Source organism: Cornus florida, unplaced genomic scaffold (assembly GCF_030987335.1).
Source record: "Cornus florida cultivar Cherokee Brave unplaced genomic scaffold, ASM3098733v1 CherokeeBrave_3.0.0_Hap2_Chr05, whole genome shotgun sequence".
Taxonomy (NCBI): Eukaryota; Viridiplantae; Streptophyta; class Magnoliopsida; order Cornales; family Cornaceae; genus Cornus; species Cornus florida.
In genome coordinates, this window is record NW_026775575.1 from 118,791,041 (window position 1) to 118,863,129 (window position 72,089).

Below are 72,089 nucleotides of genomic sequence, written 5' to 3' on the forward strand. Positions count from 1 at the left end.
TAACTCAGGCATTCATGGTCTGTCGAAGTGTTGCAGCATGTCACGATCCCAAACAAGAAAAGGGGTATGTGGTGGCATGGAGATTTGAAAGAGGGGCTTGCTGGGTGTGTCACATAACCATGATAAGTTGTGTTAAGACATGTTTTAGCACGTGCCCAGACTCTTATAAATAAGGGTACCCGGTGACGCGAGGAACAACTTTTTCAGAAGCTCCATTCCCCTTCATGCACTTGTGACATTTTTGCCCAAATTCTCTCCCTTGCCATTATAGCTTTCTTTCCTCAATCCGGTAACTTTTTCAGTCACTCTTGATCCACTCAGGCTTTCCCAAAACTTTATTTTTTGGAATCCATAAGTATATGCTTAAGGGTATTTTTGAAAAGGGAAGAGGGTATTAAGGTTTTTTGGGTGTCAAATATGGCACGTGACATGCACATGATTGACTAACGGTCTTTAGTTAAAGGGTAGTTAATGGCAAAACCAAGAGACTTTATACACAACTCAGTGTTATATGCTCAATATCTATACAACGAGGGTGCTTTTTGTAATTTGTGCAAAGATTTCACTCTTCAGTTAGACCGCCCAAATTATAATGTGTGGAAAAGTTTTTTGTACTCACACAGAAGCATGGCCTTATTCAGGTGTCCTATAGCTCTATTATTAGGGTAGAAACTCTTAAAAATACACCTTCAAGTATTCAAATTGGCACCATGCCACCTACTTGTTTTTCAGTGCCCTATTCCTTTTGTTTACACATTGGCAATAAAATAGACTTGAAGCCCTGGGTCTTCACCAGGGGCCTACAAATCAGCAGTTGCACCAAATCTATCCATGGAATATAAAGCGTTCCTCAATTAACCCTTTAAGTTAACCACTACTAGAAGTGAGCATGACTCAAAGGCCTTGAGTATTTGAATATGGAAATCATACTGAAATTGCAACAGTCAAAGTCAAGAAGGATGCAACTCCATCGACCGAAACCACCGGAGGTGTTTCCACGGCAGCCACCCGGGATCCAAGTCGTGCAGCAGTTTCAGTGTATGGAAAGGGGGACCTTTTATGCATTATGCAGACTATCTTCTTCAGACAGTTTCTTTCAGTTTTTGTTTATGGAAGGGGTGCAATACTTTGAGCACCCCGCTCTGATCGCAATTCTGATTTTGAGTATTGCTTTGAACCTTCGCTCGAGTCTTAGAAAGATGTAACAACGAATACAACAATGGTTGTAGTATCAGTTACTCCTCGCTTCTACTGAAGCAGCCGCCAAGGCCAAAAGTGTAACAGAGGTTTCAAACGATTTGCTATGATGATAAGGTAGTGTACCACACATTCAAGTTGTGTTTCACATTGTTGTTTCTTATGTGATTATTGCCCAGTTTCCAGAAAAGAAGCAGCTTGTTTTTCTCGAACATATATATTGTTATTTGTTGCAGCATTTATTTATCTTTATTTAGCCAATGGAACACTAGCGATTTAATGGGACAAAAGAAATCAGGCAAGTGTTTCTGAATCAATAAATCAGGATATGAATTTGTTTTGCTGCCTAAAACCAAATTTCACATCCACCTGGCAGCCTCATTCTATAGGAAACCGCTACACCCCATTGAATCTAAGTACTAATGTTACAGATCTTCCTGAGACTACATGGAGTGCTCTCAACTTGCAATAAAAGAATGAACTGCCTACACTGCTTCAAACCAGGTAAACATGTACCATGTTGGGAGTTTAATGGTAGGGGGTGAGTACTTCCACGTACAATTACAGGGTCTAAGAAGTGAAAACAAGGTTTACTAATTATGAGATTTATATCAACATGTGACTATTCTAACCAGCCAGAAATTCTTAGGCCATTCATGACTCTGAAACATACGAATGTGATTCAAAAGTTTGTATATTATATCTTCAACAAAAGTGATCAATTTTCTCACAGTTAGACGGAATTTTTGCACTCAACCATCGTAATACTATGTTTATTGTGAAGCTCTGGAAAATTTCAATAAATTGCATACTCCCTCCAGTAAAGAAGTATGTCATTGACATCAATCAGCACACGGATAGAGCTTAATCATGAATGAACAACCAGATACAGAACTAAAAGGTAAAAGAAAGTTGCATTCCTTTGTGTCAATCCTTACATTTGGAGATGGTTTACTCTTTAAGCTGTAAAAGTGAATAAATTAAGGCTGATGGAAAGAATTTACTTCTCCTTGCCCATTGTGGGTATTAACTGGTAGGCCAACAACAGGTATATCTAAGCTGCTCCCTTCTATCTCGGCGGCAATCTCTCTCACATCGGCTATCCTTGCATCTGTTGCCTGAATGTCACTCCATCCACCATCTTCAATTGGCTGGATATTGGCTTGCTCCACTGCCAAGTGGACAACACTCTCCCCAGAAACCGGGATTGCCCTAACACTCAAACATGCTTTGTCCACATTCTCCCCTGGAGGATCCACATGCTTCGTCAGTGGTAGAGCATTTCCAATATCCGAGCAAGACTCAGCTTTCTCCTCAAAAACTTGCTTTGTATCAACCTGTTGCCTGTTAACAGGAAAAATGATTGATCTATAACTTTCTTCAGCCTTAAATATCAAACCTTACAAGTAAATATCACTTTCATAGTAGTGATGTCATTACCATACCATTATTTAAATCTGGAAAATCCCTCTTTTCTAAGCCAAAAATTACAGGGAGTTAAAAAAAGAAGGGGTGGGAACAAGACGTGGGAAGGTCGCAGGGGATTGAATTACAAGAGAACCAGAGTAGCCCTTTGTATTTGAGAGTATAAGAATACTCCCATCTATGCAGAGTAGCTCTCAGTATTGCAGAGCCTCTCGTCTATATACTATAAACTAGTGAGAGTACTCCCTGCACAAAATGGAGAGGAATTAACTAAGAAGGATCCAGACCTTGCTTCTTAATGAAGTAACTAGATATTCCTCACCTTAATAATTCACAATTTGATATAGGGGATAAATCATATCATTGCAATCATATCAAAATGGAAGCCTGTGAAATCTAATTGGAGATATCAGACTGCAAACTAGAAACGGTATCCAAGTATTCTCCCACATTTACCCTCTACTAATTTATATAGTTTGGTCAAACTCTGCAGCATTGACGTCCCCAACAATTTCACTCTCCCTTCCCCCCTCATTCTTGCAATGCTTGATTTACATCACTGTACTTGAAAATCAGTTTTTCATTCAAAACAGGAATACCTCATACCTGTGTCCCAAAATATGTTAATGTAAAAAAAGAAGTTAAAAACTGCTCCATCCATATTTTGGCATGGATCAGATCATAAACCTTTGAAGTTGTGCTTGTAACATATTCACATATGCCAGAAGGTCTTGCTTCTCCTTTGCAGCAACTGCCTCTTTCTGTGCAGCTTCCTTTAATTTAGCTTCAGCATCTGCCTCTGCAACCCTGACCTTCTCCTCAGCTCTAACAACAGCTCCTTCCAATATCACAACACAATCTCTAGCTTTTGCAAGCTCAGAACGCCATAAATGTGCCTCCTGTATAGCAGAGTCTCTCTGCTTGATCAGTTGATCTTTTTCCTTACCTAGAGCCATAACCTTTTCTTCAGACTTCCTTAGCTACAAATTAAAATGAAACCTCTAATTAAAAACAAAATCAACCACAAATGTCAAAAACTCATGACTGCATAAGAATGTTCATATCATACACTGACCAGTGCAGAAGATGAGAATATATTTGTACCTTCAACATGGATGTTTCTAGCTGCTTTTCTGAATCATTTTTTAAGTGCTCAATCTCTGCACAAGCTATTCTCCTTTGCTCATCCATGGTATGAGCTGCAGATGCCGCGGCTTCAGCGGCTTCAGCAGTTTCAGATAGTTTCTCTGCTATCTCTTTTATTGTCGAATCCCGAGCACGAAGGTCCCTTGCCAAATGTTGGAGCTCTTCATCCTTCACTCTTAATGTTTCCTGAAAATAATATATATATATATATATATTTCCATAAAATACTGCAAGCATTTGGAGTAACTAGACATCTACCAACAGGACTAGACTTATTTATTTATTTATTTATTTTTATTTTTTTCAATTCCAGGTAAGGAACAGGACTAAGATTAATTTAAGAGATATAATAATAACTACAGCCAAGGGCTGTGATTAGCTAACTGGGGCAGGCCAGGCTGAGCCTTGCTCATAACATATACTTACTAGTGCTCCCACACCAGGCCACTCGATATTTCGGCAATGAAGTGCTGCCCAGCCTCGAGGCATATTTAAGGTCCAAGACAAAATAATATGGTGTTTGTCAACACGAATTAACAGAAACATGTTTGAATATCAGTGGAAACTTCTGGATAAAAGATATTCTTAGGACTCATGTTTATATCTGTTGGAGTAGGATTTATCTTATTATTGAGGGTGATATTGTCCTTACCTCAGTTTATTAGTTTAGGGATTATTATACTATGTATTGTATTGTACTCTCCTGTAACAATCGAATATACACGACTGGATTTTTTCTCTCCTCTTCTCTGCACAATATTAACGTGGTATCAGAGCAGGACCTTCAATAAAATCTGCAACAGACTTGAAGTTCTGTGCTCGACTATTCTTTACATCTCAATTGCATAGTTCGCAATATCATCGCAGTTTGCAGTTCGCTCCCTCATCTCTGTTTCAGCCGTACTCATTCTCTGTTTGAATCGCACAATCTCAGTTCATGACGTCATTGCAGTCTGCATTACAGTTGAAATTGCTATCTCATTGCAGTGTTGAGGTTTCTTCTCTGTTTCTTCAGTTTTCAAATTTGGAGTTTCGGTTTTGCTGTTCGCCTTTGCATCGATTTCAAATTAGAATCAATTTGCATTCTCGACTTTGCAGCAACATGTTACATCAAGTTTGACTCATTTTGAGTCGGCCCATATTGCAGTTGCACCAATAGCATCAATCGCAACTCTTGGCTACAGTAGTTGACTACATGCATCATCTGTTTGCAGCAAGTTGACGATCTCGACTCTGGTTCTTTAGTCACATCTTGGCTGATTTTTCTGATTTACGTATTAATATTTTGTTGGGTTGACAAGATATTGGTTGAATTCCTGATACTCAAGACTGTTGCAGTAATACTCGGTTGATTTATTTTTCGATGGCTATCAGTAATACATTCTCTTCAAGCTCCTTCAGTCTATTCCTCAGTAAGTTTGTCCTCTTCAGCTTCTCCAGGTATATCTCAGACCACCTGGGTGTTTGACTTTGGAGCTACACACCATATGACGAGTGATTTTTCTTTGTTCACATCTATTTTCTCTCCTCCTTCGGCTACTTCAATTTTTGCTGCCAATGGTACTACTATGTTATTAGCTGACATTGGAACTATACTCTCTCCTCATTTGTGTTTTCTCGGTGTCTATTGTGTTCCTCAACTTACTTTGAATTTAATTTTTGTTAGTCAGTTGTTTGATTCTGGGTTTTTTTATGTTTATTTCTCTTCAACTAGCTGTGTTGTGCAAGATTCTCGTTCCAAGAAGCAGATTGCGACAGGCCGTAGAGGGAGGATTGTTTGTTTTAGAGGAGCTTCTTCTGTTCACCTGTCTTCTTTTTGTTTTAGTCCGAAGTCCTCTAATTTTTCTGATGGCATTCTCGTCTTGGACATTTTCTGGTTCCCTTTAGTCTTCAATGATGTTTTGGGGAATTTGCAAAGTCATAATATTTCTGATTGTAGTGGTTGCAGACTTATAAAATTTTCTGCTTTACCCTTTAACAAGAGTGCTACTACTTCTATGGCGCCTTTTGACTTAGTTCATTCAATGTGTGGGTATCTGCTCCTATTCCTACTAAAGGAAGGTCTAGATATTATGTCTCTTTTTGATGATTATAGTTGATATTGTTGGATTTATATTATGAAACATCATTCTGAATTCTTTTCTATGATCCGCACTCAATTTTCATATAGTTCTTTCTTTGATTTGTTGAAATCTGATGGCACTATTAAGCAATCTTCCTGTGTAAGAACTCCTAAGCAGAATGGTGTTGCTGAGCGAGAGCATCGGCACAACATGGAGACTGCTCGTTCCCTTCTGTTATCTGCTCATATTCCCAATAGCTTAGTGGGGAGGCTGTTCTCACTGTTGTTCATATAATAAATAGAATACCAACTATTGTTACCTATAAGTTTTTGGTTGCACCTGTTTTCTCCTTTTGAATGATTATATGGTAAGCCCCCAGATTATTTTTCCTTGAAAGTTTTTGGTTGCACCTGTTTTGTTCTTCTCCCTCAAGCAGCTCGTACTAAATTATCTGTACTTTATGCTATGTGTGTATTTCTTGGTTATGGTGAAGGCCAAAAGAGGTATCGATGTTATGATCATGTTGCTCAAAAGTTGTATGCGTCTCATCTTGTGGTGTTTCTTGAGCATATTCCTTTCTTTTCTATTCCCTCAAGCTCTACTACTTTGAGTTGATTTGTGTTTAAGGTTTTAGGTTCAAGTCATGGGTGCAACATTAATTGATTCATTTTTACAAGTGTATGGTAGCTTAGTTGGCAGTGTTTGAGATTTTACTTATCAAAAAAAAAGCTCTACTACTTTGAGTTAGTCTGATTTCCTTTATATTGATCCCTTTCCTGATGAAATTTTTGGTACGTCTTCCGTTGATGATGTACCTTTGTCTGATGTTTCATCTTCTTCTGCAACGACATCTTCTTATGCACCAGCATCTTCTTCTGTTGTTCCTCCTATTATTCACACTTACACTCGCATGAGTAAAGTAATTTCTTGTGCAGGTACATCTCCTCCATCTCTCTCAATTGACTCTTAATTAGTTTCTAATGACGTGGATCCTCCCATCCTCGCTATCCACAGCGCATTCGTAAGAGTCCTGATTGTTTGGGTTTTTCTAATTTTTGTTATTCTACTACTTTCTGTTCTTTTTTGGCATCTATTCATTCTCTTTCTGAGCCTAACTCCTATAATCCCCTTTGGCAACAGGTAATGGATGAAAAGCTCTCTGCTTTGCATAAGACTGGCACATGAGACTTGGTGTCGTTACCCTCTGATAAATGTGTAGTTGGATGCAGGTGGGTGTATAAAATAAAGACCAAGTCTGACGGCTCTGTTGAATGATATAAAGCATGTCTAGTTGAAAGAGGATTTACGCAAGAATATGGAATTGACTCTAAGGAAACCTTTGCTCCTGTAGCCAAAATGACAAAGATTCACACATTGATTGCTATTACTTTGTTCACCAGTGGGATTTGTCACAGCTCGATGTCAAAAATGCCTTCTTTGAATGGGGACTTGAATGAAGTAGTTTATATGACTCCTTCTCATAGTCCTGGTGAGGTGTGCAGACTTAAAAAGGCATTGTATGGTCTCAAACAAGCTCCTAGAGCTTGGTTTGCGCTCTCTAGGTGATCTGTGCTTTGGGTTTTCGTTCTAGTAATCATGATTCTACTCGTTTTCTTTGCTCCACTTATGTCTGTATTATTCTTCTTTTGTACGTTGATGACGTGACTTTTAAGTCTCAATTACAGCAGCAGTTTGAGATGAGGACCTTGGTCTCTTTGTTATTTTATTGGCATTGAAGTAGCTCATTCTCTCAAAGGTAATTTACTCTCTCAGTCCAAGTGATGCAGGCAGAATTTCAAATTTCCTGCAATGGAATTTGTCTTTTTCAGAAACTTTCCATATTTTGAAACTTTCCTTATTTTGAGTAGTTTTATGATTTTCATCTATTTTGATATTATTTTATATTTGGTACTTAGCTAATATATAAGGCTAGGATTGGGGAGGAAGAAACTCTATATAAAGACTTGTAATTGCTACGGTTTAGGGATTAGTGAATAGATTATTATTTTTACAGCAAATAAAGTTTGCTTTGCAACTTTGCAATTCTCCTTTCTCTAGCATTATTCTTTTATTTCGTTTTAATATTGTTGTGAAGACGATTTGATCGTATCCTCTTGGTAGGGCGGCATCAATTTGGTATCAGAGCTTTGGTTCGGCTTTCCGACTGCTCAGTCATGCCTCAACGACAACTATTAAGATGCAGGTTCTGTCTGAACCCTTACCCAAGCAACACGAAAGCGAGATAGAGTTTTTGTGGAGACAAGTTGAGTTGTTGACTCAACTATTGGGTCAACGTGTTGTCAACCCGCCGGTTGGTGACAATGTTTCGGTGGATAAGGATGTGTCAGACACAGAAACTATTGCGAAAAATTCGTTCCATTTTTAGCATCGCCATAGATCACTCGACGAGTGGACTGATCGTTGTTGGCCGACATATATCAATTTTCAGATTTTTGTTTTTCATGAGGATAATCTTGAAGAGGATTTTGTTAATCCTTTTTGCAGCAATACAACACCTATTTTATTTGATGAAAGGCGTTGAGATGATGACTTTGAGGAGGAAATTCCTGAATTTGCAGGATATCTTAGTGGAGGAGAAGAACAGCCACAAGAAGAGGAGGAATCTACTATAGAATCATTTGTTGACTGGAGTAAGCCTCCAATTTTTTATGAAGAACCACACATTAAACCACACGAGTCAAAAAAATCTATGAATTGCGATGAATTAGAGATCTTTTATAAGGAAGTTACAAAAGAAGAATTTCATAATGAAGGATACGTGGTTGATGATGAAGCTTCTGGATCCATGGGGATGAAAAATAATGAATTTCACTTTTATAAACATAATTTGTAATGAATTCTTGGAGCGTACAAGAAAAATTAAAGTTGATTACACTTTTAGTTCAAGATACATGTACCACCGAGTTTTGTAAACCTACCCAAATTTCAAAGGACCTCTAGAAAAATCCATGTTTAGTATGCGAGTGTATTCTTTGTCAGTATAAGAAAATTAACGTCTTTGATTCAAGGTCGGAAAAGAAGAAAGAAGGGATGGAAAGCCATGCTCGGATTTTTGATTGATTGTGGAAAATTGCTCCAAACTCGAGGGCAAGTTTTTTCCAACACGGGGAGACTGATGCAGGCAGAATTTCAAATTTCCTGCAATGGAATTTGTTTATATTTTGAGTAATTTTATGATTTTCATCAGCTTTCCTTTTTTTTGAATAGTTTTCTGTTTTTCAGCAGCTTTCCTATTTTGATATTATATTATATTTGGTAGTTAGCTAATATAAGGCTAGGATTGGGGAGGAAGAAACTCTATATAAAGCCTTGTAATTGCTAGGGTTTAGGGATTAGTGAATTGATTATTATTTTTACAGCAAATAAAGTTTGCTTTGCAACTTTGCAATTCTCCTTTCTCTAGCATTATTCTTTTATTTCGTTTTAATATTGTTGTGAAGATGATTTGATCGTATCCTCTTGGTAGGGCGGCATCACAAGTATGCAGCATATGTTATTCGCAGAGCTCACTGATACTTGGACAGTTGAGACTCCCCTCGAGCTTAATGTTCGCAATACTCCTACTGTTGGTGTCCGTTTGGCTAATCCTACTTTATATTTTACTATAGTTGGCAGTTTTGAATATCTCACTATCACTCGACCTGATCTTACCTATGTTATTCACATTGTCAGCCAGTTAGTATCGTCTCCTACTACTGTTCACTGGGTTACGGTTCTTCGTATCTTGTGCTATCTTCAAGGTACTTTGCACCAAAGTTTGTTGTTTCCTTCTACATCAGCTTTTAGAGCTTCAAGCCTTTTCTGATGCTGACTTGGCTGGGGATTCCACAGATCATTAAGTCTAGCACTGGTTTCCATGTTTTTCTTATAGTTGTTAAAATTTCAATTCTGGATCTTAGAATAGTATGTTTCTACAATCCCAAATTGCCAAACCGATCCCGATCCCATTCAAAATCGCTGGGAGGTAGAATCTCAGTAAGATTGTAGAATCGCATAGGATCGCACGATCCAACCGATTCTACTAAATAGTGTTATTTTGTTATTCCAGATTTATTTGGGCCTACAATTACTTTTGGACTAATAAATTTAACCATTTTAAATATAAAGTCCAACTCTTTAGCCTAATTTAAAATCTTAAAAATTAAAAACAAAAACCAAAGAACTGAACGTCAAATGTAGAGATGATCAAACTATGAACTTCAAAGGTATTGTTCAAAACTTAAAAAATTTCCTCTATTTTGTTTTATTCTTCTTAATTTCTCTTTTCTTCTTTCTTTTTCAGTACAAGGAACTGAAAAAAATTCTATTTTTCCACATATTATTTGTCCATTTTAAAACAAAACAAACTTCGGCCATTCAGTTAAAAAGTTCCATCGCTTCACTCTGATACCTCATTTTTGTCCCGTGCTCTTTCTATCTCAGTTTTGTTCCTTTTTTTTTTTAACCAAAATTTTACATTTCAACTAAATTGCTCAGACAATTAGCCAACTAAATTGTAGTTTTCTCCCTCTACTTCTCTGTTCCCTTTTTCTATTTGTTTAGGCTCTACTTTAATTTATTCTCTGAGATTTTGCTTGATTGTTATGCTGAATTCTTGTTGAAATCAAGAAATTGATTTTAAGTGTTTGTCGTCTTAGTATCTTTTAATGTTAATTGATTTTGCTAGGGTGTCTCATTTCGTTATTTAGCCTTATTCTCTACTTATATCGAAAATATTTGATTTAGAAAGTTACTTTGAGTTACATTTCGGTTGTGACAGCGGAAGTGAATACAAAGTCCAAAATATAACGTTGTTCAGCCAAAACCGGCCTACATCCACAGATGAGAAGAGATTCCACTATGATTTCGTAGAGATATTACAACACTAGAGTATCAACGCCGTTACATACCTTTTTACAATGTACCACTCCACGAGCCTATCTCCTCGCTACCAGTGTCACCGGTGTTTTTCCTACTTTACCCATCTATAAACTACCTATGCCCATCAACTCCCTCACAAGTCTACATCTCTCTCAATCTCACAAGTCACAACTCATAACCTAGGTACCTATTTATAGAGTTCTAAACCCAATTCCTTGTTGTACAAAGATTACTTAACAAGAAATTTCCTTACATGATACAACTCTAAAATAGAAAATTAGAATAGGAATTTGAGACAATTTTCAACAATCTCCACCTTGGCTCCAATTCCATCTAGCCAATCATCGCTTCCCACGGCATTAATTAGAACAATTCATTGCAATTTCAATCTTGATGATCTTCCAGCAAAACTCTGATTGTCCACGTTGTACAGAACTCTGATTTATCGAACCTCCAGGCTTCACCTTGATTACTTGAGCTCCATATCATGTAACCAATCACGAATTTTTGACCATCACGACCAAGCCGATTGACTCCACCTTTGCAACTGAGTTGCAGCACCTATTGAGACTCGTTTTTTGGATCTCCTTCACCTTCGGCTCTGATACCAATTTGTTGTGACAGCGGAAGCGCATAATAACAAAGTCCCATGAAAGCCAACAAAGCAAAAACACACAAACACAACAGGATATAACGTGGTATGGCCAAAAACGGGCCTACATCCACGGATGAGAAGAGATTTCAATATTATTTTATAGAGATATTACAACACTAGAGTATTAGCACCGTTTAAATGTCTTTTCACCATGCACCACTCCATGAGCCTATCTCCTCGTTACCAATGTCACCAGTGTTTTTCCTACTCTACCAACCCATAAACTACCTTTACCCATCAACCCCCTCATGAGTCTACATTTCTCTCAATCTCATAAGTCTCAACCAATAACCTATGTATCTATTTATAGAGTTTCAAACCCAATTCCTTGTTGTACAAGGATTACCTGCTTAACAAGAAATTTCCTTACAAAATACAACTCTAAAATAGAAACTTAATTAGAATAGGAATTTGAGACATAATTTTCAACAATTTCTAATAATTTTACAAAATTTTACGATTCTCGATCCAAATCCTATAGACCCCTCATCGATTCTACGTAGAATCCCGATCCTAACAACCTTGGATTTTCTAAGTGATTATCTAATTTCATGGAAAAGTAAGAAGCAAACAGTTCTTTTGCTGAAGCTAAGCATCGAGCCATGGCTGCAACTACACCGGGGATAGTTTGGCTACGGTGGTTGCTTGCTAATTTGGGTGTTTCTTTGCCTGCTCCAACTTCTAGATACTATGATAACAAGAGTGTTATTCAGATTGCACACAATTCTATTTTTCATGAACGCACCAATCCCCTCGAAATTGATTTGTCATTTCGTGCGCCATCACCTTCAGCTTGGGACCATTTCTCCACAATTTGTTTATTCTTCTATGTAGTTGGCTAACTTCTTCACAAAGTCCCACACTATTTTACGTTTTCGTTTTCTTCTTAGCAAACACGCGATGCTTCTCATTGTCACATTGTGAGGTTTGAGGGGGGTGTTAGAGTAGGGCTTATTTTATTATCGAGCGTAGTATTGTCCTTTCCTCAGTTTATTAGTTTAGTGATGCAGGCAGAATTTCAAATTTATGCAAGGGAATTTTTATTTTTCAGAAACTTTCCATATTTTGAAAGTTTCCTTATTTTTAGTAATTTTCTTATTTTCATCAGCTTTCCTTTTTGAGTAGTTTTCTGATTTTTAGCATTTTTCCTGTTTTGGTTTTATTTTATATTTGGTAATTAGCTAATGTAAGGCTAGGATTGGGGAGGAAGAAATTCTATATAAAGCCTTGTAATTTCTAGGGTTCAATCAGTTTTAGTTGAAGAGATTATTTTTACATCAAATAAAATTTGCTTTGCAATTCTTTGCAATTTCTCCTTTTCTCTTGCGTCATTATTTTTCTATTTCGTTTCAAAATTGCTATGAAGACAATTTGATCTTTTCCTCTTGGTAAGGCGGCATCAGTTTGGTATCAGAGTTTTGGTTTCAGCTTCCCGGCTGCTCAATCATACCTCCACGGACCACGACAACTACCTAGAGGAGGAAATCGACTCAACTATTGGGTCAACAGGTTGTCAACACGCAGGTTGATGACAATGTTTCGGTGGATGATGATGTGTCAGATACCGAGACTATTGCGAAAAATTCATTCTATTTTTCGCGTCGCCATAGATCACTCAATGAGCGGACTGATTGTTGTTGTCCGACATATATCAATTTTCAGATTCCTATTTTTCATGAGGATAATCATGAAGAGGATTTCGTTACTCCTTTTGGCATCACTGCAACACCTATTTTATTTTATGAAAGGCATTGGGATGGCGACTTTGAGGAGGAAATTCCTGAATTTGCAGGATATCTTAGTGGAGAAGAAGAACCACCACAAGAAGAAGTGGAAGCTATTGTAGAATCATTCGTTGACTGGAGTAAGCCTCCAATTATTTATGAAGAACCACACATTGAATCATACGAGTCAAAAATATCTATGGATTGGGGTGAATTAGGGATCTTTGATAAGGAAGTTATAAAAGAAGAATCTTAAAATGAAGGATACGTGGTTGATGATGAAGCTTCTGGATCATGGGGATGAAAAATAATGAATTTCATTTTTATGATATAATTTGGCATGAATTCTTGGAACATACTACAACTGCTAGGCAATTGTTGGAAGAAAAATTAAAGTTGATTACACTTGTACGTCAAGATACATGTTCCACCGAGTTTTGCAAACCTACCCAATTTCAAAGGACCTCTAGAAAAATCCATGTTTATTATGCAACTGTATTCTTTGTTAGTATAAGAAGATTAATGTATTTGATTTGAGTTCGGAAAAGAAGAAAGAAGGATGGAAAGCCATGCTTGGATTTTTGATTGATCCTGGAAAATTGCTCCAAACTCGAGGGTGAGTTTTTTCGAACACGGGGAGACTCATGCAGGCAGAATTTCAAATTTATGAAAGGGAATTTTTGTTTTTCAGAAACTTTCCATATTTTGAAAGTTTCCTTATTTTGAGTAATTTTCTTATTTTCATAGCTTTCCTTTTTGAGTAGTTTTCTGATTTTCAGCAATTTCCCTGTTTCGGTTTTATTTTATACTTGGTAGTTAGCTAATATAACGCTAGGATTGGGGAGGAAGAAATTCTATATAAAGCTTTGTAATTTCTAGGGTTCAATCAATTTTAGTTGAAGAGATTATTTTTACTCTCTGCAATTTCTCCTTTTCTCGTGTCATTATTTTTCTATTTCATTTCAAAATTGCTATTAAGACAATTTGATCGTCTCCCCTTGGTAAGGCGGCATCATTTAGGGCTTATTATATTATTATGTATTGTACTGTACTCTTACAATACGACAGGATTTTTTCTCTCTTCTTCTCTACGCAATATTAACAATATCATCCTGACTAAAGTTTTATGGTGGCTGTTAAGCTACCTAACGCAACCCTCCTCCTTTTTCCAGACTTGGAACCGCCCGTGTAAAGATAAATGACACAGGCAATGTGAGGAAGCTTATACAAATCAAAATTAGATCAGGCTTGAAAAAGCATTATAAGATTCTCCAAGAAAGTAACCTTAATATTGTGAATGGCTCAACTTTGTTTTATGTGGCCTTGGTGCTCTACACAGAAAACTAAATAATATTTTCCATGATTATCATTAGCACGGTATGAAATATTTCCAACTTCATTGATCTTTTGGGTAACACAACGACCAATAGATATTCTTGTAAGAAAATTTAAATCTTATATATGGAGATATTGCCCAATCCAGTAAATTAAATGATCATGTGATTATTTCAACTATTTTTGGTTGCTAGACTTCCAAAAAAACATGGTTAATTGAAATTCAGGTGAGCAATTAATGTGGGTTTGGATGCTAAACTAGCAAGGAAAGGGTTTAGGGGTAAAACGGTCAGGAATTTAATATATAAGCTAAAGAAATTAATGGTTCATTGTGATTAAAACAACAAAATCAGATTGCAAAGTGTGCCAAAAAATAAAAGCATCCAAGGGAATGCAAAAATTTGCTTCCGTTATTATCCTGGAACGTAGACCCATAGATGCACCAGTAAGAAAAAGAAGATTTATTTGCATAGAAAGTAAGAGACAAAGAAGCTAACCAATACCCACCGCACCGCACCGCACCCCCTCCTCCTTTGCCTGTCCTGTTCTCTCCTGGAAATTATCATGCAGAGAACGGACTTAAAGCAAGCACGAGATAACATTTACACCAGAAAAGGATCTTCCTGGCTTAGCGTCTCATATTTAGTTAGTTACACCAACCATTTGGCTCACTAGCTCATTAACAAGCAACGAAAAAGGAATATGGCCATCACCCACCAATCCTCCACCAAATTTAGATTCCTCATCCATTTGTCCAGCAAAGAAAAGAAAAAAGAGACACATCATTCATTCTCCAAAGAATGCAATGTGCTTCTCCAATTCTTTCAGACGTATGAAAGGGAAGACACTGAGCCCTCCCATGATAAGTCATCTCCCACAGAAATGGTATTTGAAACCATCTTTCTTGCTATAGTCCTACTAGTCTTATAAAGGGTAGACACCTAGCCCTCCCATGACAAGTCATCTCCCTCAGAAATAGTATTTGAAACAATCTTACCTGCTTTAGCCCTACTAGCCTTATGCTTCTTACATAAGCTCAGTCAAAAATATGATGACTTGGAAAATATTTCTATGCTTCTTATGCTTCACTGTTGTTAATTTTTTTTTTGGATAAGTAATGTATCTACTTTTGCCAAGTCTACTAGACTTTCAACTAAAACTTGGAAAATTGGAATTACAAAATAAAAAAAATAAGCAGCTGTAAGTTGTGCACAATGACTGTGGGAGTGGTGCTGACTGAGTAGCAAAATTTTGGAAATACTAAAAGATGGCGGGTGTTGTGCTGCCTGTAGTAGTGTGTATGGGGGGTGCCTGCTGGATTTAAGTAGCCTCTTAACTCTGATCTATGGCCTGAGTTCTATCTCGTTCAGCATGGGTTTCCTTGACTCGGAAACTCTGAAAATGCTTCTCTGTTGCAGATCTGAGAAGCTTGAACCAGTCCTCTCATGGTATTTGACATCGAGGAAGATGATTTGGGATGAATTCTTTGAGCGTACTACAACTGCTAGGCGATTGTTGGAAGAAAAATTAAAGTTGATTACACTTGTAGTTCAAGATACATGTTCCACCGAGTATTGCAAACCTACCCAATTTCAAAGGACCTCCAGAAAAATCCATGTTTATTATGCGAGTGTATTCTTTGTTAGTACAAGAAGATTAACGAATTTGATTCGAGTTTGGAAAAGAAGAAAGAAGAGATGGAAAGCCATGCTCGGATATTTGATTGATCGTGGAAAATTGTTTCAAACTCGAGGGCGAGTTTTTTCCAACACGGGGAGATTGCTGCAGGAAGAATTTGTGTTTTTTCCTTATTTTAAGTAGTTTTCTGATTTTCATCAGCTTACCTTTTTAAGTAGTTTTCAGATTTTCAGCAGCTTTACTATTTTGATTTTATTTTATATTTGGTAGTTAGCTAATATAAGGCAAGGATTAGGGAGGAAGAAACTCTATATAAAGCCTTGTAATTGCTGGGGTTTACATATTAGTGAATAGATTATTATTTTTACGATTGTTTTGCAACTTTGCAGTTCTCCTTTCTCTAGCATTATTCTTTTATTTCGTTTTAATATTGTTGTGAAGACGATCTGATTGTATCCTCTTGGTAAGGCGGCATCAGTTTAAACTGATGCCGTCTTACCAAGAGAGGACAAACAATTGTCGTCTAAAGCAAGCAAGAAATAAACGGAGGAAAAGAATGCTAGGAGGAGGAAATCAAACGAGTAAACAATCGTTGCAGCTAATCTATTAAAAAAATAATATTAATCACCCTAAAGCCACCAACCCAACGCCTTTCATCAAGTGGAATAGGTGTAGGTCTAGATGTTCCGGTACTGCAAAAAGGATTGAAAAAATCCTCTTCAAGATTGTCCTCATAAAATAAAAAATCTAGAAATTGACATCTATCGGCCAACACCGATCAGTCCGCTCGTCGAGTGATCTATGGTGACATGAAAAATACAATTTTTCGTAATAGTCTCGGTGTCTAACATATCATCATCCACCGAAACATTGTCATCAACCAGCACGTTGACACTATGCTGACCCAATAGTTGAGTCAACAACTCAACTTGCCTCCACAAAAACTTTATCTCGTCTTCATGTTGTTTGGGTAAGGGCACTCTACGATTTACTCCTCTCGATAGTTGTCGTAGATGCATGATTGAGTAGTCGGGAAGCCGAAACCAAAGCTCTGATACCAAACTGATCCCACCTTACCAAGAGGATACAATCAGATCGTCTTCACAACAATATTAAAACAAAATAAAAGAATAATGCTAGAGAAAGGAGAACTGCAAAGTTGCAAAACAAACTTTATTTGCTGTAAAAATAATAATTTATTCACTAATCTGCAAACCCTAGATATTACAAGGCTTTATATAGAGTTTCTTCATCCCCAATCCTAACCTTACATTAGCTAACTACCAAATATAAAATAAAATCAAAATAGTAAAACTGCTGAAAATCTGAAAACTACTCAAAAAGGAAAGCTGGAGAAAATCAGAAAACTACTCAAAATAAGGAAAAAACACAAATTCTTTTTTTTTTTTTTTTTTGATAAGTAAATTTTTATTTAAAAAACCGCTCAAAAGGGGAGCGAATCCCAAGGACAAAACAAGGCCAAAAGCGCCTTAAGCCTTCAAAGAGGCAAAAAAAACAACCAACTCCTCTACAGATCTAAAATCTCTCCCTGAAACCCAACAAAAAAAAAGTGAAAATAATAAAGAACTTAAGCATAGAGATAGGCTTTTCCTTTTCATCAAAATATTTCCGATTTCTCTCAAGCCAAATGCACCACCAAATACAAAGAGGCGTAGCCCTCCAAGCGTCCCGAATGAGAGCCCCCACTAAAAATACTCTCCAAGCCTCAATCAACCCTTTAGAGGATCTAGGCATAACCCACGGGATTCCAAACAACCCAATCATCAAATCCCATAGTTGTTAAAGGCTCAAGGCGCACAAAAGCGCAAAGGCCTCCTGGAGCCTGAGGCGCAAGGCGAGGCGCACGCCCGACTGAAGCAAGGCGCACGTTGAAAAAAAAAAACCTATATATAAAGATGCAAAAGTCAACTAAATCAATTACTTAAGTTGAATATTCAACATAAAGATGCCAAAGCCAACTAAATCAAGTATTTGAGTTCAACAGTAAATAATTAAACATAATAATAGAAAGATGCAAAAGTCAACTAATGAGAATTATGAGATAAAACTAAAAAAAACATAGACAATAAAATACTAGGCATCTTTTAAAGTACAAACTACATTCAAATTCAAGATAACAAAATAAATTCATGTCAATTATTGGTGTTGTAACAAAATAAACCAAATTTCAATTAACAAAACCAGATTTCATGTCAATTAGCAAAACCAGATTTCAATTTCAAAGCAATATTAACATTTCAATTAAAAAAAAAATACAGAGCTGCAGTCCAGTTCCAAACTTCCAGTTCAGTTCATAAAAAAAGAAAAGAAGACAAAGAGTTGCAGTCCAGTTCCAAACTTCCAGTTCAATTCATTAAAAAAAAAAAAAAAAAAGAGGGAAAAGAAGACACAGAGCTGCAGTCCAGTTCCAAACTTACAGTTCAGTTCAAAAGAGAAAAGAAAAGAAGACACATATTTCATAAATAAAAAAAATTAAAAAAAAAAACTGTGCACAGAGAAAGTTTGCTATAAAGAAGAAGAAGAAGAAGAATCTGCTGAAGAAGAGAGAAGAATCTGCCGAAGAAGAGAGAAAAAAAGAGAGAAGAGAAAAAGAGAGAAGAAAAAAAGAGAAAATAAGAGAGAAGAAGAAGAAGAAGAAGAAGAAGAATCTGCAGAAGAAGAAGTAGAAGAAGAAGAAGAATCTGCAGAAGAAGAAGAAGAAGAATCTGCCGAAGAAGAGAGAAAAAAAGAGAGAAGAAAAAAAGAGAGAAGAAGAAGAAGAAGAAGAGAGAAGAATCTGCAGAAGAAGAGAGAAGAATCTGCCGAAGAGAGAGAAAAGAAGAGAGAAGAAGGAGAGAACAGTAACTTACCTGGATTCGGATTGTGATTCGTGAGAGAAAGTCGGCAGATTCAGATCGTGTCTTTGCTTCAAGCCTTCAAATCGCAAGCCTCTGTCTTTCTCTTTGCTTCAAAGTTTCTCAGCCCTAGCCGACTCACTTCACTTTTGCACTTTCCTTTTGCGTTTATTTATTCTTTTATTTTAGTAAAGTTGTCTAAAAAGTATAATAAACAAATAATAAATAATAAACAAACAGCAAATAATAAACTAATAACAAAATACTAACAAATTAAAGGAGGCGCGCCTTTTTTACGCCCGGGGCCTCTCGCCTCTTATGTAAAGGCGCACGCCTGTTCAAAGGGCATCGCCTTATGCATACAAAGGCGCAGGACTTGCGCCTATAGGCGCCTTGCGCCTCGGGCGCGCGCCTTCGGCGCTTTTGACAACTATGTCAAATCCCAACAGCCCCTAGCCATGCTGCAATGAAGCAGAAGGTGATCAATGGTCTCCTCATCTAGCAAGCACAAATAACATCTATTAACCACCACCTAATTCCTCCTCCTCAAATTATCCTGAGTTAAAATCCTACCCAAGATAAAAGTCCAAGCAAAGAAGGCCACCTTGAGGGGAGCCTTGGATCACCAAATAGACTTCCAAGGGAAAAAGCCGCCAGCGCCAACCGAAAGACACCTGAAAAAGGACCTCACCTCGAAGCGACCCTGAGGGTTAGGAATCCAAAGCCAACAATCAGAATCCCCAGCTGCAACCGTCTGACGATACAATAACTCCAAAAACCGGGTGACCTCCTCAATCTCCCAATCCTGGAAGTGCCTCCGAAACTGAACATCCCAAGTCAGTCTCCCGTCATCAAGATGATAATAGTCAACCACCAAGGTTTGCTTATGAGAAGTAATCCTGTAGAGCCGTGGGAAAGCGAGCGCAAGAGGAAGTTCCCATACCAAAGCTCCTCCCAAAATCTAATCCTCCTACCATTCTTGATTCGAAAACAAACATGTTTGCAGAAATCATCCCACCCCTTCCGAATGCCAATCCAAACCCCCACTCCCCTAGGACCATGTACCACAAGAGAATTCCACCCTCTACTGCTCTCTGCTCTCCCCAAATTTATGTGCAATAACCCTCCTACATAGCCAACGCCTCTCCACCCCAAATCTCCAAAGCCATTTCCCAAGGAGAGCCTTATTGAAAGGCAACAACCTCCTAATCCCTAATCCACCCCTCCAAATTGGACAACACACTTGCTCCCAAAGAACCAAGTGAAACTTGAACTCCCTCCCCCCTCCTACCCCCCAAGAAAATTGCGCTGAAATCTCTCAATCCTCTCTGCCACAGAGGAAGGAATCTGAAAAAGAGAGATGAAATAAGTGGCGAGGCAAGAAAGGGTACTCTTAATCAGAGTGACCCAACCCCCCTTAGAGAGATACTGCTTCTTCCAACCCGCCAGCCTTTTCTCAAATCTATCCACAACCGGATCCCAGCTCCCAACACATCTCGAAGGAGCACCCAGGGGTAACCCTAAGTAAGAAATAGGAAAGGAGCCAATGCGGCAACCAAGAATCTAGACAAACCTCTCAATCTCAGGGACCTCCCCAACCGACACAAGAACACTCTTACCAACATTCCCCTTTAACCCAGAGACAACTTGGAACCAGACCAAAACACATCTCAGATATCTCAACTGAGCTGCATCAGCATCACAAAGCACTAAAGTATCATCAGCAAATATCAAGTGGGATATGTCCAATTGGCTGGCAGCATCCCTGCCCACCCTAAAGCCTCTCAAAAATTCCAACTCAATCGTCTTCTTAATCAATCTACTAAGGGCCTCCATCACAAAGAGGAACAAGAATGGCAAAATAGGATCCCCTTGTCTTAACCCCCTTGAACTACAGAAAAAACCGGTCGGAGCTCCATTCACAAGAACTGAAAAACGAGCACAAGAAATACAAAACATAATCCATCTCCTCCAACGCTCACCAAATCCCATCCTCTCCATCAAGTAGAGGAGGAAACTCCAGCTCACATGATCATACGCCTTCTCGATGTCCAGCTTGCACAAAACACCCGGATTCCCACTACTCAATCTGGAGTCAACACATTCACTAGCAATAAGAACTGAATCCAAAATCTAACGACCTCCCACAAAAGCATTCTGAGAGCCAGAAATGACACCATCCAACACCTTCCTCAAACTAGAGGCTAGGACTATAGCAATCAACTTGTAAAAACACCCCACCAAGCTAATAGGGCGAAAATCCCTAACATCCAACGCCCCACCCTTTGTCGGAATGAGAGCAATAAACGTAGCATTCAAGCTTTCTCAAAGGAGCCCTGAGCATGGAAAGCATGAAAAGTGCCCATCACCTCCTCACGAACCACCTCCCACCATTCCAAAAGAAATTTGATGGAAAAACCATCTGGACCTGGGGCTTTATCCCCGTTACAGCTCTTCAACGCAGACAAAACTTCCTCTACAGAAAAAGGCTCCTCCAGAACAGAGCTCTCCTCACCCGATAAAGAATCAAATAAATACCCTTGCAAATCTCCTTTTTCTTACAAAACACCTCCCCATCCACTCGGATTCTCCCAATGTGATTGCCCCTTCTATGGGCATTGGCAAGTCTATGAAAAAAATTTGTGTTATTATCCCCTTCCTTGAGCCATAAAGCTCTAGACTTTTGCCTCCATGAAATCTCCTCCATGACAGCAATCTCAGCAAACTCCGCCTGACACTCCACCCTCCTAAGTCTCAAGGAGTCCGACAATGGGCCCCGACCCTCCATCCGATCAATATTAGTAATCTCTAAAAAAAACCCTATTCTTCCGCCAAACCAGATTACCGAAAACCTCTTTATTCTAAACTTTAAGATCGTTCTTCAACAGACGCAGCTTACTTGCGAGAGAATGACTAGGGGAGCCACTCAAATTATACCCCTCCCACCAGGATCGAACTCACTCCAGAAATCCCTCAGCTCGAAGCCACATAATCTCAAATCTGAAAGGGGATCTTCTACTATGCAACCCACTACAATGCAACATCAACAGAACATGATCAAATAAAGGGCGAGCCAAGGTGGCCTAAAAAACATCCGAGAACTTCTCCTCCCAATCGCTCGACACAAGGAACCTGTCAAGACGAGAGAGAGGAGGAGGAAAATAACCACTAGACCAAGTAAAAGGACCACCCACCAAAGGCAAATTAATCAATTTCGACATATCAATGAACTCTGAGAATGACTCCATGTCAAACGTCCATCTACCCCCTGTCGACCTCTCAAAAGGAGAACGGACAACATTGAAGTCCCCTCCAATACACCAAGGTAGCTCCTATCGCCTTTGGACCTCTCCCAACTCCTCCCAAAGCAAATGACGCACACTGTCTTCTGTACGGCCATAAACACCAGAGAAAACCCAACGAAAACAGTCCTCCAACAGAGAGAGAACACAGGAAATAGAGAAGAATCCCACCTGAGAGTCCCCCAAAGAAACCCAACGATTATCCCACATGATAAGAAAGCCACCCGCAGATCTAATCGCATCCAGAGCAATCCACTCCACAAATGTCCCCCCCTAAGCTTCGCATAATCAAGTCCGTCATCGATGCAATCTTCGTTTCTTGCAAACACACAACATGTCCACCCTCTTTCCGAATCACCGATTTCATAACTTTTTTTCTCTCCGAGTCATTGAGACCCGAACGTTCCATGATAATACTTGTAGCTTCATAAGGAAACAGATGAAAAAACACTCCCACTCCTCCTTCCACCGTCCCTCTCCCTAGACCCCCTGTTCCTCCTTGCATAAGAAACGAACGACATCAATGGGACTCCTCAAATCCCTCTCCCCCACCTCAGCCTGAATCCCATCCTTTCTATCCACCCTATCCAAAAGCTAAGCATCAAGAACTTCATTAAACAACCTCATAGCCTCATCCATCCACCTTCAAAAGACACTTCTAAAAGAGAACCCACCTCACCACCCTTCTCTCTCAACCATTCCTCTTCCGAACTCTCCTTACCTACACCAACCGCTGATGCCTCCATACACTCCCCCTTCGGCCCCACAACAGCCAAAGGGACAAACAAGTCAAAGTCCAACTCACCCCTTTCCCACTGAACCAAGCCCAAATCCCCTTCAGAAGAGGAACCTGCAGCTCCCTCCCAACCATCGGAAGAGAAAAGGGAATAGCAAGTCAACGGCGTCACAACCTCCTCATCCATCACAGAATTCCTTGAATTGCACTGCAAGCCCTTCAAGGCCAAATGATCCCGCAATTCCTTCAGAAAAACATTAGCTGACACATCATCAAGCTTAATTTTCACATCCTTTCCCATGCAAACGACAACTCCCTCACTACTAAAATCACATAGCCGAGAGGAACCAAGCCCGAAATCGCTACCTTCACCTTGACAATCTAACTCCGGCTCTCCCTCAAAAACTGGGGACAAGCATTTAGAAACCGACTCCACCACTTCCTTTTTTAACCCTAAACACCTTTGTGACACCCCACAAGGATGAGAGGAAAAGGGAGAAAAAGGGTGAAAAGGAGAGAGCCCATGTGAATAGATTGTCTTACCCGGATCAAAGTCAACTTACGTACTCGGAACTCACTTATGCTTCTCCTTACTTGACCATCTTTTACGAAAAGAAGGAAGAAACACCTTCTTCTTCATACGGTGACCCTGAACAAACCCTTTAGATTGTCGTCCTCCTCTGGAGCCATCAGAAATCACGCCGGACGGATAAGCAACATTGCCATCCACAACATTAGACAAGGGCCCAAATCTACTGCCCAACATTGGCCCAAGAACGGCGTTAAATGAACCCAATCCGCCCTTCGATCCGCGACCCAGTTCAACAGGCCCAAATGTAACAATTTCTTTCGGTTGGGTCGTCTCACCTTCAACCGGTCCACTTGAAGAACAGTCCAGATCCGAAGGCAAAGCCCTCGTGCCAAACTTGCCAAATGAAGGCCCACATGGGGAAGGGCCACTTACTCCGTCTTGGCCTTTGGCCTATCATTCAGCCCATCTCCACTAGAGTGCATTATAGCCTTCGAAGCCCTAACATTTGAATTGAAATAAGAACCAGCTGTATTCCATTTAAAACGGCCGATCCATGTGCGCCACCCACGTGTATAGCCAACAAGGCTCCTCCTTCCACGCGCTTGATTCGCGTGAAAACCACAACGTTGTCTTCCCCGATCCCACATCTGCAAGAACGCCGGACAGCCAATCTCGGTGAAAGCTCCACTACTCTGAGTTTCAAGGAGACCCACATGCCGACGACGATCAGTCACACCCGACGAACCTTCTTTTCTTTTCTGAGTGAAAATCCGTCAAAAACATTCCGAATTGCGAATCCAGAGGGCGTCCCTCCACTCCTTCTATCTCTGAAGCTCTGCCAATCCCTTCTTTCCGATAGATTCCCACCTCAACCATTTGGTCTCCTTAAGCAAGTGCGAACCATCCCCTCCTTCTAAACTATTTGTTGTCGGCACAAGTTCCGGAGGCTTCTCTTCCCACACAGCCACCTTATAACAAAACCGATCGTCGTGGATGAAGACAAAAGAAGGACCCTTTCAGCATTCAAAGCTTCGTCGGCCTCCACCCGAATAAACCCACCACACAAATCTCCAACCGTCACGAACAGGGCATGATTCCAGAGATGAAGAGGGAGACTATGAAGTGTCACTATCTTCAGCCCCTTTCCTTTCAACACCTCAGAACAACCTACCCTAAAACGCCAATTGTCCACCCGTAAAGTAGTAGTCCCCCAATCACGGCGCCCCTTTTTGAGAACCCGTGAAGCTTCCGCCGAAGATAGAAAGCGAAACAACAATAAGGAATCCGGCAGAGGAGAAACCACAACTCCGGAGGAGACCTTCCAAACACAAGACGCCAAAGTTGCGATTTGAGCCCTATCACCCACTTCCTTATCAAACTTGCCCACCGTCCTCTCTTCTCCTTCCAACCGGGTCATCATCCAGAAAAATCGGAGTCCCTTTATACGTGTTTGCAGATCTCGCAGACCCACCTTGAAACAGACGAGGCAGCCTAGCAACTTCCAAGAACGAACACATAAAATAGACGAGGTAGCCTAGCACCTACATCAGAGAATGAGAAGATAAAATGAGGCTTGATGAGAAGGGGTAAGATATAGATGAAGTGATGAGAAATCAGACTGAGGAGGAAGGCTAGACAGATTGAGGGTAGAGAAAAACAAGAACTAAGGGAAAAAGAGAAGAGAAGAGGAGAGGAGAGGAGAAAGAGAGTTGGGGGGAGAAGAAGAAGAAATTAGGAGAGAAAAGGAAATAATCTCGATATTACTTAATCAAACTTCAAGATAACTGATACACATACGCAGATCTTAAATCCTTAACAACAAAGGAATCAGATATCAAAATAATTGTTTGCGCCAGCCCTCGTGTAGTTGTCGCCACTCAGTATTCGTGTTGTCACCGCCCAATGCCAACCTATGAGTAGTTGTCACCACTCAGCATACGTGTTGTTGTTGTTACCCATTGCCAACCTACGAGTAGTTGTTGCCACTCAGCATACGTGATGTTGTCGCCACCCATTGCCAACCTATGAGTAATTGTCGCTACCAATGATTAGTTTATGCGTAGTCGCACGTAGCCATTTATGCTTGTTGTACAGTATTGTATGAGTTGTCACATGTGTACAGTTAGTATTGTATGAGTTGTCAAACGTGTACAGTTAGTATTGTATGAGTTGTCACCTACCCCTCATTACCATATATAGAATTACCATGTATAAGGTTTACCTGTTCTCCACTCACCAACTCCCGTAGCTTCTCCTATATAAACACCATTGTATTATTGTATTACTTAATAACATATACATTTTCATATATTCTCTCTCTCTCTCTTTCAACATGGTATCAGAGTGGAAATTGATCTTTCTTAAAAAAAAAAAAAAATTATTTATTCAGACTCTCTGATCTTGATTCCATCTCGACTTTCTCTCAGCAATCTCTTCTCAGCGATCTCTCTTCGATGATTTCAGTTCTCGTCTCGGCAATCTTTCTCGGATCTCTCCTCGATAATTTCTCTCGGGTTCATCTCGACAAGACAAGATCTTAGTTCTCTTATCTCGGCTCCCACTCGCTACTATATCTCATTTGTTAGGTAGCTCTTGTGATGGATACTAAGGAATCCCAGCTTCTTGGGTTAATCACCAACACCAAACTGAAAGGCTCCAACTACCTTCAATGGTCTCGAGCCGTAGAGGTGTTCTTACTAGCTCGAGGAAAACTGTCCTATCTTGAATCAACCAAACCCACCAATGATGAAAAGACTATTGAGGCTTGGGAGAAAGAAGACGCTCAGATTATGACTTGGTTGTGGAACAGCTTGGAGCTTGAGATCTTCAACAACGTGTCATTCCTAGAATCTGCCAAAGATATCTTGGAAAATCTCAGGGACATGTATTCTTCAAAGAAGAATATATCTCGTATTTATCAGTTGTATCAGGATATTTTTAATCTCCAGCAGGGAGATCATTCTATTGAAGATTATTACTTAAGGGCATGTGGGAAAAATTGAATGTTTACCAACCATTGATTACAGACATAGAATAACAAAAAGGGCACGGGGAGGAGTTTCGGGTGACAATTTTTTTATCTAGACTTAAACCCGAACTCGCTCCGATCAGTTCGCAGATTTTGTCGAGATACCCACAGCAAGTGAGACTTTTGCTTAAGTTCGAAGAGCATCTATTCATGCCCCTGTGATTGAGAAGGACAACCACTCTGCTCTTGTTGTTCCTATTGAGCGACATGATACTTTTCGTGGAGGACGAGGGGGCAGAGGTCCTTCCAACCCAGGCCGTGGTACTCGTGGAGGCAGAAGGGGTCGCGGCAGCAAGAAGTGTACTCATTGTGACCGAAACAATCACTGTGTTGACCGTCTCAAAGCTCGACTTGTTGCTAAAGGATACACTCAGACTTATGGCCTTGATTATACTGATACGTTCTCTCATATGGCCAAATTGAATTTTGTTCGTGTGATAATCTCTCTTACAGCAAATCTAGACTGGCCACTTCATTAACTTGATGTTAAAAATGCCTTTCTACATGGCGACCTTCATCAACCTGGGTTTGAGTATAAGGGGGAGTGTGTGTGTCATCTCAAGAAGTTTATCTAAGGCCTCAAATAGTCCCCTCGTGCATGGTTTGATAAGTTCAGTAAAGCAGTGGTAGCTCATGGTATGACCAGAAGCCAGGCTGACCACTCTCTCTTTTTTAAGAAAACGAAACGTGGTATTGTGATTCTTGTGGTGTATAGATGATATCGTTATCACCGGCAGTGACAAAGATGGGATGCAAGTTCTAATGCATCACTTGAGTTCTAGCTTCCTTTCTAAGGATTTGGGCAAACTTCAGTATTTTCTAAGAATTGAGGTGGCTCGGTCAAAGCAAGGCATTAGTCTTTCTCAGCGGAAGTATATTCTTGATCTCTTACAGGATACCGGATATCTTGGTTCGAAACTTGTAGCTACACCCATAGAAACTAATGTAAAACTTCAGGTGGATGATGGTGGCCCACTCGATGATCTAGAGATGTATTGGAGACTTGTAGGTAAACTTATTTACCTCGCAATCACTCGTCCAGACATCTCCTATGCAGTCAGTGTTGTGAGCCAGTTCATGACCAGTCCTCAGATACCTCACATGGAGGCAGTTGTATGCATCTTGAAGTATCTCAAGGGTGCTCCAGGATGTGGTCTGCTTTATCGATCTTTTGGACATCTTTGGATTGAGGGATACACAAATGCAGATTGGGCCGGTTCTCCTTCTAATCGACGGTCCACCACGGGTTACTACACCTTCATAGGAGGACAATTAGTAACTTGGAGGAGTAAGAAACAGTCAGTTGTGCCTCGTTCTAGTGCTGAAGCAGAGTATCGTGCCATGACACACACTACATTTGAACTTACTTGGTTGAAAACTCTTTTACAGGAACTTGGGATTTCAGTCCAGTACCCAATTCCTCTCCATTGTGACAATCAGGCAACTATTCATATTGCTAGCAATCGAGTCTACCATGAGAGGACCAAACACATTGAAGTAGATTGCCATTTCATTCCATCAAAAGTTAACTCGAATGAGATTGTTACACCTTTTGTTCCTTCTGGTAGACAGCTGTCAAACATCTTCACTAAGGCGCTTCCCAAGAACTCTATTGATTCCATATGTAGCAAGCTGGGAGTTATTGACATTTACTCTCCAGCTTGAGGGGGAGTGCTGTACAGTATTGCATGAGTTGTCACATTGTAAGGTATTGTATGAGTTGTCACACGTGTACAGTTAGTATTGTATGAGTTGTCACCTACCCCTTATTAGCATATATAGAATTACCATGTGTAGGGTTTACTTGTACTCCACTCACCTACTCCCGTAACTTCTCCTATATAAACACCATTGTATTATTGTATTACTTACTCAATAACGTATACGTTTTCATGTACTCTCTCTCTCTCTCTCCCTCTTTCAACAATGCCTAAAGTAGGTGCACAATCCATCCTCGATCTCCATCAATCTCCCTGAACCGAGAAGAACTCTCCTCCGGAGGGCTAAAGCAGGTGATACTGCTTTATCAGTACTCATCATCTTTACTCGACATTGCATTTAAATTTGGATGACCTTTCCATTGAACAAGATAGTGATAAATATTTCCAAGATGAGTAATATTACTTTGATGCCCAAGAATATCATCAATTTGGTAGTGCACTTGAAGTGTAGTAGGAACTGATGCTGACAAAATAGGAGGCTCGAAGGTGCCTTGGTAAAGAAGCAAATATTCCAAAGTCAGAGTAATACTTATATCTAATGGCATGTCAAATGAATATGCATTAGGTCCTTATTCATGGTAATTGAGTTAAAATCCAGCAGTTTCAGTATTCAACTATTGGAAAGAGTTCTCAAGATAAATTTCTGGGCGTACACAAATTATAATATAATATCCTTCATTTCATTCTTGATTCCTATTATGAGTATGTGTAACAAGTTTATAATTTCAATTAGTTAAAGCAATTTCTTGTGACATTTTGACATGAAAGTCATGGACAAGTTGAACAAAGGAATCAGGAAATTCAAATGAATAAAAATATGGAGGTAAAGGAATAAAGTCAATAGGTTGCTGAGCAGAAACATCATAGATATTCTAGAAAGAACAATTACAAGTTATCCAATTGACCAAATTATTATAAGTATACTCCATAACAAGTAACAATAATCTCCAATATCCAAGCGCTTTTTTCCTACACGACACCTGATTAATTACTCTAGACATTGCTTAAAAATCATAGTTTTCTCATTAATTTGAGGATGAAACGCATAAGAGAATCTCAAATTCATCCCTGAAGTTTTACAAAGTATCCTCCAAAAAATAGCTTCCACACTTGACATTTCTATTTGGCCACAAAATAGAAGTGGGTAACCCATGAAGTGCATCAATCTCTATTAAAGGTTCATCCATTTGTTATTTAACATGTTCCCTAGGAGCCATGCAACTAAACCGACTATCGAAATCTAAGAAGTTTCTCTTTCAAATCAATAGAACATATAGGTTATCTCTTGAATTTTATAAAATCATCCAATTGCCCTATACTATACTAGTGCTTTGGTATTTGAAATAGAACTCTGCTATAAACTAAACTCCAAATAAGACAACTACTTATGATCCAGTATACCTAAATTCACCAATAGATCTAATACCCAAGCTTTGACATAATATTCTTATAGGTCGGTAGCCTTAAGTTTCGATCAACAACTCAACGCTTCAAGGATCTAGAAAATTTGTTTGCACTTACATCCCTTACGAATCTAATCCTTTAGCTCTGTCAAATTGCTATTTAAAAATAATTCTATTTCATAATACTTCCACAGAGGAAAGGACATATTAATCATGTGGTAGGGTGCCCAATTAAACCTATAGTTGTATTTAAAAATAAATAAAAATTAAATATCTTGACTCACCACAATTTAATAATAAATTACAATAGTATTAATTCAAGTATGGGTTGGTACGTGAACACGTTTGAGATGATTGAAGTAGCACCCATTGGAGATGAAATTATAGAATATCGATAGATGGTTTGGACTAGTGCAAAGAAGGTCACTAAGTAAACCAGTTGGGAAGAATGAAATGGTTTGTGTTGAGAGTAATGCTAGGGGAACGAAAGACCAAAACTATCATGGCTAGAGTTAATCAGGAAAGATATGATAACATGTGACCTGACTAAGGCTATAACCTTAGATATAGCAGAATGGAAAAATAGGATTCACAAACCAATCCCAAATAGTAGGGAAAAGACTTTGTTGTTGTTCCAGATTCCCAAACTACTTCCAATTTTCCCAAATTTAAAAGCCAAAATGATGATTTCACAAATCCTTACTATTTCCTCTTTTGAATTGAAAAAACTTCAATTGTTCAAATTCTCAAAAACCGTCAACTATTTTCACCTTCTAATAGCTTTCAATTTCAAAAAACACTATTTTTACCCTCAACCAAATTTAGAAACACTATTCCTTTAACAAGGTGCATTTTAGTCAAGGTTGTCAGGATGGGGACGCTATGACCATAAGATTCTATAAAACTATTAGAAAAATAACTCTACTATCTTCAACATTAGTAGAATAAGGCTAAACAACCAACATGATCAACATTCTAGCAAAATCTATTAACATTAAAGATATTAAGAGTCTAAGGCCATGATTGATACCGTTGTTCAACGCTTAACACTGAACACCATCACGAATTTTAAAAAATAAGAGTGTTTGTTAACCATTTAGGCTACCACTTAAAAAATTACGCATGGCTAAAAATAGGCCAAATTTTTTTTTTGATAAGTAATAATGAAATAAAAAGGCGTTCAAAAGGGGAACGCGTCCCTTATACAGAAATGGAACCGGGGACTAAGGCCCCAAAGAATCTAAAAAAATAATTAAATCATCTGAAGAGGAACAAGAGCTCCTCTTCACATAACTAAAAAGAGAACGAATAATATGGAGTTTTAGCGTCGCCATGGAAGACTCCTTTCCTTCAAACATTCTGCTATTTCTCTACTTCCAAATGTACCACAAACGCAATGTGGGACAATTCTCCAATAATCGCGTACACCTTTACTCACACGACATCCTCTCCAAGCTTGAATCAAATCCTTAGAAGAACGTGGCATTACCCAAAGCATACCAAACAACCCAAGAATAAGATTCCAGCAATCGTACGCCATAGGACAATGCATGAGGATATGATCAATTGACTCACCGTCTTGCTTGCATAGACAACACCAATTAACAAAACAGTTACCCCGCTTCCTCAAATTATCAATCGTCAGTATCTTACCCCATACAGCAGTCCAAACAAAGAATGTCACCCTAGTTGGAGCCATAGAACGCCAAATGGTCTTCCAGGGGAAGTCAAGACCAACAAAATTAGATAGACATAAGAACAAAGATCTCACTTCGAAACGACCATGGGAAAAGGGAATCAATATTAGATTGTCACTACCTCTGCCAACTGCCAACTGCCTCCTGCCTATACAGCATATCCAGAAGAACACACACCTCATCCAGCTCCCAATCCTGAAAGGAATGCCTAAAGCGCACATCCCACGTAATCCCACTATTATCAAGCCGATAACAGTCAGCTACGTAGGCGTGTCTATCAACTCCAATAATATATAATTTGGGAAAAGTACGAGATAATGGTTGGTCACCACACCAAAGATCCTCCCAGAAACGAACGCATTTGCCATCACGAACTTTGAACCTGATATGAGTAGAGAAGACATCTCATCCCTTCCGAATGGATTTCCACACCCCAACCCCTCCCGCAAGATGATCCGGACCAATAGACCAGCCACCACTCTCTCCTCTATACCGACATGAAACTAACCTTCGCCAAGGACGATGTCTTTCTCTCCCGTATCTCCATAACCATTTACCCAAAAGAGCTTGATTAAAAGGAACCAACCTTCTAATACCAAGACCACCCAACTTCATCGGCTTGCAAACTTACTCCAATCTGACAAGGTGATACTTGAACTCTTCGCCCCTTCCGCCCCAAAGGAAATTCCTTTGAATTTTTTCCATCCTATCAGCAACGGAGCATGGAATTTGGAACATAGATAAAAAATATGTGGGAAGGCTCGATAAATTGCTCTTAATAAGAGTAACTTTACCCCCCTTAAACAAGTATTGCTTCTTCCATCCTGCCAATTTCTTCGCATACCTATCAATCACAGGTCCCAACTCCCCACTCTCCTGGAAGAAACCCCTAGGTTTAAACCCAAATAAGGAATGGGGAAAGAACTAACCCTACTATAGTTGTTAAAGGCTCAAGGCGCACAAAAGCGCAAATGCCTCCTGGAGCCTGAGGCACAAGGCGAGGCGCGCGCCCGACTGAAGCAAGGCGCACGTTGGAAAAAAAAAAAAAAAAAACCCACCCAATAAAATATTAAAGATGCAATAGTATATATAAAAATGTAAAAATCAACTAAATGAATTACTTAAGTTAAATATTCAACATAAAGATGCCAAAACCAAGTAAATCAAGTACTTGAGTTCAAAACAGTGAATAATCAAACATATTAACATAAAGATGCAAAAGTCAACTAAGGAGAAGTATAAGATTAAACTAAAACAAACATAAACATTATTTCTTCCTAAGAAGACAACACCAATGAATCTAAATATCATCCTCGTCATCAATAAGCATAACATCATTTTGATCGTCACTAAATGATTCATAATTCTCAGGATCCTCTTCTATCTCATCTGAATCATCCTCATCCTCATCCACAAGTCGAACTGAAGAACTTCCTGCTCCCTTTGTTGGTAACCGTGAACTAGAACTAGATTTTGATCTAGTAGACCGTTGCGGCCTGCTAGCCTCTCCAATAACAGCAAAATTAGCAACATCACCCCATGTCAAGGAATCATCTTCATAGACTAGATCATGTTCTACATCAGAATCATCCATCCTCCCCGTCAACCACTCGTTGCTCTCATCAATGTCATCGAGTAAAATGGGATCAAGACTGTCACGCATATTATATCGACGCCTCAATGCTCTATTATATTTGATGAACACTAAATCATTCAAAGTTGTTTGAGCGAGCCTATTTCTTTTCTTGTTATGAAGCTGCAATAAATTCAACTTTAACTAGTAAGTATAAAAAATTAAAATTTTAACTTTCAACAATTAAATTACAAACCTAGTTAGTAGATAGTATATACTTACATGGTTAAACACGCTCCAATATCGTTTACAACCAGAAGAACTGCAAGTAAAGCTTAAAACCTTTATAGCAAACTTTTGGAGAAGTTTTGTTGACTTGCCATAAGCTTCCCACCAATTAGCTATTAAAAAAAATTAATAATGATGTTTAGCAACTTTAGCTTCATCTTTCTATCGACTCTATTGTCAAAATAATTTTAACACTTAGCTATACTAACTTAATATACTTTACCAATTTACCTGGTCCTCGTGTATTTCTCTGTCTAATAGCAAAGGGATTACCAAAGAGGCCCTCAGCTTTAGAATATAAGGACAGCTCCTCAGTAATTTTGTCTTGGTCTTTGATATCCGGGATTAACCTTGCAATGCATGCATACAAACCCTTTGCAATCTCTTCATCTTCTTCAATTTTCGGATTTGAATAAAAGTATTCTGGGTTCAAATAATAACCTGCTGCATGCAAAGGGCGATGAAGTTGAACATTCCACCTCTTATCAATTATTTCAAAGATATCCTTGTATTTGTCTTCTACTTCCCCAAATGATTTTGCAATGGCTTCTTTAGCCCTATCCATAGCCGCATAAATGAATCCCATGGGAGGCTTTTTCTCGCCATCAACTAATCTCAAAACTGGAATAAGAGGACCGGAATCCTTAAGGCTAAAGACAATGTTGTTCCAAAAGGAAGGCATCAAAACATAAGAAGCAACTCTTTTACCGGCTTCCTCTTTCGCCCATTTACTACGATTCCATTCTTCTGAAGTAAACATCTTTCTCAAGTTATTCTTTTGCTTGTGAATACTTGATAATGTGATGAAACATGTAGCAAATCGAGTCTTAGCGGGCCGTAGCAACTCCTTTTTATGAGTAAAGTTCCTTATAATGTTCAACAACTTTGGACGCATATAGATATAACTATTCAACTCCACTGCCCTCTGCATTGTTCTAGAGATGGACGGTACTTTCCCAATGTCTTCCAACATCAAGTCTAACAATGAGCAGCACATGGTGTCCAATACAAATATGGGTGTTCTTTCTCTAACATCCTCCCTATTTGAAACCAAACGGAAAAAAGAAAAAATGATATAAAGAGAATGAGTAAATCAAAAAAGATTTAAATTATATATTTGTAAAGAATTTACATACTCTAAAAGTTATAAACATTGAACATTCTTACCGGCAGACTTATTGCTTGATTCACTATCTGTGACGACTTGGACGACATTTACTACTCCAATGTGGTTCACAAATTTATTAAGTAAGTCAAACATCTTTGCACCATCCTTTGAAAAAGAAGAAGTATCTATCGATTCAATAAACATGGTTCCCCTTGAACTATTTACTAGGAAATTAAGCAATGTTCTCCCTCTCTTGTCTGTCCACCCATCTGCCATTAATGAGTATCCAAATTTTGACCACTCCTCTCTATGGTCATTCATCAAAGCATTGGTATTATCCAATTCCTTCCTAAGCAAAGGAACTCTCACCTCATGATAACTAAGTGGTTTCATGCCAGGACCATATTGTCCAATTGCTTCAACAACCTCGGCAAAGCTATCATACTTAACAGCATTGAATGCAATTCTTGCGTCATACATCCACCTTGCAAAAGCAGCACACGCTCTTCCTCTCAACTCTTTCTTGCATGCATCATTAATGATTGTCTGTTTTCCCCCCTCCTTTCTTTTTTGTACCACAATTTCCGGTCTGGGAGTGAAATATAAATCAATCGGTCCCTTTTGCTTTTGCATCTTTGAGGAATTGACACTAGCACTGCCACTACCTGCACTAGCTACCCTTTTTCCCCGATTGTTAACTTCCATAACGTCATCCTCATCCTCTCCATCAAGGAAATTAATTTCATCACTAGGTAACAAATTCATTTGCTCTTTTTTTTCCTTTTTCTTACTCATGTACTCTTTGATTTCTTCTCTAACACTAGATGGGCATCTTGTGCATGCACTCACATTTCTATACCCTCCAGCTAAGTGTTGCTTAGCCCGATAAATACCTCCTTTTGTAACTTTTGTACAAAAGTTACAAGTGACGGCATTTGTATCTTTCGGATTCTCCAAATGTGAGTAATTCCATGCCGGATCCTTTCTTGAACCATCACTAGGCATATTTTAAAGTACAAACTACAATCAAATTCAAGATAACAAAATAATAACATGATTAGCATCATGTAATCAGTGTCTACAACAACTCTGACAAAAAAAAAAAAATTACAGAGCTTCAAAGAATCAAAGGCATATATGGACACTGCATGATAAATTCTATTATTCTATATGAGATTTATCAACTATATGAGATGTAATATATATGCATATATGGACTGCATGATTCCATATAGGCATATACCAACTGATATGTATACTACAATTTATTCCAACAGCACAGAATTGTAAAGTTGTAAACTACAATTTATTTCAGCACAGAATTGTAAAGTTGTAAACTAAAATTTATTCCAGCAGCACAGAATTGTAAAGTTGTAAACTACAATTTATTCCAGCACAGAATTCTAAAGTTGTAAACTACAATTATTCCAACAACTCAGATTATAAAAAAATAAAAAACAAAAATAAAAGAAGAGGCTGAAGAGCAGAAGCAGAGAGAGCCGAGAAGAAGAATAGAAAGAAAAAAAAAAATTTTAAAAAAGGTTAGAGAGAGCCGAGAAGAAGAAGAATAGGAAAAAAAAATATTTTAAAAAAAAAAAAAGAAAAAAAATTAGAGAGAGGCTGAGAGCCAAGAGAAGAAGAATAGAGGGAAAAAGAAAAAAAAAAAAAAAAGAGCAGAGAAGAAGAAGAATACAAAAAAAAAAAAGAAAAGAGAGAGAGGCTGAGAGCCGAGAGAAGAAAAGAAAAAAATAAAAAATAAAAAGAAAAAGAAAAATAAAAAAAAAAGAGCCGAGAAGAAAAAAAAAAATTAAAAATAAATAAATAAAGAAGAGCCGAGACTCGGCTCAAAGAAAAAAGAAAAAAAAAAAAAAAAAAAAAAAGCAAGACTCTAGAGTCGAGGAGAGCCGAGAGAAGAGAACTGAAGAAAAGAAGAAGTAAAAAAAAAAAAAAAGAGAAGAGGAAGAAGCAAGGAGAAGTGGAGAACTTACCGACGCTTCACAAACGGCAGATCCGACGAGCTTCCGGCTTGTACTTCTCTGTCTCTTCTTCCCTTTTGCTTTTTGCTTTTTGCTTTTTGCTCTTTTTTTTTTTTTTTTTTTGACAAGTGATAAAAGCTTAAAGTAAACACTGTAACATATCTGAATATATCACGTGGGTCTGTCACTCACTGTCTCTCACACAAGTCACAAAGACTTACAACCAAAATAATCAAAAAAAAATCAAAAAAAAAAACTTTTTCAAACAGGCGCGCCAGTAGCGCGCCTGTAGCCCTGCGCCTAAGCCCCAAAAGCGCGCGCCTATTACAAGGCCCTCGCCCTAAGCCTTTCAAGGCACCAAGGTGGCGCGTGGCGCCTGGCGCCTCAGGCGCGCGCCTTCGGCGCCTTTAACAACTATGAACCCTACACCCAAGGACTGCAGCTAAAGAGGAAATGTCCTGAGCATCCCCTATCGGGACAAGCACACTCTTAGCCACGTTGACCTTCAACCCAGAAACCATCTGAAAACATGCTAGGATACACCTCAAATATCTAAGTTGCAACACATCAGCATCACAGAAAACCAGGGTGTTATCCGCAAAGAGAAGATGAGAAATCTCCACCTAATGTACTAGATCTCTTCCCACACTAAAGCCTTTAATAAAACCAAGATTCTCTGCCCTTCGCATAAGTCTACTCAAGGGCAACAACCTTAGCCAGGAGTTTGTAAATACAACCCACTAGGCTAATTGGTCTAAAGTCTTTAATGTCTGAAGCGCCTCCCTTCTTAGGGATAAGGGCAATGAATGAGGCATTAAGCGACTTCTCAAAAACGCCATTAGAATGAAACTCCTGAAATGTGCCCATCACCTCGTTTCTCACAACCGCCCAACTTTCCATTAGAAACCGCATAGTAAACCCATAAAATAGGCCAAAATTTTAAGTAACATAAACCTCTCTTACCGCTTATCGCAGAAGATAGTAAGTGATTTTAGGTTTTAAAATATTTTCTTAATGACAATTATCCTGAAATAATCCGAATGTTCATCACATTCCCCTTCTTAAGTCTTAACACTTCTCTGGACTCTCCCCTATTGCCTCTTTAGTGCTTCTCAACTCAACCAACCCAAATACGTTCAAAATTTAAAACTAAGCTCAAGTAAGAGTAGTCGAGTGAAAATTGAATTGATATTGAATTCCATAGAGGTAACATAATTATTCATGGAATAGAATTCTTTCATACATACTATCTTTATACACATTTTGTGTTTTGATTTTGAATTTTTATATTCAATATTAACATTAATATCCATTGTTATATTCAATTTAGTTGAAAAGATTATTTTTTCTTCAGAAAAAGAACAAAAAAGAGATGCAAAGAACAATGAGAAAAAAACAAAGTCTTTTTGTTTTTGTTTCAGAATGGGCAAAGAATAGGCGGGAAAACAGAATTCTTTCCGTTTCTTGTTGTGAAAAACAAAGAAATAAAAGAGAAATTGAGAAGAATGAAGCAAACTAGAGGAAATTTTTGAAGTTTTGAGCCATAACTTTGAAGTTCAGAGCTGGATCATCGCTACCATTGATGCTGGGTCTCTGTTTTTTGTTTCTTATTCAAGTAATTTTTTATTTTTTAAATGCTATTAGGCTAAAGAGTTGGGCTTTATATTTAAAAGCAATAAAATTCTTTGCCAAAATGGGCTATAGGCCCAAAGAAAATCAGAAAAAGAACAAAACAACACGATTTAGCAGGATCAGTAAGATCGTGCAATCCTATGCGATTCTATGATCCTACTTCTGATTCTACCAATCCTACTGTGATCCTACATCCCAACGATTTTTCATATGATCTGGATCGACTTAGCAATTTGGGATCGTAGAATCGTAAGATCCTACGATCCGGATCGAATGTTTAACAACCATTATATTAGTGTTAAAACCGTTCAATAAGTAAAACCATTATCCATATTCTACCCGGAATGCGCCCTTGGTCTACTACTACTATTGCTGCAAAAATGATTAAAAAAAAAAAAAAGAATTGACGAAGAATTAGCAATTTGTCTACCTTCATGACTGTCAGATCATCCATTGGACCATCAGGTGTCCTATTCATCATCGCTCCTAGAGCATTTCTCATGGCAATCTGCATTGCTGCTTCAATTTCTTTAGAGCATTCCAGGGCTGTTGAATTGGCAGCAGCCACTACGGTGGCAACCGTCCCCAGTTTTGTGGAACCATTTCCACTTAAGGAATTCACAGCTTCTTTATGAGCCCTTAGAACCAACTGTGTTGCACTGATTTTAGAAAGAAAAAATAAAAATAAAAAAGAAGTATAAGTAAAAATAACAACTGCAACATCAACACAATGAAAGAGATATTTTACAACTGATTCAGTTTTTCGAGGTGAATATATTTACCAAGCAAAAAAATAAAATCCAACAAGATAATCATTAACATCAAAAATCTTAAAAAACATTTAACCACCTGATAAGAGGTACGACAGTTTCTCAATTAGCAAAGATATTTCATATGAGTTTGTATGAAAATGTGTCATGTGATTACAAATTTTGTGAAAAAAAAAAGGCTGTCTCTTGGCCCATAGTGTCGTATCTCTTCGTCATAAGTTTCACATCAACGTTGAAGCTGGGATTGTAGAATGAATGCTGAACCGAAAGATTGAATTGACATCTTGATGAGGAACAAGATATGATTCACACACATTCGTTGCACATGCTTTGGCATTATTTTTGGAGAAAAGGGAAAGAGAATTAAAATTAAGGATTTTAGTAAATTAGGGTTTTTATTTGCTCACTGTTTGTTTTGGTGATGTCTGAATTTTAAGGGTATTATGGTATTTTTATGTTTTAGGGTTTGCTTAATAATTTGCCTATATAAACACTCCTGTGTAAACAGACAATTTAGCTTTTGGTTATGGAATAATATTGTGAGTTTGAGAACTCTCCTGTCTTCTTCTCCCTCAGTGTTCTTGCTTTTCTCAATCCCTTTGTCTGTCCAACCTACCTATTCACTCTAATTTCTAACCCCCTTCATTTGTCTCCTCACCCCTTTCTTCTAGTCTCGTCTCATCTTCTCATTCTCATCCCCTTCTTTCTTTCCGGTTCTAAATCAAAATTTCAAAAAAAAAATATCAGTTCTGCTCATGTCATGGGCGATACATATGATTCACTCACCCAACCCCGTGAGATGTTTGCACATATGTACACTAGGGGTGACACATCTGTTTTCCCCAAAACTCAGACATGGTGCTAAGAACAATCATCACCATTATCATGTCAAGTCCACGGGCACCATAATGACATTTTCTCTAGTTGAAGATCATCTAGGGGTGCATTCCATCTCTTCTCCTACGGAGAATAGATTGGAAGTATACCAACATATTTTGCACATTTCTCAAATGTAGGGAAAAAGTTTGTCAGATCATCATTGACAAAAGGAAATTCAATAAATGTAGTGTTCTTAAAATGAAACTTCAACCCGAGCCTCACCCGCAACGATATAAGATAGCCTAGGTAAATGGGACTTCCTTAATAGTCATAGAGAGGTGTCTAGTTCCTATTCAAATGGGTGACTATTTTGATAAAATATGGTGTGACATCCTACCTATGGAGGTAGCCCATGTAATACTTGGTTGCCCTTGGATTAATAATGCCGGTGCGATCCATTATACTAGAGACAATAATTGTCTTCAAGTGCAACGGTAGAACCGTCATGCTAAACCCTGCAAAACCAGCAAGGCCATCAGAAAGGGAATCTAGAGCACCACAAAGGACTTTTCTTGAGCCCTGTGATGACAAACATGCGTTTGCAAGAAAAGAGAAAGAAATTACTTAGGAAATTGCATGTGTTCCATCTGAAAACGTGTGTAATCTCCACCACCGATCCTAATGTCCCACCCTATCCCAGACATCCTAGGGAGTGAACAAAAAGTGAACGGATCTTTAACAGAAAATATCAGATAGGGATGTCAAGTATGCAAGCTATTTTTGCAAAACACTTTGGACATCTTTGGGCACTAATTTGAAATTTTCCTTTGCATTTTCTCCTCAAACTGACAAAAAACTTAGAAGTTGTTAACCAAGGTCTAGAAAAGTTGGTAGGTTCTCTTATAAGAGTGCCCCTGAACACTTGGGGCTTTTGTTATCTGCCGTGGAGTTTCTATATAATAGCTTGGTTAATTATTCACCTAAAAGGTGTTTCTAGGAGATTCTATCTGGGTGTTTCCCTCACAAACTCACCAACTTTATTGCGTTGCCTCCACATTCTTGTTCATTTAAAATTTCAGATTCCTTTGTCCAGCGTGTCCATGAGTTTCATGCCAATATGCGACAACAAATTGTTTTGAGTAATTAAAATTATGATTTTATTGTGTATGCTCATCTTAGGAATCGGGAATTTATTGGAGGAGATTATGTTCTAAATCAAGTACACCCACAACTTTTTCCTATTACATGCCCAAGATATTGGACTTGTCAATATCCATATATCTGGACCTAATGCATTTTTTTTTTCTCTTTTCTAAAATTAATTTTTCTTTACTTGATGCATATTGATTTGCCTTGCCATCAGATAATAGTATTAGTCCAATTTTTCCCGTGGAGTATTTGACGTCTAACTAAGGTACTCTGAGCTTCCTGTGTTGTTACCGTATGTTCCTACAGGTGGAGTTGTATTTTCTTCAACACCAGAGCTTGTTCTTCCATCATGTCAGCCATGGTCTTTGATTGGATTGAAGATATTCTTGATCATCAGAGAAATTGTAAATGGAACAAATGGAGGACAAATGAGTTTTGTTATGCTGACTTGGACTTTTTAGATCTGTACTATCTGCTTTACCCTCCAGAGGAGAGTTCTTCTCAGCCAGCCAGGGAGAATTGACGGGGAACAAGATATGATTCGCAAACATGAGTTGCATTTGCTTCAGCGTTACTTTTGGAGAAGATGGAAAGAAAAATAAAATTAGAGATTTTAGTAAATTAGGGTTTGTATTTATGCTTATAGTTATTTTTGGTAATGTTTGAATTTTAAGGTTATTATTTTGGTATTTTTATGTTTTAGGGTTTGCCTAATAATTTGCCTATATAAAGGCTCCTGTATAAACAAACAATTTAGCTTTTGATTATTGAATAATATTATGAGTTTGAGAACTCTCGTGTCTTCTTCTCCCTCAGTGTTCTTGCTTTTCTCAATCCCTCCGTCTGTCCAACCTACCTATTCACTCTAATTTATCATCCCATTTATCTGTCTATTCACTCTAATTTCTCACCCCATTTGTCCGTCTCCTCACCCCTTTCTTCTAGTCTTATCTCATCTTCTCATTCTCATCTCCTTCTTTCTTTCTGGTTCTAAATCAAAGTTTCAACAAACAATATTCATTCTGCATCACGTCTCGCTTCAAGCACCATCAGTCACACAATTTATAGAACATAGGATGTGAGTGATTAATTAATAATTAAGTTGATCTAAAAATTTCTTAATATCGACCTTGAAAATTTGGTTAAAGCTGATTAGTATCAATTAGGAAGCTTGAACTAGTTAAGTATAATTTAGAATAAATTTTATAATTAAGAAGTTTAAAATTGAACACTAATCAATTGGGAATGGATTTGGAAACATTATTTTTGGTCTGGAAAGCTTAGCTTTCAAGTGCTTTTTTTTTTTAATGACACAAAAAACAAAAAAAAAAGAAGAAGAAGAAGAAGAAGAGCAAACAAGGAGTTGATTTTGGTAAGGATTTCGAGTTTAAAAACTGACCAAAATGCCTTAGAAAGTCATTAAAAAAATAGTTACAATATCACAACCCTCACCCTATCCAGACACAATATTGTCCTCTTTTGTCTCCCCCGGAACAAAGACTTTCCGGGGCTCACCCATACTGGTACTACTCCAAGTTAAGCACGCTTAACTTTGAAGTTCTGATGGGTTCACGGCCATCACGGCTTTAAAACGCGTTATGTCTTAGAAGGGTGTAGAACCTACATATAGCACTTCACATTTCCCAGGTGATGTGGGATCATGACACCCAGCAGTGTGCCAGTGCTCGCCCACATCGCACATGCCCACAAAGGTCGTCACAATCACCCCCCCCCCCCCTTCACCCACCCAATGGGACCCAACGTCCTCGTTGGCCACACTTTCAGATGGTTCTGGCTCTGATACCCTTTGTAACAACCCTCACCCTATCCAGACACAATATTGTCTACTTTTGGCTCCCCCAAACCAGAGACTTCCCAAGGGATCACCTATTCTGGTACTACTCCAAATTAAGCACGCTTAACTTTGGAATTCTGATGGGTTCACGACCATCACGGCTTTCAAACGCTTTGTGTCTTAGAAGGGTGTAGAACCGACATATAGCACTTCACCTTTCCCAGGCGATGTAAGATCATGACACCGTGTAGCCTACCAGTGCTCGCCCACATCACACCCGCCCACAGAGGTCATCACATACAATCTCGTGATGAGCTCTATAGATTAAACTCTATAAGCCTTCCAACAACATATTCCATGTCTAATTTCGAATCTACTGAACCTCTACATTGATCAATCAAACTCACTGTAGAGAGCTGCGATGGAGCCTCGATTAGTCGAACATCAATTGGTTATTGCTGGAGTTGTTTCAATTGATCAGTGGACGTATAGAGCCAGTAAAACATGTGTCTGAATTAGTTTTTAGGCCTTCCAAAACTCACACAAAACATTCATAAACAAACTAATCACTACATCTCTATGGGGTGGGGTGGGGAGAAGATGCTTTGGGGATTTCTAAACATCAAAAATAAATAAAATAAATAAATATAAATAAATAAAATTATAAGAATAAGAGAGACAACTACACGTGAGAAGATTGAGAGCTTTATTTTTCATAATGAGGTTTTTCATAGAATACCCTATCATATTATGTCATTGCGTGCTTAAAGAAAGGAGATTCATTGAAGACTTGAGGATTCATCAACCACGGCATCTATCCATCAAATGAAATAGGAATGGTTTGCAAGACGACATACAATCACTATAAGAAGTAAAGCGGATTGTTGTATTGTGAACAAATTCATTGACAACAACCACACTCAAGTGGTGGGCCTAGCGCAAGTCTGGATTAGAGGTAATTCTGCATAGGTAATACTCTCTTCGATTATAATGGATTGTTTGTGTCTAGTTGCGGCCCATGAAATAGCCCCTTTAGGGTTTTCCACGTAAATTTTTTGATAAGTAATAATTCATTAAAAAACATTCAAAAGGGGAACGCGTCCCTCAAAAACAACACAAGGCCAAATGGGGCCTCTAAATCCTCAACAAATCCAAAAACTCTACAAGTTCATCCAAGGATTTACAATTTCTTCCTAGAACCCAACAAAAAAAGGTGCTAAGAATGGAGAATTTCAACGACCCAACATGATTTTCCTTTCCCTAAAAGGATCTCCTATTTCGTTCAAGCCATAAACACCACCAAACGCATAAAGGAACAACCCTCCAAGGGTCACGAGCTTGGCCCCCACTATACACCCTCTTCAAGCCTCAATTAAGCCTCTGGTAGACCGTGGCATAACCCAAGAATCCCAAACAAACCAAAAAACAAAAGCCAACAATCTCGGGCCACAGAACAGTGTAAAAGAGGATGATCAACCGTTTCCTTGTCGTTTTTGCACATAAAACACCGATTCACCACGATCTCTTAAGGTTTTCCACGTAAATTATTGTCTTTCATTTAATTTACATTGCTTTACAGATTTATGGTCTGGATGGTTTAATTGATTGCATTCTTATTCACATGAGAATGATTAATGAATTATTAATTAAAATTGAAACTAAGTAAAAAAATTATCAAAGTCTGTGTAGGGTTGTTGAAATAAACACTATAAAATACAATAATGAGGCATTGCTCGCAACATAGTAAAATCTGAAGTGGACTAAGAGAGGTGGAAGCCCAGACAAACTTGAGAGAGAGAGAGAGAGAGAGAGAGAGAGAGAAGATAACAGTGTGCAATTGACTCCCTTGGTGAAGGTTTAGAGGGAGTGAAGAAGGTATGGCCGTATGGTCGTGAAAGAGTGAGAGAGCTCAAAATGTGGGTGGCTCATTTCCAATTTCTTCCTTCTGATTTCCTTCCCTCTTCCTTGGCCTTGGAGTATCTCCTTTTATAGGCCAAGTGATGTCATGCTACAACAAGACATGTAAGTTTATCATAATAATTAAAAGAAGAAAATTGCTCAAATAATTAAAAAGCAAGACTAGCTAAGATGGGTATAAGTTGTATGGGAGTCAAAATGGTATCTCTCTTTGCTAATCAGATCGAAGGTCAACTGAACCATTATGAGAGGGTGATTTGCCTTCTCGGCGGGCCTTGGACTTCAGCCACCAAACCAAGTACCTCCTCGGATCCCAGGTATTCCCGAGTTTTGCTCTCAACTCAAGTCTTTAAGTCTTCAATCTTCTATCTAAGGTTTATTGGTGACTTGGTATATACCACGTAACTCGCCCTATGACCGTTTGACCTTTTGCTACGTGGGCCATTATTGATGACGTGGCATTGCCATGTGGACTAAAACATATTGAGAACCTACAGTTTGCTTTACACATAATGAGTAAATATTAATGCTTTACGTCTAATTGGGACATCACATACTTTTAAGTATCAGAACTTTGGGCGATTGTTCTGTTAGGTTAATAGAACTTAGTTGACTAATTTCATTCAAAACTCGGAGTTTATATTTTTAATTTAGCTTTTAATTAGTTTTCAAAAGTTATAATTGAGTTCTCTCTGTCCAAATCAAAAGTGATATTCAAAGCATCAATCAAGGGCAAAAAGGTAATTATACACTTATCAAAATTATGGTTCATGATTCATATGCATTCATGTATTAAAAATATTAGGGTTTTTAAATTAAGTGTTTTGATTTTTAAAAATTACTTCTAGGTAAAAGTGTTGTAGAAATTGCTATTTGCAAAATCCTAAAGAAAGGCAACTTCGCTGGATGGATCAATTGAAGGTCACTCGAGTAATTTCGATTGACTGAACTTCACGAACAAGTTTCTAAATAGGATTTAAATGCTTACAATCCTAATCCTTTTGTGCTTATAAACTCTATCTGTTGACTTTAAGATATAATCAAATCAAGAGTAAGTGACAAAGAAGAAGAAAAAGAGAAGAAAGCGGATGAGAGAAAAAGAGAGAGAGATGGGGAAAGAGAGAAAGAATGAAAGAATACTTTCATCCTTCCACCACATTCTATTTATAATAACAAGTTTCAGAAATTACACATAAGCCCCAACAATAAGTAATAACAAATAAACCCCTGACAACTCTATCATGTCTCTCAGAACTCAATCGTATGCCTTCTCCAAGTCCATAAAAACCATTTGTAGATTTTTTGCTAACTTCTACATTCCTCCACTAGTTGCCTTAATAGGTAAATGGCCTCTATAGTGGATCTTCCGGGCGTAAATCCAAATTGATTTTCAGACACGGTACATTCTTTCCTTGGTCTTTGTTCTATTATCCTTTCCCATGATTTCGTAGTGTGACTCATTAATTTAATCCACCTATAGTTGTTACAATTTTGTATATCTCCCTTATTTTTGTAGATTGGTATCATAGTACTTTTCCTCCATTCATTGGGCATTGTACCTTCCTTTAAAATTTTATTAAATAAATTTGTTAGCCATTCAACTCCTACTCTTCCCAAGGTTTTCCACACTTCTATAGGGATTTTATCTAGACCTATAACTTTCCTTATTGTTTCTTATTTTTCGCAATGTGTTCTCTACCTTATTCCTATTGATTTTATTCGGTCCTACAGCTTTATTGTTTCCCATTTTTCACAATGTGCTCTCTACTTCATTCCTATTCATTTTATCGATCATACTAAGATTAGCTCATTATTCTCAATGTCCAGTAATTCGTAGTGGCATATAATCAGTAGTGGCATATAATCAAATGATAACATTCACCTATTTTTTTATTTTTAAAATAGAGAGAGAGAGAGAGAGAGAGAGAGAGAGAGAGAGGTATTTAAGAACGTTAACTTTGGAGTCAGATTGATTTTTTTTTTTCCCAACTACAAGAATAGATCAAACGATATGCAATTTCAAGGTCATTCGAAAAAAGCTTAAAATCCTAACATGGGTTGAAAGTTCCTTCAGATGTATATATCAAGAACAGAGAGAGAGAGAGAGAGAGAGAGAGAGGGGGGGGAGAATTATAAAAGGAAAGTTTAAAATAAAATGCTAAAAAGGAAATGGGATTAAAATTCATGGAAAAGGATGTTGGAACGTTTTAAAAGATTATTAAAGAACTTCTTGGAAAATAAAAGGAAAAGAGTCATTATCTAAAGAAAACTTGGTAGTAGATCATAGATGATGTTGGGGCAGTGAAAGCATGCGAATAACTAAGATCCAATGAAAGGCAACAAAGCAATCACACACAAACACAAGATATACATGGCTCAGCCAAAACCGGCCTACGTCCATGGATGAGAAGAGATGAGAATGTCCAAACTATAGTAAAAACAAAGAGAGTTACAAAACTAACTCAAAAAATAAATAAATAAATTTCCAAAAAGATATACATAGATATATATATATATATATATATATATATTTTTGATAAGTAAGATTTTTATAAAAGGCGCTCAAAAGGGGAGCGCTCCCAAAGAAGATGATAGTGACCAAAATCGACACTATAGCTTTAAGAAAATCCAAAAGACAATCCATTGAATTACAATCCCGCCTGTTTACCCAAAAGAATAAAGAAGTAAGAATATTGTATTTAATAGCCCAAATGGGGGACTCCTCCCTTTCAAAGTATCTCCTATTTCTTTCGCGCCATAGACCCCACCAAATACAAAGGGCAGTGGCCATCTCTGACTCGGCTCTCCACTGTACACCCTTCCTAAGTCTCTAACAAGTCAACCGTGGATTCTGAGAATACATGGAAGACCAAACACAACCAAAAACATAGCCCAAACATCCCTAGACACTGAGCAATGAATAAGGAGATGGTTGACAGATTGCCCCATTTTCTTGCACATATAACACCTGCTAACCACATTATGACCACTTTTTCTAAGGTTATCAATAGTAAGGATGCTTCCCAAAGCAACAATCCACGAGAAGAATACTACCTTCAGTGGAGCTTTCGTCCTCCAAATGGCTTTCCAAGGAAACATAGGGCCAGGACACTCCAACGTACAATTATAGAAGGACTTAACCTCGAACACCCCTCTCGGGGTACCCACCCACAGCATCTCGTCCATGCCCACCCCAACCACCACCTCTGTATAAATGAAGGCTGGGAAGTCTGTAACCTCCAAAAGTTCCCAATCATGAAACCGTCTACGGAACTACACATCCCAAGTCACATGAAATGATGACTATCTAAAAGACACAGTTTAAAGAAGATTAGAGAAAACTGTTTTCTTTTTCTTTTCTTTTCTTTTTTTTGGTAGGATTAGAGAGAATCAATCTATTTTATTGTAGTAGATTTTTTTTCTTTTCATTTTTATCCCAATTTTTCTTTTTGTAACAGGTAAGCCAAATCCCCATGCCGACTTTGTCCCATTGGGAACTTGAACCCTCAATCTTCTCTTTAATAGGTTGGGGATAATGGAAATACCACTCAAGGTGATGCTTAACCTCAAGTTGGTGCTTATTTTCTAACTCGTGGGATTTTACCATGCACAAGCCCAAATAATCAAAGCCCAAGGTATGGCTAAGAAACCTGGTTTTGGGGTTACCAAAAAACTCCTTGGACACGAAGTCTCTCGCAACATAAAAAGGAATAATAAGATGGATAAAGATTACTTCACTAATGATTTAAATAGAATTTCAGTCTAAATGAAGATATGTTTATTAAAAAGATCTGGCAAGTGGCATATATTCCATATCTATAAACCTCGTTACGAATTCCATAATGCTTTATCCATGTGCAGTTTCCATGATAAGCTAACAAGATGAACCACATTTTGAATCCAGAATGCAAAACACATCTCAATTCATCTTAAAAGATGTGTGTAAAACAAATATGAAACACACCAAACCCATATCACATGGAAATGAAGTAGAGAATTATTCCTAAAACAATTCATACAGAAAAGCCTGGAATAACTTACTGTAAAGTAGACACCCAAGCTCTAGCTGCACCAGGAGTTTCTGCACAAAGGAAATAATCTTTCTTCTGTGGTGTCCCAACATCTAAGCAGTACGGTTAAGAATCATGCAAGTCCTAGCATCCTCAAACCCAACAACAAAGTTCACATTCAAAGTGAAGAGATGCAATTCAGAATTTTTATGCTTCATCAATCCCTCCTCACAGGAAAAAAGAAAAAGAAAAAAGAAAAAAAAGAAGCAAATAAATAAAGAAATGTGGATACAAAAACAGCATCCATCATACTTTGGTAGTCCACTGAAGAAACAAGAATAAGAAAATCATTAGTAATCATCTAAACCCTAAGCAGAAAATACAGCTGTTCTGATTACAAAAAAGAACTTTTAAAGACAAATCTTACTGGAAGTTAACAGGAGATATTGTTATTGTGCTATTTGCATCAAATATAATGGTTCCTTTGACAGTTGGTTCATTCCTCCTAACCCTAAAGAATTAAACAAAAGTAAACTTGAACAAAGGCAAGTGTTTCTTAGTAGAAAAATAACAAGAAAAAGTTTGATGCAAAACATCTTACTTGTATTCCATTTTTCCAGTTGTTGGGTCCAAGATCACCCACCTCTCGTTCCATTTCCTCAGCTATTTGAAAGGAAATAAATTGCAGAAGCCACTTGTCAGAACAAAGAGATATACTGGCAATCTTCCAAAAGGTTTCCAATACAGACCCAAGTTAGACAATTTTATAAATGAACAAATAAATGCTTCACATTCTTACAGTTCATTATATAACAAAGCTTTTTGTCACCTCTAAATGTGTAGAAATTTCTTCTTTCATTAGCATCTATACTTTTGTTCATTATTCAACAAATTATTAATTAATTCATATCTTAACACCCTCATTGTCACACCATAATATCCTTGACTAGTGTTATCAAAGGCCCAAGGCACACTAAGGCGCTAGAGGTCCTTTGGAGCCTATACGCAAGGCGAGGCGCGCACCTGAATGAAGCGAGGCACACTATTGAAAAATTAAATTACTATTAAAGCATATTCATATTCCATTTTACAAGCACAAATATGGTCAAAGGCGCACCTGGGCACACAACAGACACAAGTGTTAAGCCTATATGAGCCTGGAGCCTAGGCGTGCCTTTAACAACGCTGTCCTTAACCTAGTACCCTTTTCCATGCTCCTTCCTTCTTCGCAATCTCATATTTGATTTGACACATTGTTTCCGATTGACATCTAGCTGTTGGCGTGTGGTTTTAGAGAATGAGGAATCACTTTAATTATAATAGAGCCACAAGTGAGTAGAGGCCTAGGTCGAAGTCCGAGAAGTCACGCGAGGGACTCCATCGAGGGTTCAAGGAAGATAATAAGGACAACTCCTGCAAACTCCCTCAGAGTGAAGATAGGGGCACTCAATATTGAATGCTCTCTCGGGTTATTAACTCAGCTATTTATATAAGGCCATCCCAGGGTAAAGACAGTGGGTGTAGAGGATTGTCCATTGGTCCATAGTTAAAATGAGATGTGACTATTTGGCGGCTCGAGGTTGAATGTCTGTTCTTTTAGGATAAAATGGGGGACAAAGCATGTGATGTTGTGGACAGAATTTGGTGCCAAGATCGCGTTGTGACCCAGTGGATGAGCTTTGTCTAGGCCAAGACCATCAAAGCTCTGGGGGTTCGAGGGCTTGCCCCTAAGGAAAAAAAAAATTACCTGTTTTTGCTCATGATTCGTGGACCTTAATTAGTCTCTTGTAGCCCGATATATAAGGGGCGCTTTCGGTTTGGAATGGTGCAAGGGAGAGACTCTGGAATTTGTACAGAAACAGAGTGAGGGGCTAACAACTTGTAATCCCCGATTTTACACATAGTGAAGACTTTCGCCGGATCTCAACCATAGACGTAGGTTATCGAACCACGTATAAATCTTTGTGTTCTTTGTGTGGTGTGTTTACTTTTCTATCGTGATTCTTGATTCTATCTTGAGTTCGATGTGTTTGTCGTAACAAAGCATTTAATCTCATTATGACAAGGTAGGTAGCATTAAATGTGAAGGTTCCAGGGCTTGCTTCACTCTAGGGGGATCACTTCTCTTCCTTCCTCGATGAAATGCCAAAGAGCGACACCATGCTCCCTTTAGCTGAGGTGGCGTCCCTTTGACGTTCTTCAGATTTCAGCCGCCAAGCCAATACTTCCTCGGGTCCCGTTGAGAGTGTTATGACAAACGCAACGAACCAAGCAACAATTACGAAACACGACAGAAACACAAACACACCACACGAAGAACACAAAGATTTATACGTAGTTTAGCAAAGCCTACGTTCACTGTGGAGATCCGCGAAAGTTTTCACTATGTGTAAAATTGGAGATTACAACTTTGAGCCCCTCACTCTCTCTCTGTACGATTTTCAGTGTCTCTCGATCATCACATTCCAAACCCTAAGTGCCCTTATATATCGGGCAACAAAAAAGTACTTATTAGGGTTCACGACCCATGGGCAAGAACGAGTCAAAGAATTTCCTCGGGGCTAAACCCCCAGAGCTTTGGTGGCCTTGGGGCCCACACAAAGCTCATCCAACATCACAGAGAGGATGATGCACCAAGGTCCTATCCCGGACCACGGGGCACTATTTCCTTCCTTAAGTAGGCCACTATGAAAAGGGGTTCCCTCAAGGGCCTTCAAAGTTCTGAAACATTCTCTTCTATTTTTCTTTTCTCCTTCCAATTTTTTTTGTATCATGCACATTTTGATGCTATTAAGATACTTGAATCCTTTCGGAGCATGACTGCTTTGTGTCAAGTGCTTCAATGGAAAAAAGGGTTTATGGTTTTAAAAAAATTAATTGATTTTCTTTTAATCGCAAGAGTCAATGCTATACTAGTACATATGGCAACAAACACATGGTTTTACATAAGCAAATCAATAGTAAGATATTATGTACAATAATATTTTTATAAAAATAATTCAAAATTATCCAAAAAAGTGGAATTCCCAATTATGAACTCGCAATATAACTATATAAGCTAGGTATTTGATAATACGGTTGCTTTATTATTATATTTTGGAACCATATAAAAATAAATGGACTATAATAGAGATAGCATACCTTTATGAAATGTGAGCGTTAGGTCAAGATGAGAGACTGACAATGCAAGATTAATAGTTACATTAAAGGTACTATGATGTCACCATAAGGTTATTATCCACATAAACACATTGACCAAAGATGAGTTGATTGATTAATTTGATGAATGAATATATAGATGCTAACAAAAGAACACAGTTAAAAATTTATAATCAAAAGCTTTGATGCCTTGAGACCCTTTTTTTTAATTAAAAAAAAAAAAAAAGAAAAAAAAAAAGAAAAAGATACTTTACATCATTGTAAATTGGGAATACTTTACTGCTATCTATTATCTAGCAAGATATAGACTCTTCCCATGGAAAGCAAAATTATACTAGAGGCGCCAAAAACAAGGGCACTATTCATATACACTCAAGGTATGCAAAAAAGTCAAAAATAAACTTCATCTCCCGTAAAATCTCAACAAAAGAATAAAAATGCAGACTCAAGAATCCAAAAATAAAATAAAATACCACAACAAAAATACTGCTTCAATATATGTAGATGCAACTTTTCCCTTTCAAAAGTCCTCTTGTTCCACTCACACCAAATGCACTACACAAGACACAAGGGAGTAGAACCAGATACATTGTTATCCCTGCGCCAAAGACAGCTCCCTAGCATATCAAACACCGACTTTGCACAATCCGCTCAATGCCACATAATGCAAGGAGAAGATCGCAAAGCTCACTCGGCATGAAAAAATGCAAAAAAAGATGACTCGCTACCTCCTTTTCCCATTGCACATGCAATACCTATTAACCATACTATATTATCACCACTACAGATTGAAAATTATATGAATAGCATCCATAGTGGCCTACTAAGCAAGCAAGTCATCTAAAGAGAGGTCCTCCTACAACAAATGCAATTCCATCTTTCCAAGAATGCACAGATTTGCTCCTCTAGAAAGAACTCCATAGAAAGGCCAAACATTACCAATAAAGCACACATAGAATTCAACTCCTAGTCCTAGAAGACTTACTCGGATTCCAAACCACACCATTTTCCACGAAGAACACAAACTCTATGTGACGGCCCGCATCGCATGGGGGAAGAAGTTGTTGGCACTTATAATGGGAGATGCCTTTTACTTGTGTAGACGCGTTTTAGAACTGTTAGTGCCAACAGGGTGCAAAACGAACAACATCTGCACAGTGTGAGACGGGTCTTGACAGATGGTTATCAGGGTCAACCCCTCGCCAGCATATTGGGAGAGTGTGCAAAAGCGCATGAGGGTCACGCCAACAGGGACCTTTGTCCCAAGAGGGGGTGACTTTGATGTCCCACATCACACGGGGGAGAAGTTGTTAACACTTGGATAGGGGGATGCCTGCTACCTATAAAACCGTAAGCACCAAGAGAGTGCAAAGCGAATAATATCTGCACAGTGTGAGGCAGGTCTTGACACTACCATTGATCCTTCGATGTCCAATATTATTTTGAATAGCCCCGGAACGTATTTTTAGTAGCATATCATACAATACTACAAGTAGCATTTTATAAACCAAACCAAAAGGAACATTTTATTTTTAGTAACAAGCACTGACTGTTTGGAAATTAAAGACGGCTTCTTTTGATTCATCACTGAACAGGTAGGTTTTTAAACTGCTTTGTGTGTCAAGGACCCAAGGTAGCTATGAAATGACCCATGTTTAGAACTCATGAAGGGGTTTAGATTAATTTTACATATCAAAGAGAGTTGGCACGGTCAGGCCATGAGAAAAGACCTTATGTTTTATGGTTTAGTATTCAGCCACTAAACTTTTCAAGTTCTTTTGTGATGGTGATTACAAATACAGGATATAAATAAGGACCAAGAATTTGCATTAGTAAAAAAAAATATTGTACTGCATAGCAACCTCAAGGTAACAAAAAATACCTCAGTACACTAATCAATCCAGCAAGAACTTATCATACAACCTGCATTACATTTACACTGAACTTGATTTAATTACTTGCTTATAATCTTTCTGAAACTCGACATGATCAAAGTTTTGAGGACGAATGGTGTTTTTTTTTTTTTTTTTTTTTTGAGAGGTAAGCATTTAGAATTTATTAATAAAACCAACAAAGGCAAAGCCAATTACAAAACTTTGAGGGGGAATGGGGTTTACCATTGAATTAGGGCACCTAATTACACTGTTTAAGAAAAACCAAAAGCATCAATCTATCACTCAGTACGTGTCTTCTAAAAATCACAGGAACAATTGAACTTTGAATCTGAACAGAGCTTCGGGCGTTTGGATCAGGTAACATTTGACTTTGAAAACAAAAAAATCAAATGTTTGACAGTAAAATACACAGAAAACACCGAGGAAGGCATAAGCTTTAGGATATAATGAGAGAGAGAATGGGTACCGTTTCAGATCGTTTGAGAAGAGGACCCTGCAATAAATTCCTACCGGAGCCCGACGCTAATTGTCGTTTGATCTTCTCCAAGCTCGTCTGTGTATCCCCCTCTCTCTGAAACAATCAAATTTTATTACTCTCACATAATTCAAAAAGTTTTACTCTCTCACACACAGGCACACGTATATCGAACACAGACACATTCAAATACAGAGAGAAAGACGGGCAGCTAAGGACTGACTCACCGGAGGAGTTCCATTAGAAGCCATAGTAGATCGAAGGGAACTTGGAAAAGCGTTTGAGAGTTTTCCTTTTGGAAGATGAAGATGAAGAATCGAAGATGATCCTTGGACCTGTTAGGTTTGAATCCTTTGGTGGACTTGCAGGTAATGTATGTATGTATAATCCAATAAAAATTCTCTTATTTTTTATTTTTTTTTATTTATTTTTTTATTTTTTTTTGGATAAAGTACAGCCACACCCCACACCCCAGAGTTTGACAAAATGACACTTAGACGAAATTTATTAATTTTTTGAACAAAAATACCCCCTGAAGGTTCAAAAATGGACAAAAGACTCTTTTAGATGAAAGAATTAAACATCTTAATTTTAAAATAAAAAAGAAAAAGAAAAGAAGTAATAACAAAATATAATTTATTTGAAATATATGTATTGGATCAAAAAATAATTTTAGACGTCTACATTTTTAAGAAGTTGGGACATTTATAAAGTAAAAAAAAATAAAAGGTGAACAATATAAAGTTTTTTTTTATTACTTTTTTTTATGCATAAATTATTTATGAGGGTAAATTGGTTCAATTTATTAAATTGTAAAGTTAAAAAAGTCTCCTAAACGGTTAAAGGGTAATTTAGTCAATTTCTCATGTAAAGGGTGTCTTTGTCCATTTTTTAACCTTCAGGGGGTGTCTTTGTCCAAAAATCAGATAAATTTCCTCTAAGTGTCCTTTTGTCAAACCTCTGGAGTGTGGCTGTACTTTATCCAAATAAAAAATAAGAATAAAAAATTACATATTACTAGTATTTGTTTCTTTTAGGTTAATATATAAAATAAAATATAAATAAATAAATAAACAAACAAACAAACAAACAAACAAACAACGACAACAACCCTACTATAGTACAAAAAGGTCTCTATGTGGTCCGTGTGTGGTATAAAATCCTCTTATATAGTCAATTTGGTGCAAATAGGCCCCTGTAGACTTAAAATAACGATAATACCCTCATTTTAGTTGAATAAATTAATAAGTATCAATACAGGCCATGTAAAATGACCATTTTTTCCAAATTGTGTAAGTTTGTGTTTGTTTAGAACAAGAATAAAATAAACCTCAATTTGTATAAGATTGGGATAAGCTAAACCAAACAAACCTAAAACTGGATATAATAAAACCGAAACCAAACAGTCTCTTACTATATAAAACACCCTTAACCATTTTATAACCTTAAGTGAGTATTGTACATGAGTGGCCCTGACTCTGAAATCCTAATTGTACATGAATGGCCCTGACTCTGAAATCCTAAGTGTAACTAGGAAACCCTAACCCATTTGTATGTAATTGTTTGTTGATCGGTTGAAACTCTGTATTTGTTTGTTGATCCATTGAAGATAACTTACAAGACTTGTAAACTCGCTGAAAGATTAATTGTGTTGTTGTGCAATGGCACTGGGAAGACTCGTTCGTTTCGTAAGTGTTCTAAAATCATAAATTTGTTCATTCTCTCTTTAGTGTTTTGTGTATTTGTGTAGTTTTTTCAGGTTTTGTATGATTGTGTGGTTCGATTTTGTTTCAACATTTGTTAGGGTTTTCTGATTTATGATCTTAAACCCTAAATTAGTTTATTTTGTCTTTATTGTTTTTTTGTTTCCTGATTTTTTGATTTATGATCTAAAACCCTAAATTCTTATTTCAGTTTTCTTCTACTCTTATGTGCTTCGTTATACAAGTGTTAGGGTTTTCTATGTTTCTGATCTCAAACCCTAATTCTTTTCATTATGTATCATATGTGTTGGTTTATCATGTTTTTTAATATTCTGTTGCAAATTTGTTTATATATATTTGTGTCATGCATTTACGATTCAGTGGTGTTAGGGTTTTGTCAGTAAGTTTCCATTTGTGTTTTTTGCCTTTTATTTATCTTCAATATTGCAATAGATGTAGTATATATATGTTTATGTGACCCAATGCATGATTGTGACCCGTATATTGATAAGCGCTGAATATTGTATATTCAAGCCCCTAAATATACATATGTTAAGACCAAAAGTGATACTTCTATCCATTGTTATATTGATTTATGTTTATTTCGTGTTTGTAGATACTTTCCCAAATAAACGGTTAAAATCAGGACTTTAAGATGAAAAGATTGATATCAAAGCTTACAGAGTCGTTGTTGGTCATTTGAAGCAAGTTTGGAGACAAAATGGTGATTTTGGAGAAGTTCGAATGCCAAGGCTCGAGCCTATGTTCTTTAGGCTCGAGCAAATATCCAACTGAAGCAAAGAAATCAACTAGGGCAAAAAGGCTCGAGCCTAGATCTTAAGGCTCGAGCCCAAACTTAAGGTGCTTGAGCCCATACAAAAGTGATCGAGCAAAAAAATGCCTTGGAATACCAAAAGACGCTTCGAAAAACCAAAAGTTGCAAGATCTCGAGCCTTTATCAAAAAGCTCGAGCCTTTTCCAAAAGGCTCGAGCCCAAACCTCCAAGGCTCGAGCACCAAGATATAGTGATCGAGCACCATGAAGATTCATTCCAAAAATATTCTAAGTGTTAATGAAAAAGACGTTTCAAAAATTATTTGAAGAAAAATAACTAAGTGTTGAAGTTTTGCTTAAGCCCTATCCAAGAGACTTGAGCCCAAACCAAAAAGGCTCGAGCTGGATCTTCTAAACTCAAGCCCTTGTTGTTAAGTCAGACTTTTCATATGCGGGATTTGTCTTAATTAAGTCGTCTTTCATCTTATATGGGCCCAAATTATCTCAAAAGATCTAAAAGCTCGTCTAAATCTTATTAGATTTTAATTCTTCTATAAAAAAAGGCACAAACTTTCTCGATTTCACCACAAACCTCATACTATGGTAAACTGATTCAACCTTAGGATTCCAATATTTATGTATAACCAGGAATTAAAAGAAATAACATTCTATTCAATTCAATTTTTAAGAAGATATATCAAGAATGTTTGCTAAGAATAAATTATCTTTAGTTGGCACGAATTATCTATCTACCTACTCTAAATTAATTTGCAGAATAATTTGTCTTCCCTAAGCATAAACTATCAAAACATTCATTCATAAAAACGGTTTAAGTACCATTGCATGATCGATCACTATTTTTATTATCATGAAAAACCCTTAGCCGTCAATATCAAACAATAAGAATAGTTGGAATTTGATTCAAGATAAATTAATTCTAAGACAAGATGTTAATTTTATCAAAAACCAATTTTATTCCATTAAAAACCCAATTGCTTAGAAGATCTAAGTTAATTGCTCATAACCATATAATCAATATACATAAATATTGAAAAAAATCTCAAAGTTGAAGAATAATCAAACCATAGTAATCAGATTCAGGTTACATCGATGCCCTAAGAGAGGATTTAGCTACTCATGACGACGGAGAATATCATCTTGGTTGGTGTGGAAAGCATCTCCATGGACTGCAACTGCTATTTTTGAGATCTTCTTCTTCAATCTTCAAAGAAAGCTTCAAAACCCTAAAAGTCGCCGCTAGAACTGAAAAATTGCAAGAGTGCTTCCTTGTGGCCTTTCATCTTTATTTCTTTTTTATAGAAAAAAACTAACTCCTCTTCCTTCTTGGATGTGCTTTAGGATTTCTGGGATCATTTGGGCCCGTCTGGGGTAAAAAAGGCCTTTTTAAAGTTAATTTTCACATTATAAAGACTCCCAGGTACAAGGGCACTCGAGCCCTATTTGGACTTGGAAAAATTTCCCAAAAAGAGCACTTGAGCACTCTTAAACAGTGCTTGAGCGCTCTTGAACAACATTCGAGCACTGTTCAGCCTTAGTCGGATTTCTTCAATAATGGCACTCGAGCGCTCTTGACACTTAGTCAATTTTCCTACTCTTATTTTTTCCAAAGCGTCATTCTCAAAAGATTTAACAAATTTTCCATAAAGGCGCTCAAGCCCTACAAGCATAGGGCTCGAGACCTGTTTCACCATTTTGCTCGGATATCGCCCTGTTAACCTCCGAAACTCTCCAGAAAGCCCGAAATACTCCCAAAAGCTTCGGGAACATCGCTTGATGATTAAAAATCATGATTTGATCAACTTCTTTTGGAAATCACCTACAAAAAGAAATAATCGAAAATTAATACAAAAATCGAATGGAAGTATCACTTAAAGCCTTAACATATGCACGTTTAAGGGCTCGAATATGCAATATTCAGCACTTATCACTTGACATACCACATACACTAGGGAATGGTATCCAAGAAAGCCAAGATTGGTGGTTCTAGGTAAATAAGTTATCAATTTTACTTCTTTTCCATTCAAAACACATACTTGCTTAGGGCAAATTTTAATTATTTTGTATCACTTATTTGTTGCAGATTTCGATGTTTAAAACTATTGCCTTTGTTTGATCCAAGAATCAATTTACTTCATTAAAAGGTGTTAACTTTTGCTAGTGGACAAAATGTGACTTGTATGTGCTCGAGCTCTGGGACTTGGAACTTCCGGACACCCAAGAATCCCTAGTAATGATACCAAAAATTGATGTGTGTTTTCTTTAATAGTAAAATCCACTCGCAATAGAACGAATCCTTGTAAGATAGGGCTATGCTGAGGGTGTCGAACCTCAAAGATTGTGGTGGATTGTCAATTATAGAATTAATTCTAATTTAATTTATAAGAATATTTGTTTGTTTTGGGTGTGTATCAATAACATGAAAGTAAAAATAAGCAAATATAATAAAGATTAAGATCAAGAGAATAAATACTTAGGGCTTGACTTCACCATAAATCTTATAATATGATTAATTGCTTCAATCTTAGAGATTTCAATATTTATGCATGATCAGGAATTAAATGAATTAACATTCTATTTTGTTTAATTTCAAGACGATAAATCATGAATTTAATTAAGCAATAACCTAATTTGGTAGGCACGAATTACTAAACTAAATTCCAGAATAATTTATCTTTCCTAAGATTAGATTATCAAAACCTTCATTCATAAAACAGTTTAAGCACTGTTGCATGATCACTATTCAAATTGTTATGAGAAACTCTTAGTTGCCAATCTCAAACAATAAGAATAGTTCGAATTTGATGAGAACAAAACCAATTCTAAGACAATATATTAATTTCATCAAAACTAATTTATTTCATTAAAACTCCAATTGCTTAGAAATCCCAAGTCAATTGCTCATAATCATGCAATTAAAATACATAAATAATGAAAATCCCCAAAGTTAAAGAACAATCAAACCATATTATTCGGATTTGGGTTACATCAATGCCCTAAGAGAAGATTTAGCTACTCATAAAGATAGAGGATAACATCGTTTGTTGGTGTATAAAGCATCTCTATGGACTATAACTCTTCTTCTTGGGATCTTCTTCTTTAATCTTCAAAAAGAACTCCAAAAACCCTAAAAGCCGTCGCGAGATCTGAAAATTACAAGAGTGATTTCTTTATGAACTTTTATAAGAAAAACTGACTTCTACTCATTCTTGGATGAACTTTAGGACTTCTAGGGTCATCTGGGCCCGTCTGGAACTAAAAATGACAGATTTAATATCAATCCCGCACTTAAAGAAACTTCCAAGATCAATAAAATTATGTGCTCAAGCATTTTTTTCCGAAGTGTATTTCTTTCTCATACTTAGCCAATTTTGTAGAATGGCGCTCGAGCCTTATTGATATAGCGCTCGAGTGCTAATTAGTGCTTGAGCCCTATTAGCACAATGCTTGAGCGCTGTTCTTCTTGGATTTGTGCTCGAGCACAAATAGTTGTGCTCGAGGATTGGAAGCTTGTGCTTGAGCATTTTGGCCAATGCTCGAGCTCTGGGACTTAAAACTTCCGAGTTGTCTTTTCATCTTCCCAGGGGTGTTTGTGCTCTAACATTTTGAAAATGCTCGAGCATAAAGGTCTCGTGCTCAAACACAAAAGTACTTAGCCAAAATTCTCTGATATCTTCAATTTGTGCTCGAGCACAAAGAGTTATGCTCGAGCTTTGGCACTTATATTTCTTCAACTACCCCAAATTAACTCCAAAATGATCTCGGAAGGTCCGGTATCTCTATAAGCTCCGGGAACATCTCTTTGAGCTCCAGAATTATGGTTTTGTCCTATTTTTCGGGAAATGACCTACAAAAGGCAAATAATCTAAAATAAGTATAAAAACTGAGAAAAAACCAAAACTAAGATCCTAACTATGCATATTTAGGGGTTCGAATATGAAATATTCAGCGCTTATTAGTATGGTAATTCTGAAGTAATATTTTGTGTATTTGATTCATGGATGAACAAATGGATAAGTGTTGTTTTTGTTTTTAATTTCTGTTTGAATGGATATGGACAATAATATGTATGTATGTGATGTTGGGGAATATAAACCAATATCTATTAATGAATATGGACCAATATCTATGTATGTATGTGTTGTTGGTTATTTAAGTTATTGAATGTTGTCAAATGCAGGCTATTGTTGGTCATTATTAAATGGTTAGTCACCATTGAATGGGTAGTGCAGTAAGTATAATGTTTGCATTCAAACAAGTTCTAATTGCATTTAAACACATATACTTGTATTCAAATAGGTTCTAGTTGCATTTAAACACATTATACTTGCTAGAAAACATCAGAATATTACATTCCCCAACTTCTAAGAGTACAATGTTTCACATTACTAGCTTGAACAATACAACATAACTAAAGAACCCCAAAAGAAAATTGAAAATGGAACCAGTGTGCTTCATTTCTCTTAATTCTGCTATCATGTTTTCCATCTCCAAAAGCCTGTCATCATCATTCACATTTATAAATGGAGCTTGAGCAACTAATGGAGATTCAGCTCATTGCAAGTCCCACAGCTCTCGTACCTTTGTCATAAGATTCCAAATCAATTTACAGTAATAATCAAACAGTTCATCATCCTCCCATTTTAAAAAACCACACGAACCAATCCTATAGTTTGCGCACCCGTAAAACATTCTACCATGATTTCATTGCATAAATAACACCTTCAAAGGACTTTTAACTCCACATTTACAATAATATTCTTTCACCGACCTCCCATATGGGTAACAATGGCATTTTGAGCTTGAAGATGATGACATGTTTGGAGTAAATGAATAAAAATTTTGAGACAAAGAAATAATATAAATAATCTGCAATTTTATATCCTGGTATGGGGAAAGCAAGAAATAAAAAGAGAGAAAGAGGGGCGAAGGAAACGGGTTGGGGGGGGGGGGGGGGTGGGTTATATGCACATTTGTGTTAGGGGCAAAATGGGAACAAAAGGGGTAAAATCGAGTTTTCATATTTACTTTTTGCCAAAAAGTGGTCAAATAAGCTTATTTGTACATTTTTTTTGAATTTTATGGACTGAAATGCACATTTTTAAAAAAGAGGGACTATTTGTGCACAAAACATATATTATAGTTTTTTTTTTGCACTTAACCCTTTCTTTTATTTAAGCATTACTAATAAAACACACTGTATAATTTTAAAACATAAATATATATATAAGAGAATAATTTTATATTTATTATTTATTAAAATAAATAACATTTTAAAATTTTAAATTAATTATAAAAATTAAATATAAATATAATTTTGTATATTTAATTCTTAGTTTAGGATTTTATGGTATGTTTTAATATAGAATTGTTGTTATGGATTTATTGAAATAAATTATATATTTCATTCTCTTATTAGATTTCCTTTTATTGAATTTTAGTATTTTCTACTATATTATTATTAATATTATTAGTATTTATCCTCTAATTAATTGAATTAAAAAAATTATAAATTATATATTTTATTCTCTAATTAGATTTCCTTTTATTGAAATTTAGTAATTCAATTTTTGATAATTTTTTTTTTTTAATATTATACATTTTCTTCTCTAATTAAATTTTCATTTATTGAATTACACTATTTCCTACTAGTATATTATTTTTATTGGGATTTCATTATCTAATTATACAATTTTTTTTCTTAGTTACTCACAAACCCATGCTTCCATGGAGGTTTAAACCCCTGACCTCCCTTTGAGAAGTAGAGTCTGGTACCATTGGGCCACTTGATTGTTAGTAATTAGATTTTTTTTATTGGATTAAATAAATAAAATTTTAATATTCTATATTTTTGTCTTGTATTATATTTCCTTTTATTGAATTTCAATAGTTTAATTTTTTTTAATATAATATACTTCTTTCTCTAATTAGATTTTCTTTTATTGAATCTATGTATAACGTAATACTATATTATTATTATTAGTATTGCCTACAATTATATTATTAAATAAATTAATGTGGTGAAATTCAATTATTGATATATGTTCATATAGAATTGTTATTATGTATTTATGAAATAAATCATATATTTCATTCTCCAATTAGATTTTCTTTTATTAAATTGCATACTATATTGTTATTATTAGTGTTTCTCCTCTAATTAAACTTTTTTATTTAATTAAATAAATAATTTTTTAATATTACATGTTTTGTTTTCTAAATATATTTCCTTTTATTGAATTTCAGTAGTTTAATTTTTTTTTTAATTATTTTTAATTAGATTTCTTATCCAACTATGTTCTTCCTCTTCTTCTTCATTTTATATTATTTATTTATTTATTTATTTATTATTATTATTATTTTTTGACAATTTCACCACTTATCCAACGATGGTCATACATGCTTCGTCGTCGTCGTCTTCTTCTTCTTCTTCTTCTTTCTTTCTTTTTGTTTTTACATCATCAGAAAAATCATTTGTAATATCCAACTCCCTTCTCTATTCTTCCTCTCTAGACGTAACTTCAGTTTATGCGGCCAAGAATAGCACTGCTTATAATGCTCGCATGAGATGGCGCCGACAAAAATACCGGACGATAAAAAAAGCCAGGCGAAGCTTACAAGGATGAATCCTCACTTTTCCCATCGTCTCCGACCATCCAATTATCAATCCAAAATCTACTATCTTCCATCATTCCATGAATGAAATTACATCGGAACAAGAAGATACAAAATAACAGAAACCAAACACAAATTGGATGGTCAAAAAAGCCAGGTCAAGTTGACCCAATAAATAGTAACTAATCCATGCACCCATAACTCTATTCTCCACCACCAAGGTCCGCACTGTACGGTCATCTCCTCACAACCTGTAGATTTTATCTATTATTTCTTCTTTCTCTCGGGCGACAATGGTGGGTGCCAAGTTTTAACCGCAAATGGACTCTGCAACAACCGCAAATGGACTCTGCAACAATAGGCATGAGAGCTTCTTTTTCCTCTTCATTCACCAAATTACCAAACCCTAATCCCAATTTAATACCATGTAGTTAGAAACCCCAGCTTTGCGTCGATTCTGATCGATTATTGATCCTGTTCCATAAGATATACATATGACTCTCTGACGAAAACACCATGAATGACTGCGAGAACAATAATGACTCTCCTCTTTTTTCCTCATCAGAATCAATACCTTCGTCGTGAAACCTTCTCTTCTGGGAACACCGATCGTCGCTGAAAACAGTAGAGAAATCATGGCGGTCTCCCAAATCCCGGGAGACCAATTACATGACACTTGGGAAAGATACAATGATCTTCTTGGAAAATATCCACGCCATGACATTGCAAAATAGCATCAGGTCTAAATATTCTATGATAGTTTAGCCGAGCCTCATAGGAACATGATTGGTGCCTCAAGTGGTGGTGCGTTCCTTTCTCAAAAGTGCGGATGACGCTTGGAAATTCTTCGAGGCTTTGACATTTCTGTCCAACATGCTTCTACTTTTAGGTCTAGGTCTGCTTCTAGTGTCCATTAGGTAGAAAATCTGTTTGAAATTGAGAAAACTCAAGAGTTAGCTACTCAAATGGAAGCATTAACCCGGAGATTTGACCAAGTCTTGGCAGCGGGGTATGTTCCCATTCCTTCTCCGCACTCCTCTATACCACATGAGGCATGCTCCATCTGCTCTAATCCTTCTCATCTTGCCTAAAATTTTCCTCTAATGGGCCAATCTTCTGAATTTCCTCAAGATTAGGCCAATGCCACATTCTCTAAGACCGAATTACAATCCATACGACAAACTTATAATTCGGGATGGAGAGATTACTCAAATCTGTCATGGCGGAATCAAGGCCAAGAAAATTGAATCCCACAATCTCAGGATCAATTTCAAAACAAGTTCACTTCTCTTCCAAACAATAATTCTTTCAATCCATCATCTAACTATTGTCCTCCTCCACAAGTGCAAAATCTATTCAATCCTCCTCCCCCTCTACTTGCCAACCTTACTTGCCAACCTATAAATAGTTCACTTTTTCAGTTTGCATGCTTTCGTTTATTCTGCATAGCAACACTGAAGAAGATTTTATCTTATAAAGATCATTATTTGGTAGCATGAGATCAGAATCAAAACCTAGCTTGATGATAACAACGTGACAACGCTGATCCACAACTTTATATAAAAAGAAACAAAAACAGGTAATCAACTCTATGACTTTTGAGAATTACCAAGAACAAAATTATTCTTCAACACAATTGATAAAAAAAACTAGGTACAAACTTGAATAATACACGAGTCAACTGATTTTTCTATGCATACAGGTAAGGAATACAAATGAAAACCATTTCCTGATCAACTTCAAACCCTGAACATATAAAGGCAAAACCAAAACCTGCAAAGCTTTCCGATATGGTGCATAAATTATTTATCAAAAAGAAAAAGAAGAAAAACTCTGAACATAGAGGCAAAACCAAAACCTGCAAAGCCATAGCTAATAACGTTTTCCAAGAATTATGCCAATGATCACTGACACCATCGCTACACCCAAAATTAACTTCAAGGTCATGGCAGAAGAAACCCCTGTGATGTGAGTATGGGTGTCTGGTGAGGAGTAGGACGTTTGAGCAGGAGTAGCTTCAAGCTTTTTCTTACTCTTCCGTTTTGATGGAGTTGAGATGGTCAATCCGATGTCCCTAGATTTCACCTCTATTCCGTCATTTAATGCAGTTGGACTGCCTCCATTATCCTGCATTATAGTTCAAGTATAGGTAGCTATTCAGCTAATAGTAGAAAAACTAAATCTCAAAAGTAAAAATTATTTGAAATTCCTGTGACAAAGTCAACATATTTGGATGCATTACTGCAGATGGACTGAGTGTCATTTTTCTTTCTCAAGCAGAGTGAGAGATACATACTTTTGCTAGCTTCTAATTTTATACATATGCATCTTAATGTTTAATGTGGTGAGAAGATGTAATATTATCCACCAAAACTCTCCAGTGTTCTTTCTCCAATTATGAGCTGTAGTATTCTCTCTCTAATTATGAACATTATAAAAAATTAAAATAATACACACATACATAAATACATATATACATACACAGATTGCAGGAAAAACATTACCTTATCTTTTGATTTACCATCAACCAGCTGCAATTTTTGCTCAAGCTCTTCGACTTTCTTTTCTAGAAGTAGGACCACTTTGTTCTTAGCTTCAAGCTCCTCAAATGAATGTTTCAAAGCAGCTTCACGTTCCAACTCTATCCGAGAGTCTACTTCTTTCTGCTTCATTGAAAATGTAAATCGAGAACAGTGATTTTCAACAGTCAATTACAAAACCCCTCTTGTTTTCTTTTCTGAAAATTTTAGAATTGTTTGTAACTTAAAAAAATTTAAGCATCACAAATTCTTATTTGTATGGATTAGCATGATATGCAGTACCTCTTCTTTTACTCGAGCTTCAGCTGAAGCTAATTGTTCCTCAAGCTCTTTCATGTGATTTTGCAACACGACCTTCTCATCTATCTCAGCCTTTAGATTGTCCATCTCAACTTTCAAAGAATCTTCGCTTGATTTCTGTTCTTTCAGTTGTCCTTCAAGTTGAAGTATCACAGTCTGAAGTTTGTTCTTTGCATTTTGATGAGTTTCATTAAGCAGATTGTTCTCTTCCACAGCTGAAGATATCTGTCCCATGCAAACACATTTGGATCAGAAATTGTCAGGAAAAAAAAAAAAAAATTATAAAATGTGTTTCTAATTGTGACATAAATGATTTATCAGAGGATGGAAAGACTATTTCTTAAGTGCAAAACCTGGGACTGTAGCCTCTGCCCTTCAGAAGTAAGCTGCTCTGTCAAATCTTCTATTGCTTTTTTTGAAGAGTGAAGCTGTTCAATTGCTTCATCTTTCTCAGCAAAAGCTGAAGACAGTTTTGCTTGTAGATCATTCAGCTTGGACTCATACGTGGCCAGTTTTTGAGTGAGCTTTAAATTCACCTCAGCTAGCCCTTCACTCTCTTTTTCAAAATGACTGGTCTTGCTTTGCAGTATGTTTTCCAGATCCTTTAATTTCAAGAGAGTCAGTTCCAGCTCAATTTTTTGCGCTTCGGCAACAGCAGATGCTTCATTAGTCCGTTCTTCATACATTCTTATTTGTTCTTCAAAAGCATTAAGCTTTTCATTCAATTCATTAGCTTCTGAATCCCGATGGGAAAATTTCTGAATGGCTGCCTGCAATTGTGATTCTGCTTCTGAAATGCGGGCTTCAGTTGCCAACTGAAGTTCAGAGGCTCTTGAGCATTGATCTGTTAATTCAGTAATAGTGTTCATGTGAGAAGCAAGTTGCTTAGCAGTGGCTTCCTTTTCAGCATGATCAGAGTTCAGTAATTCGTGAAGCTCATTAATCTTGCTTTTGAGCTGTATATTTGTCTCAACTAACAGTTCGTTCTCTGAGAAAGACACTGCTGCTTTATCTTCAACCTCCAATATCTTTCTTTTGAGTTCTTCGTTTGTGCTTTCTGAAGAAGCCAATTTCACTGAAATCTGATCCAACTCTTCATTAATGGATACAGATCTCTCAGATGCTTCAGCTATCTGTTCTTCATAAGTCTTCACTTGATCTTCAAGAGTCTTCAGTTTCTCATATAACGATTTTGCCTCCGAATCTCTGTTGTTGAATTTCACAATTGCTTCTTCGAGTTTCATCTCTGAATCCCTGGATAGAGTTTCATGCAATGATTCAAGCTCTGATCTTCTTGTAGTAGCTTCCTCTAATACTCTTCCTTGTTTCTCAAGTTGCTCCTCGGCGGATTTAAGCTTCTCCATAACCTCTCTTTCTCTTACTCCAGAGGCCTTAAGATCACTTTCTAAGCTATTTAATTTCTGTTGAGTCAGATCCAATTCATTCCGCAAAACCTTGAGTAAATTTTCTTCTTCAGAAAGCTTCATGCTTGTATTTGTCAATGCATCTTCTAAATTTTTCTTCTCGTTTGTTGTTGAATTCAAACAGTCAGCCAACTCTATTTCCTTCTCATTGGCCATTTGCAGTGCAACCTCAAGGCCTGATGCTTTTAATTGGAATGCCTTGAGTTCTGCTTCAATTATAGATACTTTATCAGAGAATTCCTTGGAATCTCCTTCAGCATCTTCACATTTCTTTTCTAGCTTGCTCACCTGTTCTTCAAGCTCCTGGATTCTGTACTTCTCTGTTTCAAGCATCAGCTCCAATTCACTTGCTCTTTTGCCAGCATCCTCTACTTTGGAATGTGATATCTGGATTAAATCCTCAAGCTCTAGGCTGCGCTGATGGGTTGTATTGGCTTTCCCTTCATGTTCTGCACATCTTTCTGCAACAACCTTCAATTCCAACTCAAGCTCTGAACTACGTGAAGATGACTGGTTCAAAGCAGACTCCAGTTGAGTTATCTTATCCTCATATTCTTGCATTTGACCACTCATCTGTTTCTTTTCTTCCTCGACCTCTCTCAATGTGGCATTGAGTAGAGATATTTGCTCAGAAAACTCTCTTAGTTCTCTAACGGCATCATTGCTTTTTAGTTCCACCAGGTTGAGCTGTTGCTCTAGCTCCATGTTCCTCGCTTCTGCCGTAATAAAACATCTCTCAAGCTCTCTCAATTGTGATTTTGCTTCTTCGGCTTCTGCATTGGAAGCTCGTAGGATTTCCTCAAGCTCGAGATTCTTTTGCGCTTCAGTTGCTGCTGCATATCGAGATTCGTGATGGAGCTCTTCCAGAGATTTCAACTTCTCTTCCAGCTCTGCACTGTTTGCCAAAGTTTGAGACAGAAGAGAATCTGCTTTACTGAAATTTTCATCAGACAACTTCAACTTTTTCTCAAGATCATTGCACATCTCCTTCATCTGTGCTGCATTACTAGTTAGATCAGCCACAGTGGCTTCGAGAGCTTCTTTTTCTTTGATCACTTTGGCCAGTTCCTCCTGTTTCATTGAGACGTGTGCTTCTTGGTTTTTCAACCCAACTTCAACCAATTCTTTTGCACTCACTTCCTCCTGCAGCTTCAACTTGACTGTTTCCAACTCAGAAACCTTTGCATGAAGATCTTCTTTTGTTGATGAAAAATGATTTTCAAGTGCTGAGATATCTTCCTTTACCTGAGATTCTGAAGCCTTCTTCAGATCCAATTCTTGGGTCAATTCATTTATGAGAGCTTCCTTTGATGTGAGCTTCTGCTCCATGTCAAGCATTTGTGATTTTTTAAGCTCCAACTCCCTTTGAACTGTGGAAAGCTCAGCTGCAGTACTAGTGAAAGCTTCCTCAACCTTGTGGTTGTCAGCAATCTTCTTGTACAGGTCCTTGAGTTCTTCTTGGAGGGAAACCATCTGATCTTCCATTTCTTTTGCACTCAATTTTGCCAGTTCAAGCAACTTCTCGAACTCGAAGGCTCTCTTCGTCTCTGATTCAGCATGTGAACCGCTTTGCTTATGCAATTCCTCAAACTTCCGTGCTTCGCTTGTGGAAGTTTGTAGCTCTTGCTCCAGCTCCTCCATCTTCTTTCTTGAGCTTTCAAGTTCAATATTAAGATCAACAAATGCTTCTTTCACATTTATCAGATCCCTTTGCTTTGTTTCTTGGGCTTGCAGTGCCTCTTGCATAACATTAAGCTGTAGATGATACATCTTTTCGGCTTCCATGATCTGCTCTTGCAATTTTTTGTGATCAAGTTCAAGGTCTTCATATTTCTTTCCACTTTCTTCCAACTTCTCCTTGGTAAGTGAGACTTCATCCTTCAGCCGTGTATTCTCAGATTCAGAATGCTTTAATTCTCCAGCTACTCTTTCCAACTCAAGCTCAAGTTCTTTTGACCTTTCTTGGGCTTCTAGAAATTCTCTGCTTGCAGAAGAATTATATGAGCCTCGCTCAATGACAGATGTCTTGTCATCTGCAATAGACACTGTTTCAGCAATTCGGGAACCATCCTTTACATCTAAGGTTTCCTTCTCTACTTTTATAAATTCTCCGTCCAAGGCAGTTTCCTCCTCTTCCTTTTTGTCTTCTCTTTCCACTTGGTTCAAGTCTTCATTTGTCAACTGCAATAAGGTTTTGGAAGCAACACATATTTAAGAACCATAACTAGCAAAAATCACATAAATTTTACATTTAAAACCAATTTCGCACAAAGGACGAGGTAATATATCATTAAGGTGAATCCAACAAGCATGCCATGGGTACTACAAAAGGTTAAGATTTTTGAAGGCTATATATAACTAAACATGCATCCAGGATCCTGTCAGCCTGGGATGCACTAAAACAGATAAATCTGGTAACAACAGTTTCTGCACTGACTTTTTCTCCAATTCAAGTTCAAGCACACTCCCCTAGTCTGAAAAAATGGGTGAGGGATGTTTTACAACCCTAAGAAGTTTCAACTAAAGCAACCATCTATTGCCCTAACGTATGTATCTATGTGGCCTTGAAAATGAAAAATATGATTGTATCCGGCCGTGAAATTACTCTCTCTCTCAGGTGGATTTGGGCGGGGGTGTTTTGTGTAGCATTTAAACAAGTAGCAAGTTTGTAATTGAACTTGTTAAATGTACGAATAATTCAGGAGTCTATGCAAAGACTTTCTTTCAAATCTTATACTATCATTCTGCAATGGCTCCAGTCTAAAAGGGTGTGAATAATTTGGTAATCAAATGCTACAGATTTTTTATTTTTTTTAAACTTCCATCAAGTCTCATTTGACAAAAAACTCAAAGGTGCACATAGTTTGCCACATCTGGTGCATCTTTGTAGTAGTCCCACACATAGAAACAAAACTCATTTTTAGGCAAGTCATTTGATCATTCATTGTTGATATAACAAAGAAAAATGTTCAGGTGCTTGCCTCTTGTTATAATTCAACCACCATAATTGAGAAAAAAAGCACAACTTTACCTTAATGCGATCAGCTATGTTGTGTGTGTTCTCCACAACCTTCGTCATTGTTATCTCTGGACTTGCTTGCGTTTCTTCTTCCATATCAGAAGGAATTGCACCTTGTAGGCTTTTAATTTTTTTACTGAGACTGGATTAACATAAGCACAAAATTACTTCAAAGTTAGATCAATTGAAAGATAAAGTAGAGATTACATGTGTAGGACCGTGATTTTATTTATTTTTAATTGGTATACAAGCACAAGTTAAAATATTAAATAAAGAAACTCACATATAATCTTAACTTTACAAGATGGTGAAGGAAAAGGATGGGACCACAGTATGACAGGTTCACAAGATTGTGAAGGAAAAGGATGGGACCATGGTATGACAGGTTGCCCCAAAAGATTCATTGTATTTCATCACCTTGATGCAAGGCTTAAAATTATAGGAAAATTTTATCAAAATGAACCAAATTCTGAGTAGTGAATTTTTTTCTTCTTTTTTTGCAGATTTGATAAATCAATATTAAAATTGAATGTTGAACCCATTAGATCTGTCTAAAACACTTGGTATTAATTTCAGAGCCCAAGAAATGCTGTTACGTAATCCTTCTTTGCATGTATACAATCTTTGGAAAAGGGGAAGAAGGAAAAAAATATATACCATATAAAAAACAATGATCTTCCAAGGCAGTTATGCAAGTCCAGCCAAATTATAATGGAACATTTGTTGTCGTCTGTGCTTCGACAATGACCAATATTATGTTTTATACTTTTCATTTCCTTTGTAGGACAATAGTCCCTTGTGATTGTTTGGGCTGTCAAATTTGATAAGTGAACAAGAGAGGGATGTATCCATCATGCACAAAAAACAATAAGTCTATCATGAGAAGTGCTCAGGCAAGAGAAGCTCCCTGATAGCTTTTATCATATACTATTATTATGCAGTCAAATAGCATACTGTATTAGTTTGTCTTCACAAATGTTCACTCACCTAGGTTATGGTGAATTCCAATATCATTATCTTGTTCTTATGGCATATTGAATTAAACTTGATGCTCTCAACGTACTGTTCTATGATCCTAAGCATGCAATAGGCAATGGTTGGCACACCTAGCTACATATAGTATATTATCGGGACTTCAAAAGAGATTTTGTGTGTTTCCAATTTTCTTTTTCTTTTCGAATAAAACAAAAAAGAAAGAAAGAATACTGAAAATATTATTTACTTTTGTAAGGTCCTTAATTTAATTTTATGTACTTGTACTAAATTCTCAAAATAAAACTACTTTGATGCCCTTCTTTTATCTATTTTGTTTTGAGCAAGTATCCTTGTTGGTTGCATAGGACTTCTGAGGAAGAGTAATAAGTTGGCTAAAAACGAGGAGCTGAAAAAAGAAGAAGTTTTTTATTTTATATTTTTGAGCCCCACAAAGAGGTGTAATATGAAGTGGAATGTCCAATAATGCAACATCCGTTGTCAGATGGGATTTCTTTAAGTGCTGTGTGACTCTGCCGTGTTCATAAAAAAAATTAACAATTGCAAAGGAAACAATGGCAATGGGGCAAAGTCAAGTCCGAAGGAGCAACAAGATATCATAGACTTCATTCAAGAACTTAAAAGGATGGCGGCAATACTTTAAGACTTTGCACTTGCCAACAATGTGAACACAGCTTGTGGGCATCAAACTTCTTTACAGACTAGAGGTGTCCAACAAAGTAATTGTGTTATGTGGATTTCTTATTCACTTCGTAAATTTCCATATTATGGGCTGAAAAATGTCTTAGTCATCTATATA

The 72,089-nt window shown here is 37.3% G+C and overlaps 3 protein-coding genes across 6 annotated transcripts in view; all 3 read right to left on the reverse strand.

Annotated features, from left to right (window-relative positions):
- Positions 1 to 1,940: 1,940 nt before the first annotated feature.
- LOC132309019 (uncharacterized) lies at positions 1,941 to 54,289 on the reverse strand. 2 transcript variants are annotated; one of them, XM_059807373.1, is made up of 10 exons: positions 54,132 to 54,289; positions 53,896 to 54,000; positions 48,977 to 49,038; positions 48,803 to 48,886; positions 48,668 to 48,699; positions 48,407 to 48,488; positions 38,346 to 38,574; positions 3,727 to 3,954; positions 3,310 to 3,602; positions 1,941 to 2,541 (listed from the first exon to the last, which is right to left on the reverse strand). In XM_059807373.1, the coding sequence occupies exons 1-10, from the start codon at positions 54,153 to 54,155 to the stop codon at positions 2,178 to 2,180; spliced, it is 1,503 nt and encodes a 500-aa protein (XP_059663356.1). In that variant the 5' UTR covers positions 54,156 to 54,289; the 3' UTR covers positions 1,941 to 2,177. The 2 variants fall into 2 exon arrangements, with proteins under 2 accessions (XP_059663356.1, XP_059663357.1); XM_059807374.1 differs by lacking the exon at positions 48,803 to 48,886.
- On the reverse strand, positions 33,149 to 37,069 carry LOC132309018 (uncharacterized). Of its 2 annotated transcripts, none has more exons than XM_059807372.1 (2): positions 33,431 to 37,069; positions 33,149 to 33,312 (listed from the first exon to the last, which is right to left on the reverse strand). In XM_059807372.1, the coding sequence occupies exons 1-2, from the start codon at positions 34,194 to 34,196 to the stop codon at positions 33,155 to 33,157; spliced, it is 924 nt and encodes a 307-aa protein (XP_059663355.1). In that variant the 5' UTR covers positions 34,197 to 37,069; the 3' UTR covers positions 33,149 to 33,154. The 2 variants fall into 2 exon arrangements, 1 of the variants encoding a protein (XP_059663355.1); XR_009482532.1 differs by having other exon boundaries at positions 33,195 to 33,312; positions 33,431 to 37,062.
- Positions 54,290 to 64,594: 10,305 nt separating the features above from the next.
- LOC132309020 (uncharacterized) overlaps positions 64,595 to 72,089 on the reverse strand; it is a 9,865-nt gene continuing 2,370 nt past the window's right edge. Inside the window, exons 2-6 of one of the 2 annotated variants that reach the window (XM_059807375.1) lie at positions 70,310 to 70,439; positions 66,208 to 69,459; positions 65,837 to 66,079; positions 65,519 to 65,680; positions 64,595 to 65,141 (exon numbers count right to left, since the gene is read on the reverse strand). In XM_059807375.1, coding sequence (XP_059663358.1) covers positions 64,887 to 65,141; positions 65,519 to 65,680; positions 65,837 to 66,079; positions 66,208 to 69,459; positions 70,310 to 70,393 — 3,996 coding nt within the window. In that variant the 5' untranslated portion in view covers positions 70,394 to 70,439 and the 3' untranslated portion in view covers positions 64,595 to 64,886. The remainder of the gene's footprint in view (positions 65,142 to 65,518; positions 65,681 to 65,836; positions 66,080 to 66,207; positions 69,460 to 70,309; positions 70,440 to 72,089) is intronic. The other variant, XM_059807376.1, reaches the window with a different exon arrangement.

Bases quoted from the DNA above. Each gene is read 5' to 3' on its own strand.
- LOC132309018 (XM_059807372.1), bottom strand. From the start codon at position 34,196: ATGTGCTGCTCATTGTTAGACTTGATGTTGGAAGACATTGGGAAAGTA. The intron at 33,313-33,430 runs GTAAATTGGTAA...TTTTTTTAATAG, and splicing joins GAGAAATACACGAGGACCAG to CTAATTGGTGGGAAGCTTAT.
- LOC132309019 (XM_059807373.1), bottom strand. From the start codon at position 54,155: ATGGCTTCTAATGGAACTCCTCCG. The intron at 54,001-54,131 runs GTGAGTCAGTCC...TGATTGTTTCAG, and splicing joins CTTCTAATGGAACTCCTCCG to AGAGAGGGGGATACACAGAC. The intron at 48,887-48,976 runs GTAAGATGTTTT...TTAATTCTTTAG, and splicing joins ACTGGAAAAATGGAATACAA to GGTTAGGAGGAATGAACCAA.